The sequence below is a fragment of the Arachis hypogaea genome, chromosome 13 (genome assembly GCF_003086295.3).
Source record: "Arachis hypogaea cultivar Tifrunner chromosome 13, arahy.Tifrunner.gnm2.J5K5, whole genome shotgun sequence".
In the NCBI taxonomy this organism is placed as follows: Eukaryota; Viridiplantae; Streptophyta; class Magnoliopsida; order Fabales; family Fabaceae; genus Arachis; species Arachis hypogaea.
Genome location: NC_092048.1, coordinates 7,516,938 through 7,584,433, shown reverse-complemented (window position 1 = coordinate 7,584,433; position 67,496 = coordinate 7,516,938). Strand labels below are relative to the sequence as shown.

The following is a 67,496-nucleotide window of genomic DNA, read 5'->3' as shown; positions in this document are numbered from 1 at the left end:
TGAGTTTAATTCAATTCTCTCAAGAATTTTATTTAACTCTAACTTATTAAAAGTTTTTAAACACACTCTTACAGAGACTCCTTCTAGTGTTAAAACTTAATTAAAACTAACATAGGTTAATGAGTGCTTTAAAATTATTAATTAACAAGCATCTTAAAAATACTAATTAAATAATTAGATCATTCATAATGAGTTTTAATAAACAAATATTTGTGGAGATAGATTAACATGGCAAGAATAAATAACAGCAGTAAAGATATTATTTTTCTTTTTTATTTCCTCATATATTTTTATAAATTTTCATGTGGATTTTATTAGAACCGTATTTTTTAAGATAGTTTCTGTCTAATTTTTTTGGACGTTATGTTTTGTTCTCTGCCTACCTACAGTAATGTTGCATGTCTTCATTTGACACTTTCTTTTGATTAGATCCATTCGAAATTGATCTGTTACTTGCTAAATAGGAGTACCATCCTACCTATTTCTTTAATGTATCACGTATTCACGTTAATGTGGCCATTCCACAAATCGATGATTCCTTTTAGTATTAAAATATTACTTTTTTTTATAATATTAAAATTAGATCATTCAATTTTTTTGTTTTTAGAAAATTAAAGTATCTTTAAAATTAAAATTGGATCTTTTAGATTTACGTTTCATTAAAAAAAATTTAAATACTAAAATTCGATCATCTAAATTTTTACCTCAAAAAATTTAATAATTTAAAATTAAAATTAAATCCTCCAATTTTGTTTTTTCAAAAAAATAAAAAATTGAACTCTTTAATGTTGTGTTTTGTTAAACAATCTCTACATCTAAAAAAAAAAGATTACTTTTAAAAATATTATATTTTGACCCATATCTAAATTTTTTAGCTTCAAATCAAATAACAAATTTGTAACGATTTTATTAATTAAAATCAGTTAAAGATAATAATATTTATAATTATAATACAAAATATCTTTTAAATAATAAGGCTATGTTTGTTTGAGAAAAAATAGGAAAGAAATAAAAGAGAGAAAAAAAATTTTTAAAAAAAATTATCTTTTATTAGTTAGTTGAGGAGAGAAAAAGTTAAATATTATAAAAAATAATAGAATTTATCAATTTTTTTTCGAATATTAGAAAGAAAGTAGAGAAAAAATTTATTATATTTGCTTATTTCTAATATTACTCTTTTTTTTAATATATTTTATACTATAAAAATAAAATTATTTTTTTATAATTTTTTTATTTTTTTCATTTAAACACATTTAAAAAAAATAATTTATTCAATTTCTTTCTTTTAATTTTTTTCTACTTTCTTTTTTTTTTATTTTTTTTTTCAATCAAACATAACCTAAATGAATTATATATGACACGTGTTGGTTCCAGAAAATTTGAGAATAGAAGATAAGTGTGCTGAAATCTTGCGGCGGTAAACATAGTACTTATCAAGAATATGTGTCTCCCATCACTCCATGTGGGTTGGAAAGGTCAAACATTAGTTAAAAAAAAATTCTCCATTGTTGTCCTCATTTGATAACATAACGGGATGAAATCATGAAACTAAAGATATTTTTACAGAGGCCATGAAATCAGGGATTTTTTGTAATAAAATATAACAATTTTAATTTTTAAAATAAATTAAAAAGATATTATTTTTCTAATTTTTGTGTGTTTTCATATAGTTCGCCTAACATATACATAAATTTTTACAAAGATCGCCTCTGAATTTCCATCCTTTTTACCACATATCATTGCAACACATCTATATCATGGCAAAATAAATTGGAACATCCCAACAATTCTATTTTACATTCAATGAAGAAAGATTTTCCTTTCATTACATATAATACTGGCAATAAGATTTGTGAACCCTGCCACTTAGCAAAACAGAAGAAACTCTCTTTCCCTTTATGCAATTCAACTAGTGATTCAGTTTTTGATCTCATTCATAGAGACATTTAGGGACCCTTATCAATAACATCTAATAAGGTCACAACTATTTTCTTACAATAATGAATGACCATTGTAGGTTTACTTGGGTTCAATTTTTGAAGGCAAAATCAGAAGTGCCCACTTTGCTGCAAAATTTTGTTAAATTGATAGAGACTCAATTTTCTAAAACCATTAAATGCATCAGGTCTGATATGGCCCTGAATTCAATTTGATTAATTTCTTTGTATTAAAGGGTATCTTGCACCAAAAATAATGTGCGAAAACTCTTCAACAAAATGGTGCAGTTGAGAGAAAATGCTAACACATACTTGTAGTTCTTCTCCTTCAATCAACTTCTCTAGAACCTGAAATTTGTGCAGTCTTATGGTCTTTAATCTAATTTAATTTGTTGGATAAAAAACATTACTTCATACTGTCACTATTGTTGTTGTGTATCTATTAACGAGAGCAAATTCTCATGCATTTCAAAAAAAAAAAAAAAAAAGTAAAGTGTAATACTCTTTAGAAAATGATCATTATAGTTACCAAACTAATTAGTAGATTTTAGTTTGGACTTATATTTCTTTATAATTTAGAGAGTGCAATATTTTCAATTCAATCAATTTTATACTTAACGTTTTCGATTCGTGTTTAAACTACCAGGCGTTTTGAATTTTGTTCATAATGTTTTTAATTTGTTTTAGGGTTATCCTAGACATTTTCAATTTTGTATTTAACATTTTAGATGAAATTAACATCTAAAAATAATTTTAACACAAATTTAAAATATTAGAGATAAAATCGAGTAAAATTTAGGTAGTAATTTTAAAAAAAATCATAAATTTTAGAGACAAAAACATATTTTATCCCATAAAATTTGCTAAACAAAATGGGTTAGCATTATATTCTTCACCTGATAAAACCAATGTAAATTATAAAAAGAATGGAAGAACTGATCGGAAAGAGTCTCTTGTAGAATGTCCCTGGAGTTGCATTAATGAAAATAGGACTACACTAATTACTGTAGTATATATCTTTTTGCATTTTGGCATCAAATTAAACATTCATTATACAAAATGTAAGAAAGGAAGGGAAGAAAAAAAGTTAATAAAAGAACAATAAATGTGAGCCACATAACAATACATACCTTTATATTAAGCATTTTTAATAAGAGACACTATAAAATTTGGAAATTCCAATATTTGAATCTCCCTAAGAAGTTGGGCAGCCTTATCTTTAAACCTAAGGAACAACTCATCCATGATCCTTTGTCCAAAATGAGCCTTTAAAAGGGGTTCAGTAACAGCTCTAATGTATTTAGCTATAAACTCCCCTGTCATATTCTCATCAAGTTTGTTGCCATTAGCACCTTCTTCATTATTCATCATGTTGCCATGCCAACCCATCCAGATAGTTTCCACTTTGTGAAGAATGAAAGACCCTTCTTCCTCAATTATTTCTTTAACTTCTTCTATTGAAGGGTCATAATTTGGGATATTGAAGGATTTCAAAGTTTCCTTTTCAATCAAATTCTGTCACAATGCAACATATATGTTATTATTGTGCATAATACATCTACTTATTTTTTATTCAAGGTATAATTACTTTATATTGTATTAAATGCTATGTAAAGAATAATATTACACAATAAAGTATATAAAAAATTAACTACTAATTAGCCAAATGTATAGAATATAAATTAATATATATAATAATTGATTTTTGATATACATAAAACAGTTTTAATTAAATACTATACAAATAAATATTTACTTATCAAGTACTGAAAATTGATGTTGAGAAATTAAAGAGAAATGAGTGCATGTAAAAGTCAGAGGAAGAAGCAAAGAAAAAGTTTGTACATGATATATATATATATATATAAATATATAATTATTATTTATGTTTTTCTAATTTCAAATTTTTTGAACAAATGGATTCATGATATTTAAAACTTTTATGACTAAAAAAATTTAGTATTCAATTTTTATTGTTTTCTAAGAAAATTTCAGTATATAAAAAAAAGTAGTTATGCAAAATTTATATTTTAAGTAAAAAAGAAAAGAAAAAAAAATACTACAAGGGAACATGAAATATTGACATATACTTCAAATTTTTGCGTTAAGAAATTTTAGTATGATACTCTAAGAGCATTTCATTAAGTGCAAGGCCCAATAAGTTCCAAGTAGCTCTGATTTCAGAAGTATTATTTTGCCTTCCAATAAATGTCAAAACCATCTCACCCCCTGTTACCAATTCTTCTGAACGTGATTTCAGAAATGCTTTCAAGTTTCTTTGGAATTGGCCAAGATATGCTTTCTGCATTCCTATTGGGCTTGTGCTTGTTAAATATATGCCGTCTCTTTCCACTGTTCCACCTCCATCAATAGTCAACTCCTCTGGAGACTACAACAAATTCAAAGGAACAATATATATATTCAGCATATTACAAGGTCCACATTTTTTTTTAGGATATATAGTTTCTAAATAATTTATGAAAGTGAAATAGCTCCCATCTTTTTTGCTAGCTTTTGAGATTGGATTTTTTCAGGTGTTAGCTTTTTTATGTGGGACTTTTTTTTAAATATTGGTTCTGCGAGATTTATAATATAGCATTTCATTTAAAAGTTGGCATTTTTTATAGCTCCATTTTACAATATTTTACTCAGTGACATTTTATTCGGCCTTTTATCAATTAGAACCCTCTATATATAGTCTTTTTCAACGACTCTCAACAAAAGCACTAATATAATAAACTACAAAACTTTGGGAGAACCATCACCATAAAAGCTAACTCATATCACAAAAGAGTTCAAGATTTTATAAAATTCTTTTTAGATAATCTTTCGATATGAAACTCTTTTTTAAATATTGGTCTCGTGAGATTCATAATAGATCCACTCAATTTTAAATCTAATATAATATTAAAATCTATCCAATTTAATAACAGGTAGATAATGTATTACAATTCTCACATCAAAATATAGTCTCTAGATATAGGTTAATTGAGTTAAGTTTACTCAATAATCTCAATTATAATAAAACAAGGTTTTAACTCAATAATATACTGAAAAGAATGAGAAAAATATATAACTTGTTAGATAAAACATGAGTTCGTTTGGTATATTATTTACCTGAGAAAGCCAATGTAGACTATAAGAACAATGAAAGAAGTGCATGGAAGAAGTAGGAAACAGCCTCTTGTAGAACGTTCCAGGAGTTGCATTAATGAAACATGGACCAATCTTGTTTCCCTTCTTCCCTTCCAATGTTTTGTAGAATTGAGGGAGTGATTTGAAAATAGTATTGAAATCACTTTCAAATAGATCATTCAAATAAAATTGGAAATCAGGTGAGCTAAGATTCAAGTTGGAGCTAGTATTGTAAACAATGTTGATGATATTATATATCACTTCAAGAGTATTTGGTCCTGAAGAACACCCTAAATCAGCAACCTTTAAACACTTGGGAAGAATATTATAATAGAGTCTTGTGATACTTTCTTCTAATATTGGTTTTGCCTTGATGATTGCCTTTTTCTGCTTAGAAGAACACTCACATTAATTAGTATAAAAAATTTGAAAAATAATAATAATAATAATAATAAGATCATTGTTATGAAACATTTTTATAGAGAAATGTTTATTACTTGAAAGAAAGAGTTATGTGCATAGCTTTTGTCTCCTACACCACTATTCATGTGCAGCGTATTTTGTGATGACATACCAACTTCCATGTCTTCTCTTTCCTTTGTAGTAATGCAGTTGGTACCTAATAATAATCGAAAATATTTGGTAACTAAAGAAAATCAGCAAAAAACAACCTTAACTTGCCTTATTTAACATTTATTAATTGTTGCGACAATTAATTAATATTAAATAAAGCAAGTTCTGGTTTTTTTTTGTCTACCTAGCATTACCCATAATAATAATAATAAATCAATCAAATTTTACCCATATTAAATGTTCGGAAAAATTTGAAAAATGTTAAAAGTTAGATATAGAAAAAACATATTTTACCCATGAAATTTTATGTAATAAATAACAAATAAACTATTATTTTTATCAATAAAAACTTAAATAAATCCGATCATTTTACATATAAATAATTTTTATAAAAATTTAAAATACTGACAAAAACTTAATTATCCATAAAGAATAAAATTCACATTTGAGGACTTTAATTTTATCACACAAATATAAAACTAGTTTCCCTCCTTCATTCACACAAAGCACCTGAATAAATATTATATACAGAATAAAGAAAAATAAAAATGATCCATTGTATGTACTATATTACATATACTTACGTTCTGTTGAACCCCAGCTAATTAAGGTGCTCATCATATGTTCACTGCTTGCTTGTGTTATGAATTCTCTGATGAATGAAACAATGCAACTCACCTCAATCTATTTATAGAGGCTCCTATGTCCTTAAAACGGACGCCCATTGTTACACGTTTCTAATATATATATATATATATATATATATATATATATATATATATTATATATTTTTTTCCATAACCACGTCTTCCACGTGCATTTTTCTGTCTTCAGTTTATATTCACACGTGGCGGGAGCGGGACCATTCACATTCACTAGTCTCTGAATAAATATTTCTCTTTTCCTAAATTTATTTAAATTTAATAAATAAACAAAATTTTTTTAATAAACTTTGTAAATAAAGAAGATAGTTAATTCGGAAAAGGATGAAATAATTTCTCTAACTATACTACATGTGACTCAGTTACCAAAATATAAGTGATGGATTTTTAGACGTTAACTCGGTCTAAACATTAGGAATAAAATTAAAAGCGTTCAGAAATAATTTTGACCTAAATAAAAAGTATCTAAAAATAATTTAATAAAATTAAAATTAAATTATTTTTTAAAAAATTACAAACATCACACATGAAAAACATCCTTTATTAAGAGATATTTAATATCCCATATGCACTCAAGAGAAAGACAGGAAACAGAGTATTCCTTTTCCAAAACCCAACCCCCCGGTATTGTCCAATCAGAAAACCTAACAAGGTTGTTGCATATCAATTATGAGTTTAACTTTCATGCTTTTATAAAGTTGTGTAATTACAATTGTTTAAACTCATTAATTATTCGTCATAAATTAGGAAAGTGGAAGTTACAGCTGGCAGAGGGAAATTAACATGACATGGTGGATTAAGTGTGGGGGACATGGTTATCAAGAGTGTAGTCTTGTTCTTAAATCGTGGTGGATATATTTTGAGGAGGAAGAGACATTGTGGAAGAAAATAGTTTGCAAGAGTTCTAATGGACCGTGAAAATACATTGTGGAGATGAAAAACGATCATAATGTACCTTGCTAATGGATTGAAAATCAAATTCCGAGGATGTGTGAGTGGGAGAAGCTAAGTTAGTTTGCAAGAAAAAAAACGCCAACGTTGTATGTAGACTCCATTAAAATTAAATAATATACTGACAAATAATTTTGTACACTCTTATAAATTTTATCCATCTAAATATTGAATCATGTCCTATTATTTTAATAATCATAACATTCCAAACGATAAAGGAGAGAGTCAAAGAACAAGTATATATAGATCAAATAGAAATTAAAAAATACTGACCATTAAAACCAAAAAGACTACAAGCTAAGTCCATTCCTTTATTAACTCTTAGGGATGTTCATGGATCGGATCGTATCTGCAGATCTGCAGTAAATATTCGCATCTAATTCGCAAATTGATCGAATCGGATCGTGAATATATGCTCTACATCCGCATATTCGATCCGCGGATTCGCAGATCCGCACTATAATAATTAAAAAATAAATAAATATATATGTTTGGTATTATATTTACTTGTTTGTATGTTTTAGTTAGTAATTATTATTCATATATTGTATTATTTTATTTTTGTTATTTAGAGAGAGTTTGACTAAAAATATTTTAGGAATAAATAAGTTTAAAAGTATGAAAGAAATATTTTTATCGAATTCTTTTACATATAAATATGATTAAAAAGATAAAGTTTAATTATGCGGATATATCCGATCCGATCCGCAAATGTGCGGATCGGATCGGATCGGATCCGCACTAAAAAGTGCGGATATCATATCCGATGGAAATTGTGCGGATCAGATCGAATTTTCGGCCATATCCGATCCGATCCGATCCGCGGACACCCCTATTAACTCTGATTCGGAACCTATACATATTCCCTTGGACACTATGATTGTGTCTAATTATTTTGGTGAAAATTATAAACTTAGGTGTAGTCGACTTCACGTGAAGTTAATAGATGAGAGCCGTTAGATGATTTGACTAATTTGACTAAATTTTCATCTAACGGCTCTCAGCTATTAACTTCACGTGAAGTCGACTGCACTTGAGTTTCCACGAATTATTTTAGAAAAAAAATTCAAGCATCAGCATAAACAATATACTTTTACCTTATACTTCTAAATATTATTGACTAACTGCGAATTAAAAATAATAAATTTTATTGAGGGTCTCTCCCAAAGCTAAGGATTGAACATTTATCATGTTTATTGACAAATGTAAAAGAAAAAATATATAATTTTTTCTCTTCAAAATTTATGTATATTTATCCAATAATATTATATTTATTGGCTATATAGTGCATAAGAGGCATTCTAAAGAAGGAAAAAAAACATTCAATAAAAATATAGTAATTTTATGGTACTTCATCCCTTCAAGCCTTCTTAATTAGCGAGATTATGAGAGTAGGAAATTCCAATATCTTTTCCTCCATCAATTCGACAACTTTATTCTTAAACCTGACAAACAATTCGTCCATCACATTTTCTCCAAATTGTGCCTTCAAAAGTGGTTCTAAAGCAGCTCTTTGTTGTTTCGTTATAAACTCTGCCCTCATATTTAGATCAAGTTTATTCTTGTCATCAACACCTTCGTTTATGTTTCCATCCCAACCCATTATCACAGATTCTAGCCTTTGAAGAGTGAAACATCCTTCTTCCTCAATTACTTCTTTAGCTTCCTCTATTGTTGGGTCATACAATGGTAAATTAAAGGACTCCAATTTTGTCTCTTCGATCAAATTCTACAACAAATTAAATAATAAATACCATTATTACAACATCTTATTATGGTGCAAATTTGAATTCTAGATAAAGCATAACTCTATGCAAACCAAAATGTTATAGAAGATCCTACACATTCAAAAAGCTAAGTAAAAAGAAAGAAAAATATGTACAACTTTTATTGGTGGTATATGCTATGGACATAATTGAGATGATGGAAACAAGGCAGAAAAATGTAAGACATATATTATAATTATTCAATCTAAACTTGTTTTATGGTTTATTAAAGACTTGTTTAGATGACTGAATTTGATATGTGTTCGAAAATAGAGGTGAACACGGATTGGGTTGGTTTAAATTTAGGGTGAAATTAGAACCAAATTAATTGAATTATAATTGGTTCGATTTGATTCGAATTTATGTTTTTTTTGTGTATGTATTTGAACCAAGCTAAACCAATTAAAAATATATTGGTTCGGTTCAGATAATTAGGTACATGATGAAATAGAAATTTATTAAAAAAATAAAAAAAAACAAAATTTTTATCTCAAAAAATTTCAAGTACAATAAATTAAACATGTAAAATTAATAGAAATAATCCAAACACGTTAAATACCAAATATATTAAAATCTAAACACATTAAATACAGTAGGAGTGACTATACTTAGAGAAGAAGTGCTTCCAACAACAGTATCACTTACAGATAAAGTGAGGTCTGAGAAAGTTATGCTAGAGTTTACTCCATAGGATGAGAAAACAACTACTAGTGTTAGTGTTATTGGATGAAAAATTCAAAATCATTAAAAGGCATATATTTTTTTTAAAATTTTTATTTTTTTATTTAATTAATATATGATCGGATTTACGGAACTAATTACTAGAAAGAGACATCGCTAATCGAGTTCGAACGGGTAATCCCTATTCAAAAGTCTAGCATAGTCTAAATCCTATTAACGAACTGTTAATAAATTAAAAATGTAAATTGGGTTGAAAATTTAAATGGGTCTAAGATCTAATAAATTATAAATAATTTTTTTCTGTATATTTATTAAATATATTTGATAGATAAGTAGTAAATAATAATGATAATTTTAACTTAAAAGATTAAACTTCTAACTTAACTTATATAAGAGAAATGCTAGTTATCTTTTAAATTTTTCGCTTTGATTCAAATAATATTATTATTTAATTAATTTAAATATCTATTTTTATAGAAAATTACTTATTTTTTAATTTCTCTTTCTCTTCTAAAGGCTAAATGACAATTTTTAAAAGATATTTAGATATACTTTTTATATATATAATATATGTAATTATATATTATATGTACCTCTAAGACCATGTCATTGAGTGTTATGCCAAATAGGCTCCAAGCAGTTCTCATATCTCGAGTTTCCTCCCTTCCAAATAGAGTCAGAACCATCCCTCCTTTTGACACCAGCTCTTGTGAACGTAATTTCAGAAATAATTTAAAGTCCTTTTGGAATTGTGCAAGATATGCTTTGTGCATTCTTGGAGGACTTGTGCTTGTTAAATGTATATTTTTCTTATTACCCAACTCCTTTGGAACCTACATATTAAAGAAAACAAACAAAATCATTGAATATATGGGTTTGATCATCACTTTAATTTGTGGTACGTGATATTTTTTTACCTGAGCCAATGAAGAACGAGTAAAGTGTAAGGAACCGTTGGAAAATAGCCTTTTATAGTTAAAAGTTTGTAATTAAATTTGTATATTAGATAAAAAAAATTAGATGTTTACCTAGCTAGCTACTTGTTTTTTTGTTTTTATTTTTTATTAAAGATAAGGAGACTCGAATTCGCGACCTCTTAGATGAATATGAAGAGACTATGTCATTTGAGTTATAATTCATTGGCAGCTAGCTGCTTGTTATCTTTCAAAATGAACAGCAATAATATTAGAATATTTACTTTTATAACATTATACAATTTATCCTAAATCAAATACAAAAAATGTGTATATTTCAAAAATATTGTGAAAAAAAAAACAGTTAACAAAATCTAATTAAAGCTTTTTATTAAATATATGAACACAATTATAAATTTTTAAATTTTTGTAAAGATCTAAATAAAATTTTAATAAAATTATAAAGACTAATAAAATAATTAAGCTAATTCAAAATTAAGCGATTTTCAATTCAGTATTATTTTTCAATTTACGGAAACATATATAACATTGAATATTTTAAGATAAATATTTAGGAGTAATCAATGTAAATGTGCAACCAAATATAAATAAAAGAAATCAAATTGGAATTTACAAAATTTTTGGAGAGATAAAAGTATGTTTGCCAAAAAAAAAAAATTATTTAAAGTGCTATATATTTTTTAGAGAAATTTTTGGGACCAATAGTTTTTAGTAATTTTAGTCATTATTTGACTAGTAGAAACACTAAATTATTTTTAATAAATAAATTTTATTAATTTATAGACGCAAATTTTAAAAAAATATGAGTACAAATTGTATTGATTTATGAGTGTAAAATTTTGATAAAAATACGTGTAAATTATATATTTCTTATGTACAAAATTTTTGTAAATATAAATGTAAATTATTGTTGACTAAATACTAGTAAAAAATGATAATATTTGCCAACTATATAATATTGCTCTATTTTATATATTATATAATATTTTGGTTGTAATTAACATGGATTTGGTGCATATGTGCTTACCTGAGAAAGCCAATGAAGACTAAAAGAGGAATGAACAAAGTGCGAGAAATTGTTGGGAAATAGCCTCTTGTAGAATGTCCCTGGAGTTGCATTAATAAAACATCCACCACATTTCTGTCCCTTCTTTTCTTCTATGATTTCCGAGAATTGAGGGAGTGATTTAAAGATGCTATTGAAATCATTCCCAAATAGATCATTCAAGAAGAATTGAAAAACCGGTGGTTTGAGATTCAAGTTAGAACTTGAGCAATCAACAATGTCGATGACATTAGATACCAACTGAAGAGCATTTGGTCCTGAAGAACATCCTAAATCAGCCACCTTAAAGCAATGAATAGGAATAATAGTATATAACCTCATCATACTCTCTTCTACTATGGGCTTTGCCTCCCTCATCACCCTTTTCTGTCAAAATTATTATATTCTTATATTAGTGTCATATAAAGAAGAACTTGAGAACGTTAATTTCAGAGAATAAAGAGAATATTATTATTATTTATGTACCTGAATGATAGAGTTATGAGCATAGCTATTATCTCCCATGCCAGGGTTCATGTGGAGGACCACTTGCTGTCTATCCATTCCTCCTCTTCCTAAGTCTTTAATTTGTCTTCTTTCATGATGTGGAACAATAATATGATCAAACCAAATATATACATACAACTAATTAATCACGTGAAATTACTGAATAAGAAAAATAAAAATATTATTTATATACTAAAATCAATTACAAAAATTAATTATTAATATATTTATATATAAATATATATAATTTAATTTATTTTTAATATATTTTATATTAATAACTAATTTTAATACACACGTAACATCATATAAAAAAAATGATCCTATATGTTATACCATATATATACTTACGTTCTCTTAATTAAGCTGCTCATCACTTGTTCACTGCTTGTGTTATGACGAATTCGGATCTGATGAATGAAACAAGGCAACTAGCCTCTATATCCATTTTATAGATTGTTGCACGTTTTTTTAAAAAAAAAAAAATATAGACTTTTCCATATATGAAGCAAACTTTTCATTTTCTCTCTTGTGAGGACACCGAACATAACCTTGCAAAGTTAAGACTACGTGTCAAGTTTGGACTGTAACGCGTGTGTAATTGTGGGACAGCTCTTTCTTTCTTTCTTTTCGGTCCTACAAACACACTTGACAATTTGACATACAGTAATTTAGTCATCACAAATCTAGAATTCAAACCTCGACTGCTAAAATTCAAACTTAGTGAAATGGGATTCACACGTCATCTTACAAATTCTAAACCGCCCTTGTTATTATGGGGCTCATAACATACTGACAAAAAAAACCATTCTATGGACTCAAGACCTAAACCTCATCATTTAAGGTATGTATGGGAAGTTTTGAAAATTATTTTTTAAATTTTTTATTTATAAAAGATTATATTAATGATATTTGGTATATTTTTTAAATATATTTTTAATTTTTCAAAAAATTATTTAAAAATTTTTGAAGATGTTAAAACTCAAAAATTTAACTTCTCTTTTTTTCTTAAATTATTTTATTATTTTTATTTATTAAATAACTTTAAAATAAATATTTTTATAATTTTTTAAATATAAAATAATTTATTTATTTATAATATAAATTTTTATATTTTAAAATTTTATTAATTAATTAAATTATTTATTTAAACTAACCTTTAATCTCACTCACCAGCACATAATATTCCAACTCTTAACAACGTATTTAACACTAATTAATCCGAATCTCTTAAAAAATTAGTAAAATAGTAAAAAATTAATTATTTTTAAATTAAAATAATAAGAGATACATTTTATAAAAATTATAAAATTATTAATAATTAACTTTTTACCTTATTACTTTACTAACTTTTTTATTTTAAAATATCTAAACTTCATTAATCGCTCTTCTTCCAAACAAAAACATAATATTGACTTAGCTCCACAGCCAACTCAGAACAACGTCCCGTGAACCAAAAATCTCCATACATGCGTTACACTAACATGTAAACACGTAGCGTAAGCATCCAAAAATCTCCATACGTGCGTTCCACTAACAAGTAGCGTAAGCATCACATGCTTACTTGATGCTTACTTTCATATATAACCAGCACCAAAGAACTTTCCATATTTGATATTCACATGAGACGGGACCACGATTACTAGTTATGATACACGGACATTGACATGGATGCAACACAACATGAGATACCTCAACGCAAATTTTAAAATTTTATAAGATATTGAGATATATATGTATATAAAATATAAAATATTTTTAGATAAATTGTAATGATATTTTATTATTTTATTAATATTAAATATAAATTAATTTTTTAATTATTTTTAATATCTTATTTTAATTATATCAAATATTTAAAATATTTTTTATTTTATTTTAAAAATACATATTAAGAATAAGACTAGATACGCTAACATATGATACGGTATTTAGGTATATTCAAACTATTCAAAAAAATTTTCATTTTTATTAAGACACAATTAGACACATCAAACATGTACATTGTGCGAATGTCATAAATATCATGTCTAAAATATATTCGACACACAAAACACAACAACACAACAAATTATATATGCTTCATAAATCACTAGTCCCTCGTAAAAAAATACAAAGTTATTCTATGAAAAATATTTCTTCTTTCTCAAATTTATTTAAAATTTAATGGATTTATAGAAAAGATAATATGAAGCAAACTTTCATTCTCCGCGCATTAATTTATTAAAAAAATATAAGTAAATAATAAAAATATTAAACAATGTAAATAATAGATATATTAGATATTCATTTTACTAGTGTACGGATGATTATTTTAATATTAAATTTAGAAAATTAATTTAGAGGTGTAATGTATTTTAATTTGATTGATGATTATTTATATTATTCAACAATGATATTGTGCTCTAACATTCCCCTAATTTATTTGCAACCGCGGTCCATGTGCATTGTCTATCTTGAGTCTTGACAGAGAAAAGTTTAAGGTAAGCCGAATTTAATTTTTATTAACATTTTTAGTTATTAATCTAATTTTTTAATTTATAATTTTAAAATATTAATAATTAATTATTGATCAAAATTAATAAAAAAATTTAAAAATCGATAAAATTTATTATTTTTTATTAATATTTTTAATTATTAATTTAATATTTTAATAACATATTTCTAGTACATATTTTTAAATATTATTACTAGCTTTTATTAACTAAAAATAATAAATTCTAGCTTTGTAGCATTTTTCCTATTGGTATTCACATGTGGTGGAACCATTTTCTAGTCATGGAATAAAAAATAAGAAATAATTCCTTTTTTTTAATTTTAAAATTTAATGTATTTATAACAAAATTTAAATAAATCAATTTCTTAAATTAGCTTTATAAATGAAAAAAAGCCATTTAATTTGAAAAGGATGAAATAATTTCTTTCACCATCCTACATGTGACTTTATTCTATTTAGATGAAAAATCAGTGACCAAAAATATAAGTGATATGGATCCAGATCATTCAAGCTAAGAGAGATATTTAATGTATCATATGCACTCGAGAAGAAAAGGACATAGATATCATGAGGAGGAAGAGACATTGTAGAAGGTAATAGTTGATTCATGCTATGACATAAGTCCCAATACACACGTGAAGATAATACACAAGACACTGAAGAAGATACATAATAATTAATTTTAATGTACTTATTTTGTTACACATTATTGAAGAAGAAGATAAATAAGAACAGATTAAACGAATACATTGTTTATGTTATTGCATTCCTTCAAACCTTCTTTATCAGTGATATTATGAGAGTAGAAAATTCCAATAATTTAACCTCCATTATTAATTGAACAATTTTATTCTTATATCTCACGAAAAGCTCGTCCATTATTTTTTCTCCAAATTGTGCCTTCAAAAGAGGTTCTAATGCAGCTCTAACGAATTTAGTTGTAAACTCTGCCTTCGTATTTAGATCAAGATTATTATTGTTTTCATCTTCAACAGCTTCCTTTATGTTTGTGCTCCAATCCAGTATGACAGATTCTAACCTTTGAAGGGTGAAAGATCCTTCATCCTCAATTACTTCTTTAGCTTCTTCTATTGTTGGGTCATACAATGGTAAATCAAAGGATTCTAATTTTATAGCTTCAATCAAATTCTACAACAAATTAAATACCATTGAAATATGTTACTATAGTGCAAATTTTGAATTCTAGATGTAACATAACTATTCAAAGTTACAAACCAAACTGTTATAGTGAAAATCATTAAAATTTGTTTTTTTTTTTTTTTGGAAATTTGTCTTTCTTTTTTAAAAAAGATAGTTACACTTTTAGAAAGTAAAAAGAACTTGAAAGAAAAATATAGAATTTAATAAATTATTATTATCTTGTACTATAACATAATTATAGTAGTGCAAGACGTTAGTTTATTGGGAATTAATATCTTGATAGTAGAGAAATATTATTAGTTATATAAGAAGTAGGAACAGGCCAACTAAATGTGATGTTTTTGTACTAGACATATGTGAATGGCAGACACTACAAAACATGTGCTCATACGACACATATTATACATACATACACATTTATATTGTACTAATTATTTTTGAAAAAGTATAGTAACCAACTAACTTTAAATAATTATAATTAATAATTTTTAATTTTGTAATTTTTTTAAAAATAAAATTTAAATAATTACTAATTAATGACAATTAATTAATATAAAATGCAATTCAAAAATACTTGTTAGCTAGAACTTTATTGATTACCTAGTTGGGATAGTATAATTTTTCATTTCTAAATTTAGAAAAACTTTAAACATAAATTATATAGAGTAAAATTAGTGTGAATAATATATAGAATAAATGTCTTTTTATTATTTATTTAAAAAATAAAGCAGTTTTTTCATAATTTAAAAATATTTAATTAATTTTTAATTATTTAAGTAATTGATTATTTAAACGGTTTTTATTACTGGTCTAAACGATTCCTAACATATCAGTAGGTCATCGTTTATAGAAATCATTTAAATTAGTTACTTAGATAATTAAAAATTCATTAAAAATTTTTAAATTATAAAAAAATATATTTTTTTAAAATAAATAGTTAGAAATTGAAAATGACATTTACTCGAATATATAATTTTAGACACATCCTAGGCAGTGAAGGAGTTTGAAACAAAATTTTTGGGGCCAAAATTTTAACATAAAAATTTAAGGTTAAACTCATCTGATGTAACTCTTTGAATTTTTGAATGTTGTATCTCACTCTCTTCGTGATTCATTAAAGTAGAAGAACTATTTACAGGTGTTGATATTGTAGAAGTTATATGTTCTCCTTCTTGAATATTAGTCTTCTTCTTAAAAAATGCATCAATTCTTTGATTTTTCATCATTATTTTGTATAAAAATTTGAATATATATCCTGTAAAATATGTTAAAAAAAATTAGAAGGATAAATATTAAAATTTATAATATTTATTAATTTTTGATTAATTTATACAAATACAATAATATTAATACTTATTGAATATTCTAATATTTTTTATCATATAAAAAATTAAATTAAATAAATAGTAATATATAAAATAATATTAAATTAAATAAATAAAAATACCTAATTTTATAATGAGAAGTAAAGCGTGTTTTTATAATGAGAAGCAAAGAAGTAAGGAAACTTTTTATTCTTATCTCTTTTTGTTTATTAGATGCATTGTGAAGCCAACAAAGGTTCATTCTAAATTTTTTTATTTTTATCTCTTTTTGTTAGATAATTTTTTATTTTATTAGATGTGTTGTGAAACCAATAAAGACTCACTCTACAAATTATTATGCAATAAAAATATGAGATAAAAATTGACCGTAAATATTATAAATTATAATAAAACATTTGAACTAACTAAATTACTCTTTATTTTTTTTAAAATTACTATTAATTTTTTTATAAAAAATTTGAGAGAGTCATGGTCCCATTATCCTAATTAAGCTCCGTCACTGACCCTAGGTTATATTTGTATTTTGTATTTTGTAATTTTACATGTACCTCCAAGACCATGTCATTGAGTGTCGTGCCAATTAGGCTCCAAGCAGTTCTGATGTCATGAGTTTTCTGAGTTTTATCCCTTCCAATTAGAGTGAGAACCATCCCACCTTTAGGCACTAGCTCTTGTGAACGTAATTTGAGAAATAGTTTAAAGTCCTTTCGAAATTGTTCAAGATATGCTTTATGCATTGCCGGAGGAGTTGTGCTTGTTAAGTGTACATTTTCCTCGTTACCCAACTCCTTTGGAGCCTATTATTCAAATTAAAACATACATTATGAGAGTAAAATTATATATAGTATGCGATTTTTTTCGGATAAAATTTTAAAGGCATACTCTATTTGTTTCTATATTTTATAAAAATGTTAATTAAATTTTTATAGTTTAGAAATTAAATTTTGGATTAATTTTTTATATTAGATAAACATTTTAATGAGATATTTATTAGTTGTTATCTTTCAAAACAAACATAATAATTAAAAGTAGTGTTAAACTGTTAATGCATACTAAAAATTAATTATTAAATTAATTATTATGTATTTATATATAAATATGTATTTTTTAATTTATATATTATATTTAAACATATATTTTATATAAATAATTAATTTACTGACTGATTTTTTTATATTTATGTAATATGATTGTTATGAAACAAATCCATAAAACCTGGGAATCAAATCATTTCTTTAATTTTTTATTCATTTCAAACAAATGAATAAATTTGCAAATCACTTCTAAAAGATTATAAAAATATCATAAGTGCTAGTATTTTTAGTGTGTATATAATATTTTTTATTATTATATAATATTTTGGTTAGAATTAATGTGGAATAGATCCGCACATGGGATTTTTTGGCTAATGTGCCACCGTCTTAAAAATTTATTATTAAAATGTCATTGAATTGTTTTGAAACTAATTGTTTAAATATTACCTTTTTTCTAAGGTGACAACTAATTTATTTTTTTATTTGTAATTATAATTAATTATCGTAATATAAGAAGAGTGAGATTTGAGTAATTAATTTAAAAAAGACTGGTATTTTAGTATTAAATTTGGAAAAAGACAATACATTCCTAAAAGGACCTCAGGGTGTATGTGTTATTTACCTGAGAAAGCCAATGAAGACTAAAAGAGGAATGAACAAAGTGCAAGAAATTGTTGGGAAATAGCCTCTTGTAGAATGTCCCTGGAGTTGCATTAATAAAACATGCACCACATTTCTGTCCCTTCTTTTCTTCTATGATTTCCGAGAATTGAGGGAGTGATTTAAAGATGCTGTTGAAATCATTCCCAAATAGATCATTCAAGAAGAACTGAAAAACCGGTGGTTTGAGATTCAAGTTAGAAGTAGTAGTATCAACAATGTCGATGACATTAGATACCAATTGAAGAGCATTTGGTCCTGAAGAACAACCTAAGTCAGCCACCTTAAAACAATGAATAGGAATAATAGCATATAACCTCATGATACTCTCTTCTACTATGGCTTTTGCTTCCCTCATCACCTTTTTCTGTTAAAATTAAATTGATATATATATATATATATATAAGAATGTTAATATCTATCATTGTCAATCATGAATCGGCATAAGCAAATTTAAATTCAGAGAATAAAGAGAATATTATGATGATGTTGTGTACCTGAATGATAGAGTTATGAGCATAGCTATTATCTCCCATGCCATGGTTCATGTGGAGGAGTACTTGCTGTGTATCCATTCCTCTTCTTTGATATTATGGTATGGAAGAATAATACGATGAAATAATATAGCCACATATATATAAAAGTTAAAAGGAGAACAGGGAATCAGAATAAAAGCCCAGGGGCGGAGATGACGACATTTTAAGGAGCCCACTCAGATAAAGACGCTTAAAACAACTTTTTTTAAAAATGTTTTCATGTTGTGTTTTAATTAGTTTCTGTATAATTTATTCAGTGTTCCTCATCACATATTATTAAATTTCTCAAAAGATTTTCTTTCCAAAAATAATAAAAAACATTTAATTTAGACTAAAACAAAAAAGATAATAGATTAACTATTAGATTTTTTTTAAAATATTATTTACATAAAAAAATATATCACATTCATCAAAAAAAATATATATATATAACAAGCTCTTAAAATTTTTACAAATAAAAAAATAATTTAATTTTTATTCATATAACATATAAAATAATTACTATATTATTATTATTATTATTATTATTATATTATAGATTAAAATTTACTAATTTAAATTTTGTTTTTATTTTTAATATAAGCATTATAAATAAATAAATTTTTTATAACAAGATGTAATGTAACAAAATATATATAATATTAGTTAGTTTTTAAAAAATTCTGAAAAGATGATTTTTTCTAATAAAGTGTTATTAAAAAATTAACATTATAAGAACTAATTTCAACCAATATGATATAATAGGTTATTAAATATATTTAATACAAAACACATTGAATATAAATTTTTATTGATTTTAAATTTTAAATAATTTTTAGTTAAATTTTGAATATTTTTATTTTAAAGAGTTAGAATATTTTAACATTACTTTTTTCGTATCTTTTTAATTGAGTCTTTGATTTTTTAAATTATAGACCTTATTTATAATTAAGAGTAATGTTTTAACACCACCAATTAGTCACACATATAAAAATACAAGAACAATTCTATTGTCATAATTATAATCTAACTTTATAAGTAATACAATACAATAAAACTATATATAAGTAATATAACTAAATTTTATCTACATCTATAGTCACATTTCATAAATAATATAATTAAATTATATTTATGTTTATAATTAAAATATGAATAAAAATACAAAAAATTATCAGGATAGTTAATTTTTTCGTTCATAATTTTTTTATTATTTTTTTTGTGAAAAGTTTAATTATTTTAATAATTAATTATTTTTTAAAAAAGATAATTGAATAACACAAAAAAGTCTTATTAAGAGTAATTTATTTATATATGATTAAAAAATAATTGAATAATTATATAAGGTAAAAAAATTAATATTATTAAAAAATAAAATTAAAATTTATTTTAAAATTAAAAATAAAGTTTATTTAAAAATAAAATTAAAAATCATGTTTTTTTCTTTTTTCCAAAATTTAGCTACGAGTAATTCTATAAATATTTTATGATGAATAAAAATATTAAACTCGTACTAAAATTTAGTCTAATAAAATTTATTTTTATTCTAATAAACGTTAAATAAACTATTGAAAAGAATTTTATTTCCTCCATTAGAGAAGAATGATAAACTTCCATACTTCTATTATGTTATGGCAATAATTTGGCCTGTTATTTTTTAATAATAATAATAATAATAATAATAATAATAATAAAAATAAAAAAAACAAGTATATCACGATAAAAAAGAAACACGTCACCAAATAATTTATCATCCGAATTATATATGAATCAAATTGATAATATGAGGGCTAACACTACAAAAATCGATAACAAGGTTAGGGACTTACAAAACCTTTCTTAAGATCATAGAAAAAAATGTTTATATTTTTGTGATATATAAAACAATTATCATATTATTATTATTATTATTACATTATATATATATATATATATATATATATATATATATGAGCAAAAAAGTCCAACTGTTTTAAAGTAAAATTTTCTTTTAATATTTGATTAAATGTTCTTGTATTTAGTACTTTTTTTTTTGCACTTCCTCTTAGTTAAAAATATAATCATTATAATTTTTTAGTTATTATTGCTAGGGGTGTTTACAGATGGGATATAGCTGAAATTTCGATCTAATCCGCACTAAACTCATTAGATCAATTCGATATTCGCACTTTTTATGTTTGGATCAGATATCAAATATAACAATAAAATAAAAAATATTAAAAAAATTTATTTTTATAAAAAAGGTCAATAATTTTTTTTTGTTTACTTTTGTTAACATATTTACTTCTATCTGATTAGAGTGTGGATCCGATTCGATCCAATCCGATCATCTTACAAATCAGATCATATCCTCAATACTGTGGATTTATATGGATATGATCTAATCTATGAACACCCCTAACTACTACTATAGGTTCATTGTTGCAAAAGAATGCTTCTTTTATTATAAACCATTATTAGATCTTAATTACCATTAAAACAACTTAATTATCAACAAAGAGATAATACTTATTGGTCTCTGAAATTATGTTCGTATTTGAATCCATAGTTGTAAAAACCAAACTGGATCGGCTGGTTCGACCGAAAAACTAGTGAACCGGATTAGAACCGAATCCTATTCAGTTTACTCTTTAGACCGTTTAAAGAATAAAACTGGTGTGAACCGGTAAGAACCGGTGCAAACCAGTCTAACCGAACTGGTTTACTTGAAAATTTTTTTAAAATGTCTCCACAAGGTCTCGAATCAAGAACCTTGGAGTAAAAGCAACCTCTACTTGCCACTTAGCCATTGCACTTCTAACTATTATATTTGACAAATACTAATTATATAGTATACATAAATATCTAATTTAATTTAATTTTTGTTTTTTCTATTTTTAAAATTAATTATATTTTAATTATATACCATTATTAGTATAAATATAAATTTCACTAAAAATTTATTAATTTACTTGATCTATTTTATTGCTAGTATTGTGATTAAGGTTATTTATTTTAATGTTAGTGTTAAAATCTACTGATATTATAGTTAGATGATAGGCTTTGTGAATTAATTATTTTTTTATTGTGTCAAAATAAGATACTATTGTAGTATTAAAATTTTATAATTTTTTTATATTAGTTATTTTTAGAAGTTGAGACTTGATTCTTCATAAAATGTTAGTGAAGATATGTATTTCAAATTTTAATTTTAAGTTTTTAACTATTTTATATTTTATATTTACGTGAGACCGGTTTTATCGGTTCAACCAGTAATTTATCAGTTGAACCAATAAATCAGTGAACCAGTAGTTTGACCGGTTCGATCACTGGTTCGGTTCTAACAACTATGTTTCAATCTAATTTCAAAAATTTCGATTTACTCAATTTAGTCTCCCAACTTAATAGTTATGACTCACATTGGTTCCTAATCTTATTTTTGTCACTGTCTCACAAAATCGTTAATAACATGCTGAGATGGACTAACGACTGTTACATTATACATTCTAGCGACTGTTTGATGTGACAATTGAAAATTTTTTACCTTATTTTTTTTCAACTAAACACTTAAAACCCTAATATGAGTCACGGATACCTAAGTTAAAAAATCAAACTAAGTAAATTGAAACTTTAAAAATCAGATTAAAACTCGAATATAACTTCAAAACAGAATTTTAACTTATGTAGTGATTAATTTAAATGATAATCAAATAAATCAAAATTCAACATAATTTTTATCAATGTTTTCAAATTCGAAATTTCTATACCAAAATTAACTAGGATTTTTCTTTAAATTAAAAATTTAATGAAATAGTGACTTTAATTATCTTAACCAATGTCCTAATTAATTACTTTTATGTCTTAAAAAAACTGTATATGAGAAGAAAATAATTAATTTGTCTACTTTAATAAATAGTTATTTTACTAAAATGAAAGAAACTATTTTTTTAGAATTTTTTAAGAACTAATTAATATTATATATTTTGTACATTTAGTTATAAAAATTTTATTTATTTCTAATGCTTATATTAAAAATAAAAAGAAAATTTAAATTAGTGAATCTTAATATATAATATAATAATAATATAGTAATTATTTTATATATTGTACAAATATAAATTAATTATTTTTTTATTTATAAAAATTTAAAGAACTTGTTATATATATATTTTTTGATGAAGTGATATATTTTTTTATGTAAACAATCTTTAAAAAAAAAATCTAATAGTTAATTTATTACCTTTTTTGTTTTAGTTCAAATTAAATGTTTTTTATTGTTTCTGGAAAGAAAATCTTTTGAGAAATTTAATAATATGTGATGAGGAACACCGAATAAATTATACAGAAACCAATTAAAACACAACATGAAAACATCTTTAAAAAAAGACGTTTTAGGCGTCTTTATCTGAGTGGCCTCCTTTAATTATTTATTGTTTTTGGTATATATTGACCCATTTTAATTATTTAAAAGAGCCACCAACATATCGCCACTCAAATAAAGACGATAAAACATCTTTTTCTAAAGGTTTTGAATGGCCACATGTTAAAAGTGTGACCTACAATAAAAACATAACCTATGAATGAAAATGAAACGATAAATAAATTAGAAAGAACAAGAGAGATAATCCAAATTATGGGATGTACGTTAAAAAAAACCAAAATGTGGTTAATTAATTAAAAAATTATAATCATATTTTAGTTAGCCAATTTAAAAAAATATTTAAAAATTATATCTATATTTTTTAAAATTGGTTAACTAAAATCAAATTAAAAAAAATCAATTTTTAACCGGTTAACCAAAACTAAAATTAGAAAAATTCTAATTTCAAAAGATACGCTTCAAATCTTCTGTCACAGTAAATTTTAGAAGGTTAGATTTAATATGGTGTTTGTATAATTTTTTGGAGTGTTTGAAAATGTTCTAGATGGTTCCAGAACGTTCTAGAATATCCTAGAAGGTCTCGGAATATCTTAGAAAGTTTTAAATGACTCTAGAAGGTCATAAAGTATTCTAGAAGAGTTTTGATGTATATAGAAGTATGAAGAGTAGTATGAAATAATCTAGAAGTATTTAGAAAGCTGTGGTAGGGTAGATATTTGTAATGAAGGTTCTGGATGATTAATCTGGACTGCTAATTAGATTTAATTCTAACCATTCATTAAGGAGGTGGATGGCTATAAATAGGAGGTGAGAGTTAGAGTTTGAGTGTGTAAGTCAACAAACACTTGAGTAATAAAGTGTTCTTTCCACCAAAACTTCCTTTCTCTTGTGTTCTTAGATTTCTTGCTAAATATTGAGGGTTAGGCTAACTTAGTCTTAGTTCAAGAGGTTGAGTAAGTTCGAGTGCCGGCACGGTAGCGTTAAAGTGTGTCCAAGACTGTGACAATTTGCCATCAGAACAAGATTCGAGAGGGAGTGTAACACCCTACCACACAGAGCCTTACGCTTAAATCGTAAAGTAGAGGTGACGAGGTATTACGACCTCTAAAAGTAAAATACGTACATAAATATAGTTAAAAGAAATCATATCTAGGAGCCTTGAAGAATAAGTTAAACAAAAACGAAAACAGAAAAGCGTGTCACACTCGCACGGATAATCGTAAAACGGATAGGCAATATCGAAAGAAGGCTAAAAACATAATATATAGATCAGAGTTCCAAAACACAGATATCAAGTTTCAGACTCGACCTACGAAGCTAAGGCCACCAGAGTATATAATTATATATATTTATACAACCCAAAATATAACTCAAACTATAGAATACCTGTTTCTCCAAGTCAACTTCTAGGAGGGATAAACATAAAATATATACAAAAGAGAATCTATATACATATATACATAACATAAATACAAAATACAACATCCTAAAATAACCAAACTTCGCTTGTACAGGAAACTCCAAACGCTCAGCGAGGTGCCTCTCGACCTGCATATGAAAAACAACAGAAATATGAATAGAATAAGAATCGGGGGTTCTCAGTATGGTAAAGGTGCCCACATAGTTAATATAAAAGATCTTGGGAAAGCCAGAGGCATTCTTAGAACTCCAACACTCAGGTTTCAGCTTAAAGGTCCAACTAAACCAGAAATTAAATAAGTTATCTAAGATTTTCAAGTTCTAAAGATAACTTTAATCTAACGCATCACTTTCTGTCTCCTCCAACTCTCCGAATCACCGGTGGAACAACCCCTCCCCCCCTTCACACCTCCGCCAATAGACGTTTCTCAGAAAATATACACATACAATTCAAGTAAGGAAAACACAGACAGATGTACAATTACAGCAGATAGAACAAGTAACAGATAAGCAAAGTTAAACAGTTAAGCAAACTAAAACAATGCACACTCAAGCAAAACAAACAAATGCATATGATGTATGCCTGTCCTATGGCTGATGAGTCTCATATGTCAGTTATACAACCAACCCGACATGTCCTGGTAGTTAACCATTGGACAGTCCCTCTGTGCGCGCATCTTTAAACTCAAAAATAATATACACAGAGTCAAACTCCAAGCTCAAATATAATATTCTATGTAGTCAAACTCTAAGCTCAATAATATTCTATGGAGTCAAACTCCTTGAGTCAAACTCCAAGCTCAATAATATTTCATGGAGTCAAACTCTAAACTCAAATATAATATAATATTCAAAATCCATATATTTATGCATGCCCATGGGAGAACCCGGGGAGTTAAAGTATCCGGTCACATCTTGCGATAGAGGGTCAACAATTAGTCTTAATGTCATCATCATTCATCAAAAATTCATACTCAAAACTTAATTCATTCTTTTCTAAATAAATCAAATTCAAAATCAAATTATAAAATCCTTAAACCCAAATCCTTCTAAATAACCACTTCAAATGAAGCCTCCAATTTTTCATAAAAACTTCGACAGCATCTTTTCTAAAACTCAGACTTTTGCTACCCTTCAAGGGTCCCAACTCCCAACCACCAAACCAAACACCTCTCAGTCATTCAAATCATTTTCAGTATCATTGGTATTTCAAAATCAAACCACTTCTAATATTAAATCTTTTCTCAAAACCAACCAACTCCAATAGCAAATTATTTACAAAAACCGAACCACACATCATATACCATATACACAATCCATCAATAATTTATTTAGTTCATTCCTATCTTAAGGTCTTCTAACCTAAGTTTTCACGTGACATTAAACATTAATTATGAGAAACCAAAACCATACCTTGGCCGATTCTTCTCTAAGCTCGGAACACCTCAAAAACCTCTCCTTTCACAAGCTCCAAGCTTCCAAACGTCAATTTCTCAAGCCTAATTATCTGAATTTTATTCCAAACTGCCCAATTGAACTCCAAATCAACTAGAACACAATCTATTTCACACAATATTGCTATAATCATCATAGAGTTTACTAACTCAATGATTCATAAGGGTTCAACAGTTTCTTACCCACATTGAGGTGGTATAAAAACCATTGGGTAAATCACACATATAAACCAAATGGAGCTCAAAATTACACAATTCTACTAAAAAAAAGTTTACAAAGATCTACCAGAAAGACAATTTTATGTAATTCGAATCAGCCTGATTCGAATTACTCATTCCAACACTAATTAGAATCAGACCAATTCGAATTACTAGCTAGAGATATACACAAATCAAATTGGTTTATGTAATTCGAAACAGCATGAGTCGATTTATGCATGCATGTGAAGTCCCTACTAATTCGAAATAAGCTGTTTTGATTTAACCCCTGGTTTTGTTCTTATATAATTCGAATGGGGCTGATTCGAATTACTATGCATCGAGCTATTACAAATTTTTACAGTACCCCTAACATTTTTTAAGTCATTTTTTAAAATTATTTTGTATGGAATAAAATCTTTTTGTGGTATAATTTAAATAAATTTATTAAAAAATTTTATTAAAAAATAAATTTACTCAATTTTTAAATATAATAATATTCGCCAATGAGTAATAGCTCAAATGGCATAGTCTCCTCATACTCAATTAAGAGGTTGCGGGTTCGAGTCTCCTATCTTTGGTAAAAAAAAAAAAAAAATATAATAATATTCTTTTACATAATTAATAATTTAAAAATTAAAAAAAATTATTTTATTTCATGCGAAGCAATTAAAAAAAAGATTAAATTTAAATGCAAATATTCATGTATGTACTCAAATTTTAAATAAAATACTCTATATAATCAATAATAATTTAAAAATTAAAAAATATTTTATTCCATGCAAAGCAATTAAAAAAATGGCATAAAAGATGTTAGGAGTACTGTAAAAATTTGTAATGTCCCAGTGACTTAGGTAAGTAAATGATAAAAATATATATTTTTAATTTTTAAATTATTATGGACTATGTAGAGTATTTTATTTAAAATTTGAGTACATGCATGTATTTACCTAAGTCATTAGGACATTATAAATTTTGATAGTACTCCTAACATCTTTTAGGCCATTTTTTAAAATTATTTTGCATGGAATAAAATATTTTTTTGTGATATAATTTAAATAAATTTATTTAAAAAATTAATAATTTGAAATAAAACAAAATATATTTTATTTCATGCATTAAAAAAACTAACAAAATATTTAATTACGAAATTTTTTCAAAACATTGATAAGTTATCAATTTGAATTCTATATGTAAAATGCAAAAATTTCAAAAAAATCTTATTAAAAACTAATTTTGATTTATTAATTCATTAAGTACTTTAATCTCAGAAATTATTTTATTAAAAATAATTAAAACAAATTTTGATTAATTGAGTTTAAAGTAATTTAAGGTTTTATCTGATTTTACAATTATCGAATTATTTTCTATATTTAAATTATAAAGTTTAGCAAATGTAAAATAATAAGAATTTTATATGATTTGGTTTAAATAATTAAGATTTCGAAATTTAATACTAATATTTTTATAAATAAAAAAATAATTATATTATGTTATAATTTCAATTAGAGTATTTGATTTCAAATCAATTAGTATTTTGATACAATAAATAATATTTTAGAGTAATTTTAGAGATTTAATTAGATTTCAGATTAATCCAAAATCCTAAATTTCATACACAAAACTTTAATCCCCAAATCAAACCCTAACTAAACAAAATCCTAATTTTTCTACCTTAATAAAATGACCGATACCAAAATTATTTTCTTCTATATATTTATATAAATTTTAACTAAACAAATATCTAATATAAATATTGTATACTATGTTTTCTTCTATATATTTATATAAATTTTGAATATTAATTCTCTACTTTGACTTTAACATTACCTTTTCTTTATTGTTATTTCTTTCTATTTCCGCCACCAATCCTCTTTGGCTAATTTTTTTTACATTGATTAAATATATGTGTAATACATTGTTATTGGAAGATTAGGTATTTTTCTTTGATATGGTATTTTTTTATTGGTATTTGTTCAAATCGAAAGGTCCGATTTGTTTAAAAAAAATAAACTACAAATCGGAGGGTCCGATTTATTTGAAGAAAAAATAAACTATAAATCGGAGGGTCCGATTTATATTTAAAAAAAAAATCGAACGGTCTGATTTCAATATTAAAAATTTTTTTATTTTCGAAAACACAAATCGAAACGTCCGATTTGTCTTAACCATAGCAAGGTAAAGCACCTCTCTTCTCATACCATTTTGAGATACACTCTTCTCTCTCACACACAAAAAAGAATTCGCGATCCTCTTTCCCCAACCTTCCCCAAAACCCAACATTTAGCAGTTTCAGAAAAACCAAAGAAAGAAACGAAGGAAAGAAAGAGGAAAACGGGGAAGGGCTAATCTGAGAGGGAGGAAGAGAGTGCCGGGGAGGAGCCGCCGCCACACCACTGCCGTGCTGTTCAAGACTGTGTCCCGCTCGCTGCCACGCCGTGCTCAGTGTCGTCGTCATCGTCCGCTGTTGCACCACGCCTCGCCATCGTAGCCGTGTCGTCGACACGCACAAGAGGAGGAGAAGGGGAGCGACGGGGAGAAGAGGAAGGGATGGCGCCATGACTGGGCTCGGCGCTGTTGCGTCGCAAGAGCTTCCAGTTCCGTTGTCGCCGTTCGCGAAGAGAGAGAGAGAGAGAGAGAGAGAGAGAGAGAGAGAGAGAGAGGGGAGACCCGTGCTCAGCCACCGCTGCGCCTCTGCCACCGAGAAACGCTGCTGCCGCCACTGAGATCTTCCATTGGTAAGGGTTTTCGAGTTTGGTTTACCTTTGTTTGAGATTCCGGAAACCTTATTGTCTCTGTGTGTTGGTTTCAGTCACCGTCGAGCAAAGCCACCATGGAGAACCGTCGCCGTCACCGAAGCTTTTGTCGTTGTCAGAAGCTGCTTCGCCGCTGTTTGGGTCACCGAAAATGTGGCCGTGATCACCGAAACCACCATCGGAGTATCGCTATTCAGTACAGTCGTTCTTCCTTGTCTAGGTAAGCGTCTCATTCCGAAACCTTTGAAATTGGTATTTTCTGTTTTAAATTATTGAGGATCTGAGGTTTTGGTGTCATAGGATCGAGTTCTGGGTCTGGCATGCTGAGTTCTATGATTGTGGCATACGACATCAAGCTGCTGCGTTGTCACCGGAGCTGCCACTGCTCTATTTTCTTGCTTATTTGTAAGTACAGTAAGCTGTTCCTCATCCCAAACCTCTATAGTTGCTATTCTGTTATATGTTTCTAAGGTCCTTGCAACGTTAATGCTTTAGGTTTGAGTTTAGTTCTTATGTGCCGTGATTAACGTTGTTGTGGTTGCGGCTGTCGCGGATTACGCGCTAAGAGGGAAGGTTTCCTTGACGCATTTGGTTTTCGGGTCTCGGCTTGTTGAGGTAGGGGTTTTCTTAAAATTTATTTTATCATTATAGAGTTGTTATAAATAGATATTAATGTGAGAAATATATGTCTGTGATTATTTGGGGTGGCAACGGGGTGGGTAGGGGCGGATTTTTGCTCTACCCGACCTCGCCCCGCCGTACAACAACCTGCATAAAACCCGCTCCGCTTTTACCCGTGGGTAGTAAAACGTTGAATCCTAATCCGCCCCTGCGGGTACCCGCCCCGCCCCTACCCACCCCTATAATTATTAAAATTCAATAAATAAAATTAAATTTCAAAATTTATATAACCATCATCATATACATAACATAAATTAAAGTAAAAATTTAAATATGATACAATATTATTAATCATTTACTAATTATTTTACATATATTATACATATTATATATTAAAATTATATATGTTATATATATAGCGGGGCGGGTATTACCTAAACCCGACCCTGCCCCGCCCCTCCCAAGAACCCGCACCGCTAAAAACCCGCCCCAGTGCGGGTAGGGGCGGGGTGGATACCCGCGAGTTCGGGTGGTATTGCCATCCCTAGTGATTATGATTGTCTTATAAATGAGGTTATTTGCTGGACTGAATGATTGATTGCTTGAGTGGTGTGATTGTTGAAAAGAAATTAGTTTGAAAAGTTATTTAGTTAATTATTAGGAAAAGTGGTTTTTCTTGGTTTTGAAGTTATTTTAATAATATAAATGAATCAGCTTTGAAAATGATTCGAGATATGGAAATGAATTAACTTTGGAAGCGGTTTAACTTTGAATTAGTTTGATTTTATAAATAATTTAATATTTGAGCTGGTTTAGTTTTGAAAAAGATTTATTATTGAAAATGGTTGGATTTGAAAACAATTTAATATTAGAACTGGTTGAATTTTGAAAAATGATTGAGATTTGAAAATGGTTGAGAAAGGGTTTGAGAAATGTTTGGATGGGACCTAAAAAGGGTAGCAGAGTCCGAATTTTAGAGGAGATGCTGTCGAAATTTTATAAAATTGGAAGTTTCGCCTAAAGTAATTATTTGAAAAGATTTAGTTTTTAAACATTATATGTTTTAAGATTGATTTATTTAGAAAAGAAAGAATTATGTTTTGGATTGGGATTGTTGATTAATATAATGAAAAGAAGGATGATGAGGATTGACTTTGAAATATGATTTTTGAATGAATTTGGAAATGGGATATGGATTGACGAATGATGATGATATTGAGAATGACTTAGATATTGATGAATGATGAATGAATTATTCATATGGCTTATGAATTTGAATTATCCGAGACACGAATTTTTCTGGGTAGACGCAGTGGCTTGCCACCACTTGTTCCACGTTGAAACTCGATACTCTGTTGACCCTACGATGTAAGAGTAACCGGGCACTTATAAATTTTTGGGAATGTTAACCCCCATTGAGCAATATTGATCTTGAGAAAAAAAACTATGCATAGACTCTTGGGGATGCACGTCGAGGGACAGTTTAAGGTTTTCGGACTTGTCGGGTTGGCTGGATAACCGACAGATGAGCTCATTAGCCATAGGACATGCATACATCATATGCATTTTTATGCTTTGCTTGGGTTTGAATTTATTTTGGCTTGCCTAATTGTTAAACTGTTCTTAACTGCTATCTAAACTATTTACTATAAATGCTACCTAAACCTGTGCTTTTCTTGTCTGTTTTGCCTGTGTTTATCCTGGTGTGCTACTTTTGAGAATGAGCTTTGGTGTTGAATTGATGATTGTGTTGATTGATGGCGTGATTAGTTTCTGATTAAGATTTTCTTATAAGAAAAGAAAGGTTTTGGATTTCTGAAAGATTAAACATCGTTTCTTTGAAAAGGTTTTGAACGATTAGCTATTGGGTTTTAAAAGATTCATAAGGCAATGATAACACTGAGCTTGAAAACAGTTTTCTTATTAAATATCTTCTTATGACAATTCTGAAACTTTGTGGTGAGACCGTGTGGTTAGGTTCTTACCCCCTACAGCTTTACCTTTTCAGGAAATCGGATGAAGGAGTATTATGAAGAGTTATACTGCGTTTTGGTTTATATGATGTTGTATTAATTAGATTATTTTTCTTCCGTCGTCTTTGTTATTACAATTATGTAAGAGGGATAGGAGTTGTGTGTTTTATATGTATATTATATTATAAGCTATTATGTAGAAAATCTTGTATATGAATCTATGCCTATTTATTTTTTTAAGATGAAGTATTTATTTCTAATTTTCAAAGAAATTAGCGATACGGTGTCAAGTAACAGGCTGCTATTTTAATATTAAGTATATAAAGTAGTCGTAATACTTCTTGTTATTAGAGTGGCGCAGCCAGAAGCGTGACATTCTGGTAGTGAGGGTGTTACACTATACAATACTCTTCCGCCCATTCTTGATAATTCATGAATATTATGAAAAAGTCTCATAATTAAATAGTTTGTTAGCTTATTTTTTTCTTTTTAAATGGTTTTGTGTGGAATAAGATAATTCTTTTAAATTTTTAAATTATTATTGATTATGTAGAGTATTTTATTTAAAATTTGAGTACATACTTGAATATTTGCATTTAAATTTAGTCTTTTTTTAATTGCTTCGCATGAAATAAAATAATTTTTTAATTTTTAAATTATTAATTATGTAAAAGAGTATTATATTTAAAATTTGAGTAAATATAATTTTTAATAATTTTTTAATAAATTTATTTAAATTATAACACAAAAAAGATTTTATTCTATGAAAAATAATTTTAAAAAATGACTTAAAAAATGTTAAGAGTGCTCTAAAAATTTGTAAGAGCAATTATATAAGAACAAAATCAGGGGGTAAATCGAAACAAGCTGTTTCAAATTAGTAGGGACTTCACATGCATGCATAAATCGACTCAGGCTGTTTCGAATTACATAAATCTGACCAATTCGATTTGTGTGTATCTCTAGTAATTCGAATTGGTCTGATTCGAATTAGTGTTGGAATGAGTAATTTGAATGAGATTGATTCAAATTACATAAAATTGTGCTTCTGGTAGATCCTTGTAAGTTGTAACGTTTTTTCTTTTGGTAGAATTGTGTAATTTTGAGCTCCATTTGGTTTATATGTGTAATTTACCCTAATAATAACAACTAAATTTAATAGATTATTGAATTATGAAGGTCATTATTTATATACCTAATCTCCTAAAATATTAACACCAAATAACCTTAGAAAAATATTTCCAAGTGAAAAAGTACATTTTTTCTTGGCCTAATTGCTAACTGTGGTAGCACAAACAGCTTTAACTAAGTTTTTTTTTTGTGACAACTCAGCCTATTTTGTACAACATTACAACAACTAAATTCCAAACTTTTTAAAGAACATGAACAAAATACTTGGATTTGTCAACATATTTCTTCTTCAAGTATTATATTGTAAATTAGGAGGAGCTTAACATTGAGATTTTATAAATCATCTACATTGATCTTGTAGTTGACCAACACTTACAAATTTGACTTCATAGATGACTTAGTTCACATTGCATGTAAGTTTTAAAATGTTGCGTTCATAAGCATTTGCACAAATATTTTTAATTATTTATGTGAAAAATTTTATGTTAAAAGGAAGTTCTCCTATCTCTTTAAATAACAATATTCATTTTTTTCTTCATCGTTAAATAATGATAATAGAATATGATACCTATAAATTATATTAAATTAATATCTTGCATAGTCAAAAATAAATATGGGTTTATTTATTTTAAAAATTTTCTTTTTTGAAAACAAATTTTTTTCAAAATTAATTTATAATTTATTTTAAAAATACATAAAAAAATTTGTATATAAACAATTAAATTTAAGATAAATAAACCAAAAATGTTAAAAATTAAAATTTATTAATTTAAAAATAATTATATATAAATAATTCAAAAGGACTAGTTTAAAATTATTTAAGAACTATTTTAAAATTTTTTAAGGATTATTTTATACTTCATCTTAAGGATCGATTTGTCCAGAATATACACAGAATGTACACGTGAATACTTAATGATCACGTATGCGAGTTAATGTCAACAGTCGCATTAGTGACTAACAGATAAAAATTATATTATCTAACAAACATAAACATCGAATACTATTTTATATATTTTAGGAAAAAAGACAGATAGGTCCTTGACTTTTTAAATTTTTGACAAATACATTCCTGACAAAATTTAAATACAAAAAAGTCCTTGACTTTAACAAACGGAGGACAATTTAGTCATTCCGTCTATTTGCCTCTCATACACCAAACGAAACTGGCTGACGTGGCTGAAACGGTGTCCAGGTGTCCGTTACAATGCCACGTTGGAAGGAGAATAAAGTTTGAAGGACAAATAGGTCCTTGAGAAATTTAGTTCATTATGCTTCTATATGTATCATATATTACTATTTAATTGAAATATACCTATATTAGGTATCATATATTACTATCTAATTTAATAATCAAATGTGTCACATGACACTTTTATTAAAATTGAGAGAATTTTTTTTTCAAAATTAATAAACTCCTTTCCTAAATTCTCTCATCTATCTCTCTCCATTTTTCTATTTCTCTCTACTATCATATATTACTATTTTTACTCTATATATAATTATATTTTATATTAGTAATTTGACAAATCAAAATATATCATCCGATATTTTTTTACAATTAAAATATTTTAAATGTAAAAGTATACACATTAAATTATTTTAAATTTTAGATAACGAATATTAAAATTAATTATTAATAAAAAATTAGACTTTTTCATATAAAAATAATAACTAAAAATCTTATTATTTAATTTTTTATCTGCAGATATCTTGATCTTCTTAACCAGAGACTTTTGTCAACTTACGACTTTTTTGTAAAAGTAGTTTGATTTTATAAATCTTTTGTGCCATGCATAGTTTATACTGTTAGAACAAAGTGAACTATAATTTTTTAAAAAAATTTATTCTCGTAATGTTATTATGGATAAAAATACTAGTTCTAATGTAATACACAAATGCACTAATGCTAACTTAATACATGAATGATGCACAAAAGGAACTAATGCTAACTTGATGCATAAATGAACTTATGCTAACTAATGCCACTGGTATGATGAAAACTGAACTAATGCAATTTAAGAAAATAAAGTAGAAATAGAACAAGCTCAATTTCTGTAATTTTAATACAAATAATTTAAATTGCAGAATACAATAAGTTAGCTAGATTTCAAAATACAAGCATAATTTTATAAACTAAATTCTCATAATAGAAGCATACTAGAAGTATAATGAACTAAATTTTCAAGGACTTATTTGTCCTTCGAACTTTATTTGCAAAATGACGTGAAGGACTTATTTGTCCTTCGAACTTTATTCCCCTTTCAGCGTGGCACCGTAACGAATACCTGGACACCGTTTCAGTCACGTCAGCCAGTTCCGTTTGGTGTATGAGAGGCAAATAGACGGAAGAACTAAATTGTCTTTCATTTGTTAAAATCAGGGACTTTTTTGTATTTAAATTTTGTCAGGGATGTATTTGTCAAAAATTTAAAAAGTCAGAGACTTATTTATTTTTTTTTTCTATATTTTAAAATTTAAAATACTAAAGTGAACGTTAAAAAATTCCGGAACTGAGTAATTCCTCCATATTTAATGTACCATATACACTCAAGAGAATTACAGGGTAAGAAAGAAAGTATTCGATTCCCACCCTATCCTTATTGCCCAATCTGGAAAGTTAACACGTTAGTTCGTTGCAAATCAATTACTAGTCTGCCATTGTGTGAGTGGGAGAGGTTAGATTGTGAGAAAAATTCTCCACATTGTATGTGAACTCTTCCCTAAAACAGAAACATAAAAGCATGAAAAATTCAATTAAATTCTAATATTATATTAAAATTAAAATTGAGTCTGTCTAATTCAATCATAAATATTAGTTCATTAAGTGAGAGTTTTTTACACGTTGTAAATTATTTAGAAATTTTATTCACAAAAGATATAGAATCTGTAATAATTTTTTGTATATGTTTAAAATAAATTATCTTAAAATAAACTTTTTTTTTAATATATATTGTCTTAAATATATTAATTTTCGATGTAGTTTTATTTTGTTATATTATTTAAGAAGACAAATAAGAAATACATAGTATGTATTTATTGTATTCCTTCAAACATTCTTTAGATATTCAAGAAGACAAATAAGAAATACATAGTATATATTTCTGAACAATTATTTTGTTACATAATTCAAGAAGACATAAGAATGAACGAAAAAAGAGTACATGTTATTGCATTCTTTTAAACATTCTTTATCAACGACATTACGATAGTAGGAAATTCTAATATTTCGACCTCCATAAATAATTGGACAACCTTAGTTTTAAATCTGAGAAATAATTTGTCCATGACATTTTCTCCAAATTGTGCTTTCAAAAGAGGTTCTAAAGCAGCTCTGTGTTGTTTAGTTATAAAGTGTGCCCTCATATTTAGATCAAGTTTATTATTGTCATCAACACCTTCGTTTATGTTGGCATCCCAACCCATTATCACAGCTTCTAGCCTTTGAAGAGTGAAAGATCCTTCTTTCTCAATTACTTCTTTAGCTTCCTCTATTGTTGGGTCATACAATGGTAAATTAAAGGACTCAAATTTTGTCGCCTCAATCAAATTCTACAACAAATTAAATACCATTATTACAACATAGTGAAATTTTGAATTCTAGATATATAAAACATAACTATATGCAAACCTAAATGTTATAAAAGATCGGGTTTTTTACTTAAATAAAATAAATCAATACCAAAATTATTAGATTCCCCTAAATCAAATTTTAAAACGTGAATATCCTCTTTTTACTATTATATAAATAGTTCCAGGGTCATGAGAATTATATAATATGTTAACCATGCCACCCAGAAACGATTTATACATGGATGATCAAGGGGAATAGAGAGTAAATCGTTACAGGGCACACAGAATTATAGGTAACGCATAAATCGTCCCACCCTATAAAAATTTATGTGTTAAAGCAAACTCTCTCAAGTCTGGCACGATTTATGTATAATAGGGTATTTTTAATTATAATAGTTTAATTTAAATTATATCTATTTAAATTTTAATTTAAAAAATAAAAATATACTTTTTATAATTTCAATTATTAATTTCATTGAGAAGATTAAATTAAATTAAAAAAATACTAACAAATTTTAATAAAAAAAATATTAAATTTTAATACATAAATTTAAGTTTTTTCTTTAAAAAAATTGTCAAAAGATGTTAAAAAATATTAATTTTGCATAATATAAATTTATGTTGCTTTAAGTAACATAAATTTAAGTTTTTATGAAATTTTTAGTATTCGTTGTTTATATAATTTTTTTTAATCATTTTTATTGATACATATTTTTTATAGAATTTTTTTTGTCATTTTTTTATTTGGTTTTTGTATAAATTTTAATTATTTATTTATACTTTTAATTATTAATTCTATTAAAAAAACAAAATTAAATAAAAAAAGAATACTAACAAATTATAATAAAAAGAGTACTAAATTTTAATACATAAATTTAAGTTTTTTTTTTTTAAATATCAAAGGGTGTTAAAAAATATAATTTTACATAATATAAATTTATGTGTTTTTGAGTAACATAAATTTAAGTTTTATAAAATTTTTAGTATTTGTTATTCATGTAATTTTTTTTAATAATTTTTATCGATATATATTTTTTATAGAATTTTTCCATTATTTTTTAATATATAAATTATAAAAAATATGCATCAATAAAAATTATTAAAAAAAAGAGGAGTGTTAGGGGCCAGCATGTAAACCCCGGTTAAATTAGTAGATAATTAGTCAATAAATTAGTTTTTAATAAGGAGGATTAGAAATGTGAATATTATATTAAATTAGGATAGAGCTCATCGAAATGAGAATTTTGACACTAATTTTGAGAAAATCGGTCCAAGATTGGACCGAATAGACCGAACCGGTTGAACCGGATCCAAATCGGACCATCGGTCCAACCGAACCGACCTATTAAATGAACCCACGCATTGCATCTCCCTCATTTCAGCAACGTGACGCTGAAAGCTTGCGTCCAGGGAGGAGAAGAAAAAGGGGTCCGAACCCTCGTTCCAAGTTCAAGGCGCCGTAACTTCCCGATCCGAGCTCCGATCGCCGCACCGTTTGCGACCACGCGTCCACCGCGTCGAGCTTTACATTTCTACCGGAACAATTTTATAGGTAAGTCCTTAAATATTCTCAGCCACTCTTTTCCCCCAATTTTCGAGTTTTGAGAAGGGGTATTGAATTTCTTTGATTTTTGATGTTTTAGGATCCAATTAGCTTGAGAAAAACGTTCACTCTTGCTTATGTGAAGCTTGGGTAAGGTGAGGATACGATAATTCTATTTTATTTTCATTTAATTTGAGCTTTGAGTATTAAATTGGGTATATATGTATTATGAATGTGTATTAGGTTGAAAATAAATAATTGGAGCTTGAAATTGTGAATACTGGAACTTGGAGGAAGCGGATTAGTTGAGTTTTGAGGGGTTGTCTTGGTTTTGAATAAATAGCTTTGGTCGTTACGTGGAAATCGGCCAAGGTATGGTTTAGGTTTCTTGCATTTAATATATAATGTTCTGTGAAAACTTAGGCTAGATGACCATAGGATAAGTTGGAATGCAGGTGTATGCTTAATGTTTAGTAATTTGTCGATGAATACATATATTTGGTTGAAGTTTATTGGATAATTAGTTATTAACTAACGATTTGGTGAATTATTGATTTGAGGTATTTGTGTTAAAAGCTTAGGATTTGTGAACTATGATTCTTAGTTGAATTTTGGTTGTTGGATTTGAATATTATATGAGTTTAATTGTTGATTTGAAGTAGATTTATTGTGGTGATTGTTATGATGATGAGGAAGGGTATGTTGAATTGAAAAGAAAGCAGGTTTGGACCCGAAAAGGGTGGCAAAGTCCGAGTATTAGAGGAGATGCTGCCGAAATTTTATAAAAAATTAGAGATTTTATTTAGATGATTATTTAAAAGAGATTTAGATTTAAATGTTATATAGTTTGATTTTGAGTTATTAAGAAAGTGAGTATGTTTTAAGTTTGAAGTTTGATTCTTAGAAAAGAATGAATTATGTTTTGAATTGAAACTATTTATGGACGGAATGGGAGGTGTGATAATGAAGGATAAGGATTGAATATGTTTAATGTATGATGATGAATGAGATGCAATTGAGAATGATGTGGATGTTGAGGAATTATAATTGAATTATTTATATGGCTTATGAATTTGAATAATCTGAGATACGAGATTCCCTGGATTAAGTGCCGTGGCTTGCCACCACGTGTACCAGGTTGAAAACTCGATACTCTGTTGACCCTACGACGTAAGTGTGACCGGGCACTATATAAATTCCCGGGAATGTTACCCCCATTGAGCAATATTGATTATTTGAGAAAAATCTATGCATATACTCTTGGGGATGCACGTCGGGGGACAGTCTAAGGACAATTCAGACTTGTCGGGTTGGCTGGATAACCGACAGATGAGCCTCATCAGCCATAGGACAGGCATGCATCATATGCATATTACTTGAATTACTTGCTTGTGCTCTAATTGGGTGTGCCTATCTGTACTTGCCATGCTAAATGTATATTTGTTATCTGCAGTACTTGTAACCTTCTTGTGTTTGCCTTTGTCTGTTTAGTTGTCTGTGAAAATGCATGATGGAGTTGGAGGTATGGAGGAATGGCAGTATGGGATTTAGATTTAAGGTTAAGTTAGGATTAAATATTTTTAGAGAACCACCCTTTATGGCTTCTGTTTAATACTTTAAGCTCTATAATCTGAGTGTCGGTGTTCTAGGATTGCCTCTGGCATTCCCAGGACCTTATATATTATGTGTGTGGCACCTTTACCATACTGAGAACCTCCGGTTCTCATTCCATACTATGTTGTTATTTTTCAGATGCAGGTCGAGAGGCATCTCGTTAGGCGTCTGGACTCTTGAAGCGGAGTGGTTACTGGGATATTTTGTTATGCTATGATGTATATATATATACTTAGTTTTCTCTCCGCATGACTTATTCTTTTTGATCCTCTTAGAGGTTTATGGAGAGGCAGGATTGTGTATATGTACTTTTGGATTTTGGATATGTATGTATATATGTGTAAATATTCTCCGGCCAGTCTTGACTTCGCAGGCTGAGTTAGGAGCTTGTTATTTTGTATCTTTGGTATTCTACTCCTACTTCTGTTAGCTTATGTTTGATAGTTATGGTTTTCTTAGCACGTAAGTTAACTCGTTCCTTGAGCGTTGCGCCTTTATTGTGCGATTTTTATTTCCCCCTTTTCTTCAAGGCTCCTAGCATATTATAACTCTTCTGCTATTATATGTACTTATTTTATTTTAGAGGTCGTAATACCACATCACCTCTGTTTTACGACTTAAGCGTAAAGCTTTGTGTGGTAGGGTGTTACACAGCAACTTTTGGTATTTGTAGCCATCAAATAGCCATCAATGATGATTTTAATGGTGTGAGATTGGTGTGAGATTTCATCCGATGACTCACTTTTCCTTGCTAGTTACATACTGGCCAGAATTTGGAAAAGTTGCTGGCCCCTAGACTTTTCCTTACATGAGCAATCTATAAAAAATATGCATCAAGAAAAATTATTAAAAAAATTACATGAATAACAAATACTAAAAATTTTATAAAAACTTAAATTTATGTTTCTTAAAAACATATAAATTTATATTATGTAAAATTATATTTTTTAACACCTCTAGATTTTTTTTAAAAAAAAATTTAAATTTATGTATTAAAATTTAGTACTCTTTTTATTATAATTTGTCAGTATTCTTTTTCTTATTTAATTTAGTTTCTTAATGGAATTAATAATTAAAATTATAAAAAAATAATTAAAATTTATACAAAGTCAAATAAAAAAATGACAAAAAGAATTCTATAAAAATTATGCATCAATAAAAATGATTAAAAAAAATCATATGAACAACGAATACTAAAAGTTTTATAAAAACTTAAATTTATGTTACTCAAAACAACATGAATTTATATTATTTAAAATTATATTTTTTAATACTTTTTGATATTTTTTTAAAGAAAAATTAAATTTATATATTAAAATTTAAAACTCTTTTTATTATAATTTGTTAGTATTCTTTTTTTTTAAATTTAATTTAATCTTATTAATAAAATTAATAATTGAAATTATAAAAAAGTATATTTTTATTTTTTAAGTTAAAATTTAAATAGATATAATTTAAATTAAAATATTATAAATAAAAGTAACCTATTATACATAAATAGTGGCAGGTTTGAGAGGATTTGCTTTAACAAGTTAATCGTGCCAAACCTTTGTGTTTTAGCTCAAAATCACGTGAATCTTTGTAGGGTGGGACGATTTATGCGTTACCTATAAGTTACCTATAACCCTGTGTGCCCTGCAACGATTTACTCCTTCTTCTCCTAGGTTATTCATGCATAAATCGTTCCTGAGTGACATGGTTAACATATTATATAATTCTTATGCCCCTATAACAATTCATATAACAGTAAAAAGAGTAAAAAGAGGATATTTACGTTTCAAAATTTGATTTAGGGGAATCTAGTAAGTTTGGTATTGGTTTATTTTATTTAAGTAAAAAACCTAAAAGATCCCTACGCATTTTAAAAAGTAAAAAGAATTTGAAAGAAAAAATATGTGCAATTTTTATTGGTAGTATATTATACTATATACTGTAGACATAATTGAAAAGGAAATCAGCCAGACTTTATCGTTAAAAAATTTGAATTGAGTTAAAAATTTAAATGAATCTAAGATCTAATAAGATACAACTACATTTTTTCATATATTTATTAAATAAACTAGTATTTTTGTCCGTAATAACATTATGGGAATATAAATTTTTTAAAATTATAGTCTACTTTGTTCTGATAGTATATAAATTATACATGACACAAAAAATTTATAAAATCAAACTACTTTTATAAAAAAAAAAAGTCGTTGACAAAAGATTTTGGCTAAAAAGATCAAGGCATCTGTAAATAAAAAATTAAATAATAAAATTTTTAGTTATTATTTTTATATAAAAAAGTCTAATTTTTTATTAATAATTAATTTTAACATTCGTTATCTAAAATTTAAAATAATTTAACGTGTATACTTTTACATTTAATTAGCCAATTAGGTGTTAATTGTTAAGTCTGTTGTACGAATAGAAATAATTAATTTTTGTACTTGCTATTTAAAAATAATATTTTTTCTCTCTATGTATATAAAAATATAATTAGATATTAGCATAAAAAAATTATACTGATAGTTATAAAATTAACTCAAAATTAATTTTTTAAAAATAATTGAATCTTGATTCTAACTTTTAATTATAACATTAGTATTATCTCCAAATTATATGTAATAAATATTTGAAAGAAGAGAAATAAAAATATAGATTAGAAAGATAAACGGTGAAAATTTAAAACTAAATAAAAAACTAAAAAACTATGTATATAATAACAGTAATAATAATATTTTGTATTTAAATTATATTATTTTGTTAATTTTCTTTTCTGTAGAAGAGAAAGATAGAAAAATTAGAGAATGAGAGAAAAGAGAGAGAAAGATAAAGATGAGAATGAGAGTGAAAGTGAGATTTTGTTAATTTTGAAAGAAAAATATTTTATTTTAATTGTAAAAAAATATCGAATGACATATTTTTATTTGTCAAATTATTAATATAAAATATAAATTATATATGAGTAAAAATATGTTACCAGACCAAAAAGGAACAAACGTATAGCTATATGGAAGTACACAACTAAGGCTAAGTATAAATCAGTGGAAGTGTATAAGGTATAGAATTAATGGAAAAAAATGGACATGTTTACAAAATTTGGGTAAAATAGGAGGTTCCAAGTTTACCTGCGCAAAAAAGGGATGAATCAGCACAGTGTAATCAAATAGAAGGGAATAACAGAGAGAATGAAAGATAGATGCAGAAAGAAGGTTCTCACAATCTCCATGTCCTTCTCAGTCTGCTGCTGCTCCTTCATATTAGCTCCTCACTCCTCACCTTCCATGTGAAAGTTTGTTAGATCCCCCTTCTGTTGCTCCCCTTTATTTCTAACGGTTCTCTCTCTCTCACTTGTAACATTACCCCCTCTATTGAAATGGACCTTGTCCTCAAGGTCAAAACTATGATATTGTGTCTTCATTTCTTCATAGGGTTCCCACGTTGCCTCCTCTCCTGAGGTATTTTGCCACTGAATGAGAACTTCTTCAATCCACTTGCCATCCTTTTTTATCATTCGATGTCCCAAAGTTGTCTGAGGTTGTAATTGATAACCCTTCTCATCTACTAACAACGGAGAAGGGATGGTAGCTGATGATGGGACCCCTTCACACTTTTTGAGCAGAGATATGTGGAAGACAGGGTGGATTCGGGCTATATTGGGGAGTTCTAGCTTGTAGGCTACCTTACCAATTCGAGCAATAACGGGAAAAGGACCAAAATAACGCATGGATAATTTCTGGTTTCGCCTCAGGGCCACGGATCGCTGGCGATAAGGCTGTAGCTTGACGTATACAAAATCACCCACCTGAAATTCTAATTCTCTGTGTTTGCTATCTGCCTGGTTCTTCATCCTGGTTTGGGCCTTCTGTAAGTTCAGTTTTAAGGAAGCTAACACCGAGTCTCGTAGGAGTAGTTGTTCTTGTAGAGCTGGGGGATCCTTCGGGTGGGGTTCATATCGCAATAAAGGAGGAGGGTCCTTGTCAAACACTGCTTTGTATGGTGACATGCCGATAGAGGAGTGAAAGGAAGTGTTATAGCTAAAAGCCGCCCACGGTACAAGGTTATACCAGTCCTTCGGGTTCTCTTGAGTATAGCACCGCAGATACATCTCCAGGCAACGATTTAGCACCTAAGTTTGGCCATCAGATTCCGGGTGGTACGTCGAGCTTCTAGCCAAGCGTATACTTTGGCCCTTGCAGCACTGCTCCCAGAACTTGCTCATGAAGACTTTGTCCCGATCAGAGACAATGGATTGTGGCAAACAATGGACACTCACCACATCTCAAAGAAAGACCTCTGCCACTTTTGATGCTGTGAAATTAGCCGGGAGCGGTATGAAATGAGCGAATTTCGATAAACGGTCTACCACCACCAATATGACAGAGCAACCGTGGGCTGGGGGTAAACCGGTGATGAAGTCCATCGAAAGGTCTTGCCAAATATGTGTCGGAATAGGGAGAGGTTCCAACAAACTGGCCGGAGGTTGGGTGCTGTATTTGGCCTGTTGGCAAATGGAGCAGGATTTGATGTAGTCCTTCACTGATTGCGCCATGTTCTTACAATAAAATTGGGCGGATAATCTAGATAATGTCTTTTGCACGCCGCCATGGCCACCCACAATTGAATCATGAAATTCTCGTAACAGGTGTTGTACCAGAGATGAAGAAATTGGAATTACTAATCGGTCAGTCCAGTACCAAAACCCACCACGATTCTGCAGCTTACCAGAATTCATTTCACCCTCAGAAAATTCAATTTCTGGCCAAAACCGTTGATGCTCATCCTTTAAGAGCGGTAGTAATGCCCAAGAAGATGTGGAGAGCTGCCAGAATGATCTGGACAATCCGTCTGCTGCTTTATTCTCGCACCCCTGCTTGTATTCTATGGAGAAATCATAACTGAGTAGTTTGGCCAACCAGGTTTGCTATTCTGGTGTCTGAATGACTTGCATTTAGAGTTCCTTCAAGCTTTTATGGTCCGTGCGGATGACAAACTTATGGCCTAGTAAATAATGTCAAAACTTAGTCACTACCGCAAGAATTGCTTGCATTTCTCGTGCATATGCCGATTGTTTCTGTGTCGTTGGTGCTAGCTTTTTGGAAAAATAAGCAATAGGGTGACCATCTTTGCTTAGAATAGCCCCAATTCCGGTTCCAGATGCATCATTTTACAAAACAAAAGGCCTAGAAAAATAAGGTAAAGCCAGTACCAGAGCATGAGAGAGACCCTTCTTTAATTTCACAAAAGCCATTGGACACAATCAGACCAGAGAAAACCATCCTTCTTTAGGAGGTCAGTTAAAGGACTCGTAAGGATAGCAAAATTCCAGATGAATTGACGGTAATAGCTAGCCAAACCAAGAAAAGCACGTAATTGTTTAAGTGATGTAGGGAGCGGCCATTGAGTAATAGCTTGCACCTTTAACCGTCGACCTGGACACCCTTCCGTGATACCACATGGCCCAAATAATCAACCTGTGTCTGCCCGAATGAGCACTTAGAAAGTTTGGCAAATAAAACATTCTCTTTCAATATGGATAGCACCTGTCGCAAATGTTCCAAATGAGAGGGCCAATCTGAACTGTATACCAGTTTGTCATCGAAGAAAACCAATACGAATTTCCGAAGAAGGGCAACAAACACCGAGCTCATGAGGCATTGGAAGGTAGCTGGAGTGTTGGTCAAGCCAAACGGCATTACTAACCATTCATCCAAGCCTTGGTGAGTACGAAACGCAGTCTTGCAACGATCCTCTGGCTTAACACGAACCTGATGATACCCGGCCCACAAGTCCAATTTCAAAAAATACTGGGCACCGCAAAGTTCATCCAGAAGTTCATCCACGGTCGGCATAGGAAAAGAGTCCTTAATGGTCATAGTATTTAAAGCTTGATAGTCAGTGCAAAATCGCCAAGAGCCATCCTTTTTCTTAACAAGAAGGACCGGAGAAGAGAAAGGACTGGTACTTGGTTGTATAATCCCTTCGGCCAGCATTTCGCACACAACTCTCTCAATTTCAAACTTCTGACTATATGGGTACCGGTAAGGTCGCACCTTTACAGGTGCCGAGTTGGGTGCAACTGGAGAGTATATAATTCCAAAATCTCCTGTGCATCATGTAAACGCTTGAGATTGTTAAATTGAGCTTGAGTAGGCAAGTGAGCCAATTCACCCTGCAAGGTCACAAGCTTGTTACCATCCATAAAAGTAATGAATTTCTTCCTATAGTTCACCAAATGAGTATCCAAAGTCTCGAGCCAAACATCACCCAAAACAAGTTTCTCAGTTGCTATTGGGAGGACAAAAGCTGTGATGAACAGAGTGTGGCCTTGAATCATCACAAGCACCTGTCGGACTTCCCCTTCACATTGTAATAAGTCGCCATTCCCAACTTCAACTTGAAATTGCGGAGCCTGGTGAATGGGAAGATTCAAACGCTGGGCTAAGGAGGGGTGGATAAAATTATCCGAACTACCACCATCCATCAAAATTCGGACCTCTCTGCCCTGAACAGTCCCAGAGAAGCGAATAGACCTCTTGGTCGGTCTCCCTGTTAGCACATTATAGGACAAGCGCAAGGGTTCCGATGTTGCCACTACCTCAGAAGGCTCTTCTGGCTGCTTAATCTCATGAATTTCTTCTGACAGTGGTTCATCAGATGGCACTTCTTCCAATGTCTGAATTAGAAAGTAATGTTTGGCTGTACATTTGTGGCTAGGGAAGTACTTCTCATCGCATGTAAAACACACCCCCTTCTCCCGTCGAAATTGAATCTCAGTTGGGGTTAATTTGCGCAAGGTCCCTGTCTTAGTGGGTGTGGGTAGTAAAGGGGCATTTTGTGGCGAGGTGACAATAGATGGGGGCGAGAGGGAAGGTTTGGGGGAAAGGGTAGCGGCGATTTCGAATAAGGGGGAGACGAGAGTGAGTTCCGCCAACGCTGGGGCTGTGGTAGAAATTTTTCCTCAAACAGTTTGGCCAATGACATCGCATGCCACAGAGATGTGGGGGAGCGAGACTTGACCTCGCCTTTGAGCTCCGGGATTAACCCACCAATAAAACAGTATAACAACAGGGTATCATCCAATCCATACGCTCTAGCGGCTAGGTCATTAAAAGCATCAAAGTATTTTGTGACTGATAAAGATTGTTTCAGCTTAAACAATTCCTCGCGAGGATTCTCAAATTGCGATGGTCCAAATTGTATTTGAATAGCAGTAGACAGAGAAAGCCAGTCATATACCTGTTCAAATTTCTCCCAAGTTTGGAACCAAGCCAGAGCTCTGCCTTCTAAGCTGACTGCAACTATGTCAAGTTTCTGGTCCTCGGAAATATCATAAATTTTGAAGAATCTTTCAGCCCTAAAAATCCACTGCAACACATCATCACCGTCGGAGAAGCGTGGGAAGTCCACCTTCATCTGGCGAGGCGGAGCAAAGACGGATGGCTGAGCATATGGTTTTGGGGATTCCTCCACTCTCGGGGCTAGGTGGGCTTGAATCGCTACCAGAGATTGTGCCATCGCCGTGAGTTGTTCTTGTTGGCCATTAACCTGTTCAGTCAATTTGGTGATAGCCGCCTGCATCGATTGTAATCGGGTATTTTCTGCCATAACTCAACGAGAGCACCAATTATTACCAGACCAAAAAGAAACAAACGTATAACTGTATGGAAGTACACAATTAAGGCTAGGTATAAATCTGTGGAAGTGTATAAGGTATAGAATTAATGGGAAAAATAGAAATATTTATAAAATTTGGGTAAAATAGGAGGTTCCAAGTTCACCTGCGCAAAAAAAAGAGATGAATCAGCACAGTGTAATCAAATAGAAGGGAATAACAGAGAGAATGAAAGATAGATGCAGAAAGAAGGTTCTCACAATCTCCATGTCCTTCTCAGTCCACTGCTGCTCCTTCATATTGGCTCGTCACTCCTCACCTTCCATGTGAAAGTTTGTTAGATCCCCCCTTCTGTTGCTCCCCTTTATTTCTAACGGTTCTCTCTCTCTCACTTGTAACAAAATAGTAGAGAGAAATAGAAAAATGGAGAGAGGTAGATGAGAGAATTTAGAAAGGGAGTTTATTAATTTTGACAAAAATATTTTCTCTCAGTTTTAATAAGAGAGTGTCATGTGACACATTTGATTATAAAATTAGATAGTAATATATGATACATAATATAGGTATATTTCAATTTTAATTTTAATATTTTAATTTTAATTTTAATACAATTAAAGAATGTCATGTTGTATATTTTGATTGTCAAATTAATAATTAGTCATTGATATTGATAATGATATATAAAATAGATAGAGTTGTTAAAAGAATGAGAGAAATAGAGAAAGGAAGAGGGAGGAGAGGAGAACTCTTTAATTTTGGAGGGAAAGATTTGATTTCAATTGCAATGAGAGAGTGACATATGGCACATTTTGGTTGTAAAATTAGTAAGAAGGGATTGGTTGTAAAATTAGTAAGAAGGGAGGAAGAATTCTTAAATTTTGGAGGAAAAGATTTAATTTTAATTACAATGAGAGAGTGACATGTGACATATTTTGGTTGTAAAATTAGTAAGGAGAGGAAAATTCTTTAATTTTAGAGGAAAAAATTTTATTCCAATTATAAGGAGAAAGTGACATATGGCATATTTTGTTTGTAAAATTAGAGATATATAATAGATTTGGTAAATTTGTAATAGTAAATAATAATTTCTTTAACAAAGTTGAAAGTTCTAACTTAACTTATAACATTTTGGTAAAAGAAACATATACACATGATAATTTTTAATTTTAAATATGTCTGGAATATCATGGCAGGTTTGATAGAAAAATAAATTTAGAGATGTTTACGGGTACAAATAATTTGATTATCAGTCTAAAACAGATCCGATTTGATTATATTGGTCCTAGATCCAATGGGTACTAGAGCATAATCAGAGTAGACCTGATCAAACTTGACCTTAGTTCGTTCAGATATTAGTTCTGGGATCGCGAAAGTCAAATAATTCTCATCAAAATTGTTTGAATTTTATTTTTAATTGGGTATCTAATTATCCGAATCGATCTTATCTGAGTTTAATCAGTTCGTATTGGTTCGGGTTTATTTACCAAAAATCATAAATTCAAACCAATCCAAAACAATTAAAATTTAATTGATTGGACTCTCATTCTCTCCTAAATCCAAACCAATCCGATCTATAAACACTCTAAATGGTTTCTCTCAATTTTTTCGGGCCTGATCTCAGACATTAAATTTTAGCAAAACAAGAAAATACAAAGAAAAAAAGAGTTTATATAATATACTTGAGTGTGTACCTCTAAGACCATGTCATTGAGTATTGTGCCAATTATGGTCCAAGCAGTTCTGATATCACAAGTTTTGTCCCTTCCGAATAAAGTGAGAACCATTCCACCTCCACCCACCACTTCTTGTGAACGTAATTTCAGAAATACTTTGAAGTCTTTCTGGAATTGTTCACGATATGCTCTGTGCATTGCTGGAGGACTTGTACTTGTTAAATGTATATTTTTCTTATTAACCAACTCTTTTGGAGCCTATATATTGAAAACAAAAATAAAGCATACAATGGGAGTAAAATCACTGAGAATAGATAACTATTTTAACACTTGAAAAACTTTAATTTTGACAAAATAAATTCAAATTTTTATTTTTGATTGAAGAAATTTCTAAATATCAGTTTCGTTTGATAAAATAAATTAATCATTAACATATCATTTTAGACATTTAAGCTATTTTGTCGAACAGAATCGATATTTAGGAGTATATTTTGTCAAAAATAAAAGTTAAAATTAATTTTTTTGTAAAATCAAAATATTTTAGAGACCAAAATGATTATTTATTCAATAAAGACTTCAATTTGTGGGTGATGTGGTTTTTCACCTGAGAAAGCCAATGAAGACTAAAAGAAGAATGAACGAAGTGCAAGGAATCATTGGGAAATAGCCTTCTGTAGAATGTCCCTGGAGTGGCATTAATAAAACATGGATCAAATTTGTGTCCCTTATTTTCTTCTAGGCTTTCCAAGAATTGTGGAAGTGATTTAAAGATGCTATTGAAATCATTCCCAAATAGATCATTCAAGAAGAATTGAAACACCGGTGGTTTGAGATTCAAGTTAGAACTTGAGCAATCAACAATGTCGATGACATTAGATACCAATTGAAGAGCATTTGGTCCTGAAGAACAACCTAAATCAGCCACTTTAAAGCAGCGAATAGGAATAATAGTATATAACCTCACGATACTCTCTTCTACTATGGGTTTTGCCTTCCTCATCACCTTGTTCTGTCAAAATACATTAATATATATTAGTGTCATATAGAACTTAATAATGTTAATTAATTTCATTATCGTCACTCGTGAATCGGCAAAAGCAAAATTCCTTTAATCATAAATTGATCCTATTATGGTTTACTTAAATATAGTTAGTAACTAGTATTTTTATTTGTAATAACATTACAGGAATATGAATTTTTTAAAATTATAGTCTACTTTGTTATGATGATAGTATAAATTATATATAACACAAAAGATTTATAAAATCAAATTATTTTTACAAAAAAAAAAATTGTAAGTTGACAAAAGTCTCTAACTAAGAAGACCAAGATATTTGTAGATAAAAAATCAAATAATGAGATTTTTAGTTATTATTTTTATATGAAAAAGTCTAATTTTTTATTAATAATTAATTTTAACATTCGTTATTTAAAATTTAAACAATTTGACATGTATATTTTTACATTTAATTAGGTGTTAACTTCTGTTGCACAAATAAAAATAATTAATTTTTATATTTCTATTTAAAAATAATATTTTTCTCTCTATGTAATTAAAAATATAATTAGATATTAGCATAAAATAATTATACTAATAGTTATAAAATTAACTCAAAATTATTTTTTTTTAAAACAATTGAATCTTGATTCTAACTTTTAATTATAACATTAGTATTCTCTCTAAATTATATGTAATAAATATTTGAAAGAAGAGAAATAAAAATATAGATTAGAAAGATAAGCGGTAAAAATTTAAAACTAAATAAAAAAAATAAAAAACTCTGTATACAATAACAATAATAATAATTTTTTTATTTAAATTATATTATTTTGTTAATTTTGTTTTCTGTAGAGAAATATAGAAAAAATAGAGATTAGAGAAAAGAGAGAGAAAGATAAAGATGAAGAATGAGAGTGAGAATTTGTTAATTTTGGAAGAAAAAAATTTATTTTAACTGTAAAAAAAAATCAGATGACATATTTTGATTTGTCAAATTACTAATATAAAATATAAATTATATATGAGTAAAAATAGTAGAGAGATATAGAAAAATGGAGAGAGATAGATGAGAGAATTTAGGAGAGAAATTTATTACTTTTGAAAAAAAAATATTTTTTTTCAATTTTAATAAGAGTGTGTCATGTGACACATTTGTTATTAAATTAGATAGTAATATATGATACATAATATAGGTATATTTCAATTTCAATTTTAATATTTTAATTTTAATTTTATTGTAATTAAGGAATGTCATGTTGCACATTTTGATTATCAAATTAGTAATTAGTCATTGATATTGATAATGATATATAAAATAGATAGAGTGATTGAAGGAATTAAAGAAATAGAGAAAGCAAGAGGGAGGAGGGGAGAACTCTTTAATTTTGGAGGGAAATATTTGATTTCAATTGTAATGAGAGAGTGACATGTGGACATTGTGGTTGTAAAATTAGTAAGGAGGGAAAAAAATTCTTTAATTTTTGAGAAAAAAATTTAATTTCAATTACAATGAGAGAATGACATATAGCACATTTTAGTTGTAAAATTAGTAAAGAGAAGAAAAGAATTTCTTAATTTTAAAGGGAAGAATTTGATTCTAATTACAATAAAAAAAAAGTGATAAGTGACATATTTTACTTATAAAATTAGAGATATATAATAGATTAAAATAAGATATCATCCAATTATTATTATTATGTTTTGCACCTGAATGATAGAGTTATTAGCATAGCTATTGTCTCCCATGCCAGGGTTCATGTGGAGGACTACTTGCTGTCTATCCATTCCTCTTCTTCGATGTTATGGAATAATTAATAATGTGATCAAATAAAGGACAATTTAGTGAATTTACACAATTAAATGAAACACAAGTTAATATATTATCTATCTAAATATAATAAATGAAAAATGATTATATTCGGATTCTGTTTTTATTTAGGATTCCGCTAGAGTGACAATGGTGAATCGAACTCTTGACCTTTTGGATCTAATGCTTTAATACCATGTCATGATACCACTCATCCTAAAAATTTTAGCTGATGGAAAAAAGGTAACACTAATAATTATATCTCTAATACTGCATAAACTTCTATTGTATATATTGTACAAATATTTCATTGGCTCCTCATACTTTTCCTTTTATTTTATATAAACCGTTACAAAATGTAAGATTTTATATGAAATATGATAAAAGAAACAAAAATATTGTTACAAACAATTTAATAGTACGATCTCTAAAAAATCACTTTATTATTATTATTATTATTATTATTATTATTATTATTATTATTATTATTAAGATAAAATAATAAAAAAAACACTGAAATAGATAAAGTAAAAATGATAATGGGACGATAGATTTTCGTACTATCTGTTATTTTGTCTCATCCTACATTAACACACAAGTAAATTAATCATAAATTTTAAAAAAATTACGTCTTTTAAGTTTTATCTGTTATACTTTTATCCTATAAATATATATCGATAATAAACATAACATTTGAACTAGAATAATATTCTTTTTATGTCTAAAAAAAATGAAAGATTTGTGAAAGAATAAGAGAAAAAATAAAAAAAAAAGGGAAAAGAAAAGATAAATCAAAAGAAAAAAAAAAAAAGAAAAGAAAAAGGAAGAAGGAGGAAAGCACCTGAATAAAGAAAAATAGAAATGATCCAATGTAAATATTAAGCTGCTCACTTGTGCACTGCTTTGCTTGTGTTATAAATTGTGATCTGATGAATGAAAATAAGCCAACTAGCCTCTATCCATTTATAGATTATATTGTTGCACGTTTTTTAATTGTATATAGACTTTTCCATATATGAAGCAAATTTTCATTTTCCCTACATTAATTTAACGGCGACCACTTAAAGTTTTGTATTTCCTTAAAGTTGCTTTCGTGGCAACATTATTAGTGTATGTGACACATGTTTGGCATAGCGGTGGCAATGGGTAGGATATGATAGGATTTTGATCGAACTTTAATTCTATTTGTCAGTTAAGATTTTTATATAAATTCAATCCTATCCTATTGGATTGACAATATTCCAACCCTAACTCTAACTGATCTTAATTCACAAGTATCCGATCTTACTTGTAGGTTGCCAAAAAGATGCAACATTATTATATAATTTAATGATAATTTAAAATAAAATTGACTTTTATGTTAAAAAAAAATATATTAAATTATTAATTAATTACCTTTTCTTAGTGACTAAAGGACTTTTGTATTTAGGGAGAGGTTTTTGATTCAACATCCACTTGAAATATATTTTTATATAAATAAATAATATATACATATATATGGTGCGAGTTGGTCAAGTAAGATTGAGACTAAATCCGCACCCTATTTGACCTAGGAGTGGCAATATGTACCCTACCCGTGGGTACCCAACCCGACCCCACCCGGTCGGGTAGGGTTGCCAACCCGATCCTCAGCGGATAGGGTAGGGTGCGGGTAGGGTTTTCGTGTCGGTCGGGTAGGGTGCGGGTTGAGTCTCAACTCTACCCGACCAACCCGCACCCTAAATATGTATATGTTATATACTTATATAAAAATATATTTTAAGTGGATGTTGAACTAAAGACTTCTCACTAAATACAAAAGATCCTTAGTCATTAAAAGAAGATCATTAATTAATAATTTAATAAACTTTTTTTTACATAAAAGTCAGTTCTATTTTAAATTATCATCAAGTTATATAATAACGTTGCATTTTTTTTGTAACCCGCGAGTAGGGTCGAGTACCCGCAGGTTAAGAGCGGGTAGGGTTAGGGTAGGGTAGAGTTGAGTTTATATAAAAATATCAACCCGCGGGTAGGGTTAGGGTTAACTCCAAATCCTACCCTACCCTACCCATTGCCACCCCTAATCTGACCCACACGAGAACCCTACCCGCACCATACCTTATCCGTTGTGAATCGGATTGGCAATCCTATCCGACCGAATTAGGTACCCAAATATGGTGCATGTTGTCACCCCTAGTTTGACGTATATAATGGCACTTTTTATTTTTAGTGTTGTGGTTCAAAACTTCAAGTTAGGGGGTACATATAGATCGGGTGAAGTCGGATTCGTCTTGATCTGGACTCGATCCTAAATAATGATCGGGTCTATTTTTGAGACCCTTACTTAGTCTTAGACCCGGTAAAATCACATTACTTTCGGATAACACTAAAACCGAGTCTAGACTCTAGACCGATAAAGTTTGAGTATTGATAAACTTTATGTCAAAAAATTATGATGTATTTATTTATAAAGGCGAAAAAAATATATTTATTACTGTGAAGTTGATATCCATATTTTAAACTTGAATTTCTTCATAAATTTTAATTTTATGCTTCTTTGATTTATTTTCTAATTCATCAAGTGTGATTAAAAACAAAACAATAAATTTATAATTAATATAACATAATATTAAAATTAATTTAAAATATATATACCCTTTTTAGGCTCTTTAGGGTGTATATGGGCCACGTTTGTTTTGACCTGAATCCGATCTTAAATAATGATCGGATTTATTTTTAAGATTTTCACCCGACCCTAAATCCAATGAAATCACACCAAATTAATTATTAAAGTATCCAATTCCAAATCGAGTCTCCAGGCCAAACTAGATCATGTACACCCCTTATTTCAAGTAGTACTTTTCAATAAAGTAGATACCTATATATATATATATATATATATATATATATATATATATATATATATATATATATTTTTTTTTTTCCTGAATACCACAAATCTGACTTCAAATTTGTGGTTTATAATTTTTTTTTTTTACAAAATTGACCTACCAAATTATTTTTTACTTAAAAAAACTTTTATCTCATATAAATTTGACGCTCAAATTTTTTCATGATACCAAATTAAACCTTAAATTTTATTTCTAATACAAAATTGAGCTTTGGATTTGTGTATTCAAATTGTATCATTAATAGTGACCAATAATAACATGATCATTTCTATTTTTTTACAAAATCATTTCTAGATTAATATCACTATTATTTCTAATTTAACAACACTACAATTTAAATTTCATTTTTAATTAATTATAACACTATCATTTATAATCTAATATAATTTTTTTAAATTAAATAAAAATTAATGCACTAACTTTTTCATTGATGTATCCAACAGCATGGACAACCCCGTTTTATCTGTAAAAACCAAGGTTTTGAAAATCGGACTAGATCGGCCGGTCGAATCGGTTCAATTGAGAACCGATAATATTAGCGATTCGGTTCTCCTTCTATAATCGTTCGGGAGAAAATTGGTAGAAAATTGTCGAACCGGTCAAGAACCGGTCGGTTGAGCCGGACCGGTAACTGGCCGGTTCCCCTAAAACGACGACGTTTTTTAACTTGTTTTTTAAGAGAAAAAAAAATCCGATCCACTCGTGAACCCCACCCCCCCTTTCCCATTCATTCATCTCAATCCAATCTCCATCTCGCCAAACCCTAGCCCTCTGAAGCAAAGGAACCTCGAACCCTAGCCCTTCATCGTCGCCGCCGTCCTCAGCACCGCTGCTTCTTCTTCTTCCTCGCTTCTTCCTCAAACCTAGGTGAGTGCTCCTCGTCTTCATCTTCTCTGAACTTCTTCTTCAATTTTTGTTCCATATTTCTTCAATTCTTCTAGGGTCTTGGCTTGAAGTTTAGTTCTTCAATTCTTCTTCTTCGGTCTTCGGTCTTCGTTCTTCGGTCTTCTTTGTATGTATGGTTCTGATTGCTGTGGAAATTTGTATGTATGGATTGGTTGCTAATGCTGGAAAGTGAAAACTGACTCTGTTATGTCATTTGTATCAACCAGAGTCCAGAACACCTAATATTGCTGTTTTAGTGTTTTGCTGTTTTGTAACTGTTACTCTGTTTTAGTCCAGAACACCTAATATGCTGAAAACTTATTCTGTTATGTAACTATTACTCTGTTTTAGTGTTTTGTTGTTTTGTTAATGCTGAAAACTTACTCTTGCAATATTGTTGAATGCTGTAGGCAGAATTTAGATATGGTTTTGTTAATTTCATATCTGTTTTTAAATGTGTTGTGGCTCCTGCTTTAGGTTAAGAACATGGTTGAAATTTAGATATGGTTTTGTTATTAGAATGAATGGTTGAAATTGTTGGTTAAATCATTGATTTCGTGTTGTTGAAATTGTTGATTAAAATGGATTTGTTATGCTGCTGTTGCCTTTTTTAATTTTTAAGTATGATGTTTCTGAAATTTTGGTGAAATAGTTATTGATTTCAAGGTTTAGAGTGATTATTTGTTGCTGGTATTTAACTTTTGTTGCTGCTGCTTTTTTCTTTCTGGCTCTGTTAAGTTGCTTCATTCAAACTTGTGCATTGGCCTGTTCATCTTCACTTGCAATAACAAAAAGCTTCTCATTTGATGATCCATTAACTATCTCATTTTCTGATACCATTCCTTTTGTTATGGCTTTAGCTGAAGAAATTGGAGGGACTGGATGAGGAGACATTGATGCCTCAGAAGACACCACCACCATCAACATATCCTTGTTACTTGAAGGTTTTTTTAGTATAATAGTTGAAATCACAATCATAATTACATAATATGTTTAAATAATTATCCCAAAAAAAAAGAGAAACTCACAAGAACATCTTGAAGTTTTGATGATTGATAAATCTTTATGTTGACATTTAATATTTGATATTTCTTTGTACTATTTAACTTGAGTTTGAGTTCGTATATTAATAAGATTATATGAATTTGATTGATGACATTTAATGTAGTTTTTTAAATTTAAAAATTATTTCAATATTTATATTATACTATAATTATATTTTAGGCTGTTTATTTATAATTTATTTATTATTTTATTTTAAAATAATTTTTTTGATTGAACCATCGGTTAGACCGATTGAACCAGTAAATTAGTGAATCAGTAATTAGAACGATTTGATGACCGGTCCAGTTTTTCAAACCTCGGTAAAAACGATCTACTTCGTCGATGCTCTAACTTTCATGTGATAATTGCGCAAATTATTTCTCTAAAATTCTGAAGAGAGAATTGAAAATAATAGATCGTTAAGGTAAGGCAAATTACGCCTCCAACTAATTCGTTGTTGGTTCTCACAAACTACCCTCCTCTTATAGTGCTAATTCATTGTTAGGTACAACAAACACTAATTTATTGAGAAAAGCTCTACGTTCATGTAATTTTTTCATCCAAACTATTTAAGTAATTTCAATCAGACGCGCCTCTCCAACCCCTTTACACGTTTGTTATACACCGCCTCGTAAACCTTTTTCAACGTAAACTTTGTTCTCTTCTCGCGTTTTCGTTCTTCTTCTTCTTCTCTGTTCGCGTTCTTCTTTTTCTTCTTCTTCAACCTAATAAAATTCGTCGTTCTCCTCTGTTCGCGTTTTTCTTCTCTGTTTGCATTTTTCATTATTGATCTGCATTGAATTCAACGTAATAAGCTCCGTCGTTCTTTTTCTTCTTCAATCTACACTTCTGAATGGAAACAATGAATGATTCAACTTCAAATCAGTTGAATGGGGTTATTACGTTCAGACAGTTAGGAAATGATTGCTGCATGCTATCACAATAATCTTAAACATTGAATAAAGTAAAAGGAGGCCACCGAACAGAACAACATTCATTTGGTGAATCAAAATCACAAAGGCCACCGAACCGAACAATGTTCATGTGGTGAAGCCTATAACGCGAGCAGAGAAGAAGAAGAAGAAGAAAGAAAACGCGATAAAACCTATAATGCAAGAAGAAGAAGTAACATTTTTTCATAATGAGCGTGAAGTAACGAAGGGTTTCGAGCACGTGTTTTCACTTTTCACTCGTCATTAATGCGCGTGTGACTCTATTTGAGATTGGATCAACTTGATTATATGATTACATGGATGTGTAGCGCGCCCCTAATTTATTTTATAATTATATTAGATGTCCACTAAAATTAATCACTAAATACATATATTAATTAAAATATGATTTTTAATTTAGTGCCTTTTGTAATCCATGCCAACTCAAGCGTTGAAATCCTTGTAGTTGTAAGTACATGTAATTTTTCGCTATAGGAATGACAAACTCAAAAACTTAGAAATTCAAAATAAGAGAATTACAATAACTTTGTGTCTCCAATTTTCTTTTTATAATTTTTTTAAGGCCAAATAACTCCTCAATTATTTTGTTACATAATTCAAGAAGACAAATAAGAATGAACGAAAAAAGAGTACATGTTATTGTACTCCTTTAAACATTCTTTATCAACGACATTACTAGTGTAGGAAATTCTAATATGTCGACCTCCATAATTAATTGGACAATCTTATTCTTATATCTCCGAAAAAGTTCGTCCATGACTTCTTCTCCAAATTGTGCTTTCAAAACAGGTTCTAATGGAGCTCTAACGAATTTAGTTATAGCCTCTGCCTTCATATTGAGATCAAGTTTATTGTTGTTATCAACAACATCTTCATTTATGTTGGCACCCCAATCCAATGCGACAGATTCCAACCTTTGAAGAGTGAAAGATCCTTCATCCTCAATTACTTCTTTAGCTTCCTCTATTGTTGGGTCATACAATGGTAAATCAAAGGACTCCACTTTTATCTCTTCAATCAAATTCTACAACTCCATTACAATACGTTATTACAGTGCAGATTTTGAACTCTACTAGATATATATAACAACTATCTACAAACCAAAATATTATAGTGACAATTATTAGACAAACTTCAAACACGAATTGTAAAGAGCAAAATTAGTAGTTTGAATAATATCAAGGACTAGTAATTTTAGTTTATATTATCCATCATTTTTAGTTAGCAATCTAAAATTGAATAAATGATCATTTGTACGCATGAAAGATGAAAATGCTGACATATGTATCCACACTACGAAACTAAATTTGTACCCATGCAAGATGCCATCCGTGTGACAAAAGTACCCTGAGGATTGGAGTGCCACGTAGGGTACTTTTGTCACACGGAGGACATCTTACATGGGTACAAGTTTAATTTCGATATATAGTGTGGATACATATGGTCATTTATTCTCTAAAATTTTTAGCTCAATAGTCTAATTTTATATTTTTAACCTACACTTTAAAATATTATTGTCTAACTATTGGCTAATATATATACTTTGGATAAACTACTAAAAATGTCTTCAATTTTCGAATATGTTAAAAAAAATATCCTCCACTTTATTAACAACAAAAATGTCTCCAATCCATTTTAAAATGCGCTAAAAATACCAACGTAAAATATGTATTCTCAAAAAGTGCTTTAGAGATTGAATTTTGATACAGTTTTTGATATTTTTATTCTTAAAATTTGAAGATTTTTTATAATTTATTTCAATTAATAGCTAAGAAAAAATAAAAAATTTAGAAATTAAATTTTTATCTAATTTTTTTATATATTTTTTAAATAGTTATCTAAATATTTCTATAAAATTTTAGACTAAATACATAAGTAACTTAAAATATAAAAATTATTTGTCAATTATAAAAAAAATATTATTTTTAATTAATTTTATCATATTTTTTAATATTTTAAAAATATTTTTATTGTTATTAAAAATAAAGTATATTTTTGTCAATGTTTTAAAAATCAGGTGCGGTTTTGATGATTTACCCTATAATATATATATATATATATATATATATATATATATATATATATATATATATATATATATATATATATTAGACAAACACATAGTCATAGGTTATATTCAATGTACCTCTGAGACCATGTCATTGAGTGTTGTGCCAAGTAGGCTCCAAGAGGTTCTGATTTCACGAGTTTTGTCTCTTCCAATTAGAGTCAGAACCATCCCACCTCCAGGCACCAATTCTTGTGAACGTAATTTGAGAAATAGTTTAAAGTCCTTTTGGAATTGTTCACCATATGCTTTGTGCATTGCTGGAGAACTTGTTCTTGTTAAATGTATATTTTCCTTATTACCCAAGTCCTTTGGAGCCTGTTCAAAAACATAAATATATGAGTATATATATATTTACATGCCATGCGGTTTATGTCGAATAAAATTTTAAAGGCTTACTTACTCTATTTCTTCTTATAATTTTACAAAAAGATTAATTAGATGTTTACTTAGTTACTTGATATCTTTCAAAACGAACGCAATAATTCTAGAATATTTACTTTCATAACATTATACAATTATCCTAAATCAAATACAAAAAATGTGTATATTTCAAGAATATTTTGTAAAAAAAAAAAAAAAGAAAAACAGTTAACGTACAAAATCTAATTAAAATTTTTTACTTGATATATAGATTCAATTACGAATTTTTTTAACTTTTGTAAAGATCTAAATGAAATTTTACTGAAATTATAAAGGTTGACAAAATAATTATGTTAATTTAAAATTTAGTGATTTTCAATTCAGTATTATTCCTCAATTTATAGAAACATATATAACATTAAATATTCTAGGATAAATATTTAATTAGGAGTGTAAGTATGCAACCAAATACAAATAAAAGAAATAAAATAAAATAGAATTTACAAAATTTCTAGAGAGATAAAACTATGTTTGGAAACAAAACTTTTTAATTGAAGTGCTATATATTTTACATATTATATACTATTTTGGTTGTAAATAATATGGATTACGTGTTTGTTTGGGCGCCATTATTTTGATAAAAAAAATATTTTTTAATAAAAAAAGATCTTTTTTTATTTTTTAGCGTGTTTGGCAAATTTCTAATAATAAAAATGAAAGTACTAGAAAAATAAAAAAAAAACATCTTTTTTGAGAAGTTGTAATTTATATATTTTTTTAAAGATCTTTTTCTCTTAAAAAAAGATATTTTTTATGTAATAAATAAAGAAAAAAATATTTTTATATTGTTATACCCAAACATAATTAATAGATAAAAAGATCTTTTTATATAAGATATCCAAATATAAAATTACTTTTACTTTTCGATAAAATCTTTTAAAAAAAGATAACTCTAAAAAAATTTTTTTTTTAAAAACTCAGCCAAACAATTAGTGCATATGTTCTTACCTGAGAAAGCCAATGAAGACTAAAAGAAGAATGAACAAAGTGTAAGGAACCGTTGGGAAATAGCCTCTTGTAGAATGTCCCTGGAGTTGCATTAATAAAACATGGACCCAATTTGTGTCCCTTCTTTTCTTCTAGGCTTTCCAAGAATTGAGGGAGTGATTTAAATATGCTATTGAAATCATTCCCAAATAGATCATTCAAGAGGAATTGAAAAACCGGTGGTTCGAGATTCAAGTTAGAAGTAGTAGTATCAACAATGTCGATGACATTAGATACCAATTGAAGAGCATTTGGTCCTGAAGAACAACCTAAGTCAGCCACCTTAAAACAATGAATAGGAACAATAGTATATAACCTCATGATACTCTCTTCTACTATGGCTTTTGTCTCCCTCATCACCTTGTTCTGTTAAAATGATATTGATATATAAGAATGTTAATATCTACCATTGTCAATCATGAATGGGCATAAGCAAATTTAATTTGGGAGAATAAAGAGAATATTATGATGATGTTGTGTACCTGAATGATAGAGTTATGAGCATAGCTATTATCTCCCATGCCGGGGTTCATGTGGAGGACCACTTGCTGTCTATCCATTCCTCCTCTTCCTAACTCTTTGTCTTCTTTGATGTTGTGGAATGACAATATGATCAAATTAAAGCATTTCTTGTCTTTAAATACATTATTTATTCTCTATTGTTAGAAATTGAAATTGGGCGGACTCATAATATAAAGAAATTATAACATGAATAATTAAATTTTCCACCGCTTTGAATTTGTGCATCGTATTTTTTTATTTTGCAAAAGAATTATTATAGGAACAATTAGAGTGCTACGAAATATAACATTAATCATTAAAAATCCTATTAGTTAGTTAGAGAAATATAACAATTAGAGTATTACGAAATATAACAAGAGAGTCTGCTAATAGTTAGTTAGAGAAAACTGATTAGAGTAGTTAGATATTTATGCTAATTAACAGTTAGTCAGCTGTGTATAAATATAGGTAGATCAGTTATGTAAATGTGTGATTCATCATTTAATACAAGTTCACATTTTCACTCCTTCTTCTCTCTGGTTTTTATCCCCTGCATTCTTTTTCCGTTCTCATGTGCAACCTTCAACATGGTGCGGTGAGCAACTGAAGAGAGAGTAGCTTGATCTTCGATTCACGAGCATCAATCGTGGTTGGAGAGAGATGATGGATCTAGGTTCCTCATCAAGACTGATTTCTCTTAGTTCAAGTTCTCTTCGAGCGTTCTGATTTTTTTTTCCAAGATTCTTCGATTTTCGATCTCATCTCTTTCTGCAATTTCTTCTTCGATCTCCAATTTCACCTTCTCCTACAACTTCTTCTCCTCTTTCAAACTCACACCGCAGAGCTTGATGAGAGCCTAATTACTTCCTAGTTCGACAAGTCATATCAAAGCGATTAGGTATTCCGATCAACGAGATTGAAAGAGGAAGGTTCAGATCTGTGCATCAGATCCACAATTTCCGTCATTATGAGCTCCGATTCAAGTTCTAGTGGAGTGCAATTTCCCGCCATGGACGCAACTCAGTTTGCTGCATTTTTTAATCAGATCGCCGCGATCCAATCGCACATCAGCAAAAGCGCGAATCCGAGCTAGGATCCTACAAATCCGTACTTCATTCTCCCTTCTGAGAGTCCAGGTATACCTCTCACTTCTGTTGTTCTGACTGGATCGAACTATGGAGCCTGGAGTAGAGCTATGCTGTTAGCTCTCAAATTGAAAAATAAGCTAAAATTCATAGATGGTAGTATTGAGAAACCGGATAGCTCAGATCCATTGTTTGAGGCGTGGGAGTAGGGGTGGCAGTGGGGCGGGTAGGGGCGGGTTTTTACCCTACCCGACCCCGCCCCGCCGTCTCATCACTCAAGTACTACCCGCCCCGCCACAACCCACGGGTAGTAAATTGCAGTACCCGAACCCGCCCCTGCGGGTACCCGCCCCACCCCTACCCGCCCCTATAAAAATTAAATATTTTAATTTTTACATATTCATATCTAAATTAAGACAAAAACTTAAAATTCATAGATAAATTAAAATACAAACATAAAAATTCATACAATGTCATTAGCTCAAATAACTTGAAATAAAAAAAAAGTGTTAGATCACTACAAATTTAACACCATAATAAAGAAATTATAATATTAGATATAAAAAAATCTTCAACCCTTATTCTTGATCACTTTCAACATCTTCATCGTCATTAAAAGTTTGCAAATCAAGATTTAAACCTGAAAATCAAAAAATATAACAATTAACAAATTAAAATCATATCTTAATAAAGATCAGAATGCATAAATGAAAAATCAGAATACATAACAAGTTCTGCCACTTATTTTATGCAGATATTGGATGCTATTAAATCAACTGTTGGCTACTGATGAGGTTAATCACAATCTTTCAACCATCTATGTGATCTTGAATTCAGGTGATCATCATAATGATCATGTTTGGGACGAAATGGATTTGTATAATGCATTGCAGACTATGGAAATTTGGAGATTAAGTTAATCATAGCTTCTCCAAATGTAAAACATTTTTAAAAAATAATAATAATAAGAAATAATAAATGAAACTTGAAAATCAATAACCATACATTCACATATTAGGCCCATCCTTGTAGTTCTATATATAATAGGATTGTAACACATGAAATATTTAGATGAGAATATGAGAATACATGCTAAGCCAATTGAATTAAATTAGATAACCATAAATAAACTTTTTTTATTTGTATATGTCTATATCTTATTTCCTGTTTCTTGATTTCATCATAATTCAGAACACTGTTGCACATTATGGATTCTCCACAGAAACTGAAATTGCTTGATTGGAAATTGAAAATACAAGACATTGGGGGCGGAAAAACATCAAGCTAAGTTCAGATCTGAAGTGAAGTGAAGTTCATTTCATATACCAGATATAGTAAATAAGCAGAATGAAAACATTTGTCCTCTTCAAGTACAAAGTTGACTTTAAAATAGAACTAAAACTCTAGAAGATTAAATATTGAACTAACTTGTCAATTTCGGAGGAATTTAGAGAAAGTGAGAGAGATGGTAGGTAGTGTGAAACCTGTTCAGGAGCAGGGAACTTTAGAGTGGAGTCAAAAGGCTTCTCATCTTGAGAAACCTTAAAAGACATCAAGTGTGGAACAGCAGAGACTTTGCTTGAGAAAAGCCACTGAGCAATAGAGCCCTTGGTGAAGCCTACAATACAAATTAGAGACTCAATTTCCCACTCAACACTCAGATCATAGAGTTTCACAACTTGGAATCTATTAATTACCCTATGTCTACCTACTTGTTTATTAGAAATACCTAATCAACAAATTGGCATTACTAATTTTTGTAATAATAAAAAAATTCAGAACACTTCCGCACATTACTAATTCTGCTAATTTCAAATGCCCAATTCTCTCCATAATTAGAACACCTTGGGCATATTCCCTTTCATAAACCAAATCACTCTAATCTTGAAGGGTCCATTCAGTACTCAATGACAATTACAAAATCAGATTAAAATCAAAATTCAAAATGCATAAAAATGATAAATCAAAACTAAACATGCAATTCTTATCAGTCAAAAATATTGTTATCAAAACTAAATATGCACTTCTCATCAATCAAAACAACTTTAATTTTTCAAATCTAGTAGAGCATGCCTGTGGGATGGCAAATCTGCAAAGACAGAGGGGCTCAAAGACTTACCGGTGGTTAGAAACAGAGAAAAAGGGCTTCGGTGACAGGCTCACATGCAACAGCGACGGACAAGCTCACAGCGACGGTGACCAAGCGATGAATCTGTGGAAGAACAAGAGAAGAACTTAGATCTCACAACGATGGAGAGACAGAGAGCACGAGAGAGAGAGAGAGAGAGAGAGAGAGAGAGAGAGAGAGAGAGAGAGGAACTTACGGAGCTGTGCGAGTTGAGCAGCGAGGGCGAGGAGTTGCGCGACTGAGCAGCGAGGGCGGGGAGTTGTGCGGCTGAGCAGCGACGGGCCGACAGCAGACGGGAGGTGAGCAGCGACAGCAAGGAGCAGTGGGACTAAGTGGTGACGCCAAGAAATTGCGACGACGGCAAGGAGCTGCGAAGCGACGGCGCAATGGCGGAGAGGAGATGAGAGGCTGAGCTGAAGAGCAAAGAGCTAGGGATTTGGGGACTTGGGGTCTCAGGTCTGATCTCTGATGGTTGGTGGATTGGAGGCAAACCCTAATATATATATATATATATATATATATATATATATATATATATATATATATATATATATATATATATATTAAGTACTCCGGGGCGGGTAGGGGCGGGTTTACCCTGACCCCGACCCCGCCCCGCCCCGATCAAAACCCGCCCCGCCCTCGGGTCGGGTTTAAACCCGCCCCGAGCGGGTGGGGGCGGGTCGGGTACCTGCGGGTTCGGGTACTCCTGCCACCCCTACGTGGGAGAGGTGCAACACATATGTCGTTGGTTGGATTAACCTCTCACTAAGCCCGGATATCTACCAAAGTGTCTTGTGGAACAATTTAGCCTATAAGATATGGGATGAGCTAAAGCACAGATATTATCAGGGGGACAAATTTCGAGTGGCTGAATTATATGAGGAAGTGTATGCACTCAGACAAGGAGACATGAATGTGACGAATTACTATACCAAGCTCAAGTCAATTTGGGAAGAAATCGACAATTTCAGAATCTTGCCACAATGTAACTGTGATAAAAGGTGTTCGTGTGCCTTATCTATAATTAGGAAGCAAAGAGAGGAAGATAAGGTGACAAAGTTTCTTCGAGGTTTAAATGAACAACACTCCACTGTTCGATCACAGATAATGCTCATGGATAGCTTACCAAATCTGAATGCGGTCTTTGCTATGATCACGCAGCAAGAACGGCAGTTTCTCAGTCCTGACTCTACCTCGGACATTAAGGTTTTGGCTAGCTCTGCTCATCCCTTGAACACTACGTCGCCTTCACTAGGTAGAGGGAGAGAGAGAGGCAGAGGAGGTAGATTTCAGCTTGGGAGAGGACAAGGTGGCAGAAGTAGGCTGCAGTGCACTTTTTGCAACAAGACTGGACATAGTGTTGATACCTGTTACAAGAAACACGGGTTCCCCCCAAACTTTAGACAACAATATGAATACTTTAACTCTCAAAACACTGCCACACCAGTCCTCAATTGCATGTCAGCAAATGCAGGTACTGAGGGTATTAATGATGAGCTCGGTACCAGTCAAGGCCAATTGGGAGTGAGTGAAATCACAGGGGCTGGATTCACTCCAGATCAAAGGGAAGTCCTACTAGCTCTACTTAGCAAGCAAGAGATCAAGCACATCCATAGTGTCAGCCAGATTACAACACAACCTCAACCATCACCTCATCAAGGTAGAATGGTTCATCTTTTGCATTTCAATTCTCACATATAGGCTCTAGATGTATGCATTCAAAAGCATAAACCCTGGGTAATAGACACTGGTGCCACGGACCATGTCTCATTAACATCAAAGATTTCAAAGATTTTCGAAAAATTGATCCAATAATTGTTAGATTACCCAATGGTGCCCACACCACCAGCTGCATCATGGGCACAATTGTGTTTTCTGGCACATTATTTCTCGCAAATGCATTATACATCCCTTCATTCAATTTTAAACTATTCTCAGTCTCAAAACTGACATTATCATTGCATTGAAAAATGAGTTTTACTGATGAAATGTGTGAGATACAGGATCGACACACTTTGAAGATGATTGGTGCAGCTAGAAATATTGATGGTCTATACATTTTGCACCACGAGGTTCAAGGACCAACACATGCATCAGACATTACTGCACTCATCCCTCATACATCTCAGAAAAATTTGTGGCATGATAGACTAGGACATCCATCTAATAATAGGTTAGCAACACTGAAACAACAGTTTGAATTTGTAGATTGTTCAATAAGCAAGGAGCCGTGTAATTCTTGTCATCTTGGCAAGCAAAAGCGGTTAGCATTTCCTCATAGTGTTTCTGTTGCTGAAAATGTACTTGAGTTGATTCATTTGGATATTTGGGGCCCGATCTCCATTCCTTCATTTTCTGGTCACAAATATTTTTTGTCAGTTGTAGATGATAAATCTAGATTTACATGGATTTTTCTTAT

At 29.3% G+C, this 67,496-nt stretch overlaps 4 protein-coding genes and 1 long non-coding RNA gene across 6 annotated transcripts; 1 reads left to right on the top strand and 4 right to left on the bottom strand.

Moving 5' to 3' along the window:
• Positions 1-2,890: 2,890 nt before the first annotated feature.
• LOC112736906 (probable caffeine synthase MTL2) lies at positions 2,891-6,360 on the bottom strand. 2 transcript variants are annotated; one of them, XM_025786580.2, is made up of 5 exons: positions 6,230-6,360; positions 5,570-5,691; positions 5,055-5,459; positions 4,164-4,326; positions 2,891-3,452 (listed from the first exon to the last, which is right to left on the bottom strand). In XM_025786580.2, exons 1-5 carry the CDS (start codon positions 6,264-6,266, stop codon positions 3,442-3,444), a joined length of 738 nt encoding a protein of 245 aa, XP_025642365.1. In that variant the 5' UTR covers positions 6,267-6,360; the 3' UTR covers positions 2,891-3,441. The 2 variants fall into 2 exon arrangements, with proteins under 2 accessions (XP_025642365.1, XP_072069207.1); XM_072213106.1 differs by having other exon boundaries at positions 4,174-4,326.
• A 2,029-nt stretch (positions 6,361-8,389) lies between these two features.
• On the bottom strand, positions 8,390-12,669 carry LOC112736905 (S-adenosyl-L-methionine:benzoic acid/salicylic acid carboxyl methyltransferase 1-like). The gene is made up of 5 exons (XM_025786577.2): positions 12,544-12,669; positions 12,172-12,277; positions 11,668-12,072; positions 10,299-10,538; positions 8,390-8,987 (listed from the first exon to the last, which is right to left on the bottom strand). Exons 1-5 carry the CDS (start codon positions 12,564-12,566, stop codon positions 8,619-8,621), a joined length of 1,143 nt encoding a protein of 380 aa, XP_025642362.1. The 5' UTR covers positions 12,567-12,669; the 3' UTR covers positions 8,390-8,618.
• Positions 12,670-15,288: 2,619 nt separating this feature from the next.
• Positions 15,289-19,481, bottom strand: LOC112735729 (probable jasmonic acid carboxyl methyltransferase 2). The gene is made up of 4 exons (XM_025785242.3): positions 19,367-19,481; positions 18,832-19,236; positions 17,724-17,972; positions 15,289-15,838 (listed from the first exon to the last, which is right to left on the bottom strand). Exons 1-4 carry the CDS (start codon positions 19,442-19,444, stop codon positions 15,461-15,463), a joined length of 1,110 nt encoding a protein of 369 aa, XP_025641027.1. The 5' UTR covers positions 19,445-19,481; the 3' UTR covers positions 15,289-15,460.
• An 18,762-nt stretch (positions 19,482-38,243) lies between these two features.
• On the top strand, positions 38,244-40,440 carry LOC140178065 (uncharacterized). Its single transcript, XR_011870179.1, has 4 exons — positions 38,244-38,421; positions 38,513-38,567; positions 38,656-38,784; positions 40,165-40,440. It is a non-coding gene; the product is annotated as an uncharacterized lncRNA (long non-coding RNA).
• A 17,919-nt stretch (positions 40,441-58,359) lies between these two features.
• Positions 58,360-62,068, bottom strand: LOC112736904 (S-adenosyl-L-methionine:benzoic acid/salicylic acid carboxyl methyltransferase 1). Its single transcript, XM_025786575.3, has 4 exons — positions 61,843-62,068; positions 61,322-61,726; positions 60,029-60,268; positions 58,360-58,906 (listed from the first exon to the last, which is right to left on the bottom strand). The coding sequence occupies exons 1-4, from the start codon at positions 61,918-61,920 to the stop codon at positions 58,532-58,534; spliced, it is 1,098 nt and encodes a 365-aa protein (XP_025642360.1). The 5' UTR covers positions 61,921-62,068; the 3' UTR covers positions 58,360-58,531.
• Between the last annotated feature and the right edge of the window lie 5,428 nt (positions 62,069-67,496).

What these genes read in the sequence shown, in the direction of transcription:
- LOC112736906 (XM_072213106.1), bottom strand. Translation starts at nt 6,266, where the DNA reads ATGATGAGCACCTTAATTAGCTGGGGTTCAACAGAAC. An exon ending in TAGCTGGGGTTCAACAGAAC is followed by an intron (nt 5,692 to 6,229) that starts GTAAGTATATGT and finishes GATTATTATTAG; the next exon opens with GTACCAACTGCATTACTACA. An exon ending in GTCTACATTGGCTTTCTCAG is followed by an intron (nt 4,327 to 5,054) that starts GTAAATAATATA and finishes AATTTGTTGTAG; the next exon opens with TCTCCAGAGGAGTTGACTAT.
- LOC112736905 (XM_025786577.2), bottom strand. Translation starts at nt 12,566, where the DNA reads ATGAGCAGCTTAATTAAGAGAAC. An exon ending in CTCATAACTCTATCATTCAG is followed by an intron (nt 12,073 to 12,171) that starts GTACATAAATAA and finishes TAATTTTGACAG; the next exon opens with AAAAGGGTGATGAGGGAGGC. An exon ending in TCAATGACATGGTCTTAGAG is followed by an intron (nt 8,988 to 10,298) that starts GTACATATAATA and finishes AATTTGTTGTAG; the next exon opens with AATTTGATCGAAGAGACAAA.
- LOC112735729 (XM_025785242.3), bottom strand. Translation starts at nt 19,444, where the DNA reads ATGGATACACAGCAAGTACTCCTCCACATGAACCATGGCATGGGAGAT. An exon ending in CTCATAACTCTATCATTCAG is followed by an intron (nt 19,237 to 19,366) that starts GTACACAACATC and finishes TAATTTTAACAG; the next exon opens with AAAAAGGTGATGAGGGAAGC. An exon ending in TCAATGACATGGTCTTGGAG is followed by an intron (nt 15,839 to 17,723) that starts GTACATGTAAAA and finishes AATTTGTTGTAG; the next exon opens with AATTTGATTGAAGCTATAAA.
- LOC112736904 (XM_025786575.3), bottom strand. Translation starts at nt 61,920, where the DNA reads ATGGATAGACAGCAAGTGGTCCTCCACATGAACCCCGGCATGGGAGAT. An exon ending in CTCATAACTCTATCATTCAG is followed by an intron (nt 61,727 to 61,842) that starts GTACACAACATC and finishes TCATTTTAACAG; the next exon opens with AACAAGGTGATGAGGGAGAC. An exon ending in GTCTTCATTGGCTTTCTCAG is followed by an intron (nt 60,269 to 61,321) that starts GTAAGAACATAT and finishes GTTTTTGAACAG; the next exon opens with GCTCCAAAGGACTTGGGTAA.